The sequence below is a fragment of the Scatophagus argus genome, chromosome 3 (genome assembly GCF_020382885.2).
Source record: "Scatophagus argus isolate fScaArg1 chromosome 3, fScaArg1.pri, whole genome shotgun sequence".
Classification (NCBI taxonomy): Eukaryota; Metazoa; Chordata; class Actinopteri; family Scatophagidae; genus Scatophagus; species Scatophagus argus.
Genome location: NC_058495.1, coordinates 11,879,362 through 11,946,512, shown reverse-complemented (window position 1 = coordinate 11,946,512; position 67,151 = coordinate 11,879,362). Strand labels below are relative to the sequence as shown.

At 38.5% G+C, this 67,151-nt stretch overlaps 2 protein-coding genes across 9 annotated transcripts; both read left to right on the top strand.

Annotated features, from left to right (window-relative positions):
• Positions 1–26,936: 26,936 nt before the first annotated feature.
• Positions 26,937–60,876, top strand: cfap20dc (CFAP20 domain containing). Of its 7 annotated transcripts, none has more exons than XM_046383539.1 (20): positions 26,937–26,965; positions 27,324–27,413; positions 27,913–28,006; positions 28,104–28,176; positions 29,578–29,692; positions 29,850–29,997; positions 30,447–30,581; positions 34,116–34,288; positions 34,402–34,510; positions 36,023–36,133; positions 36,239–36,373; positions 37,592–37,911; positions 43,928–44,299; positions 46,322–46,555; positions 51,415–51,476; positions 55,996–56,090; positions 56,972–58,590; positions 59,849–59,955; positions 60,053–60,164; positions 60,298–60,876. In XM_046383539.1, the coding sequence occupies exons 3-17, from the start codon at positions 27,976–27,978 to the stop codon at positions 57,082–57,084; spliced, it is 2,226 nt and encodes a 741-aa protein (XP_046239495.1). In that variant the 5' UTR covers positions 26,937–26,965; positions 27,324–27,413; positions 27,913–27,975; the 3' UTR covers positions 57,085–58,590; positions 59,849–59,955; positions 60,053–60,164; positions 60,298–60,876. The 7 variants fall into 7 exon arrangements, with proteins under 7 accessions (XP_046239495.1, XP_046239497.1, XP_046239492.1 ...); XM_046383536.1 differs by lacking the exon at positions 26,937–26,965 and adding an exon at positions 27,004–27,186; XM_046383537.1 differs by lacking the exon at positions 26,937–26,965 and adding an exon at positions 27,004–27,186 and having other exon boundaries at positions 60,030–60,164.
• Positions 60,877–64,084: 3,208 nt separating this feature from the next.
• Positions 64,085–66,336, top strand: si:dkeyp-67f1.2 (uncharacterized protein LOC556106 homolog). Of its 2 annotated transcripts, none has more exons than XM_046385311.1 (9): positions 64,085–64,272; positions 64,358–64,456; positions 64,559–64,600; positions 64,720–64,834; positions 64,925–64,983; positions 65,351–65,401; positions 65,517–65,601; positions 65,682–65,808; positions 65,941–66,336. In XM_046385311.1, the coding sequence occupies exons 1-9, from the start codon at positions 64,260–64,262 to the stop codon at positions 66,043–66,045; spliced, it is 696 nt and encodes a 231-aa protein (XP_046241267.1). In that variant the 5' UTR covers positions 64,085–64,259; the 3' UTR covers positions 66,046–66,336. The 2 variants fall into 2 exon arrangements, with proteins under 2 accessions (XP_046241267.1, XP_046241266.1); XM_046385310.1 differs by having other exon boundaries at positions 64,087–64,272; positions 64,717–64,834.
• Positions 66,337–67,151: the final 815 nt, after the last annotated feature.

Here is a 67,151-nt window from a genome sequence, read left to right as displayed (position 1 = left end):
CACTGGGAGAAGCCCTACAGCCATGACATTGCTATATGCAGTGGAATACTTGAATGATTAATTTTTATTTCATACTGAATACTGATTAACATATGCATTATTAAACAAGCGCTTGCATGTTTTTTCTTTACTGCTGATTTTGATCCTTAGCTGTCAAATACTTAAACAAATTATTCAGTTCTTGAGGGAGATTGTCTATCCATTTGATATGCAACGATTTCTTTGTTTTGTAAATGCTCATTAAAACCTTGCCTCAGGTTAACTACACAGGTACGCGGTCTACAGACATGGCTCATCACATGCTGTGTACATCAAGACACTTTGCATGGAAACTCTGCACGACAGAATATGAAAATCATTTCCATTTGCTGAACTCCAAGAAAGGACTTTGATGTAAAAATCTAAAACTATAGTAAAATCAAGAGGGTGGCAATAGCTGATGTCCCAAATGAGATGTAACATATACAAAACAAATAACAAGAAAGTAAGGAAATTGCTTTTATATTCGCAGTTACATGAAATAATAATTGAATTAGACACAGTATCTGTCAAATAAAGAGTGTATTTCAATGCACATCCAAAATCCACTTGCAGAGGAAAAAACACCATTCAGAATGGTTGATTAAAGGTTAATGTCAACTGGTGGACCCAGACATTCCCTTAAAGTAATTATTAAAAATCTCCAAAATACCTAACTGATTCACCATTCACGGTATATGTGGTAATGTATACGCTATGGAAATCAAATTCTAATGAAAGTTTCAATCACATCCATTCTGGCATAAAGGCACTCTGCTGCTCTCCTCCTTTGAAGGACACAATTATAATCTTGTGCTTTGGGAGATGTCTGTCTTTTGTTCCAACCCTCTTTAATGGCTTTTTCATACATGTAGCTGCAAATTGTTCTATGAGCTATCACACCGGGGTCACAAACAAAACCTGTTTTAATGAGGTATTCTGCTTAAAACTCTGTCGGGGTTCACAAGTGACTTTGTATCACCGCAAACAAATGAAACCGTCATAATGATATTCATGCAAAGAATCTCACTCTCCAGGAAACCAATCTGATAAATGCTGAGTGAAAATATAATTGATATAACAAAAAAACAAAGCAAAGCTAAACAATGCTGATAAATGTTGTTGCAAGTTTGTGGCAAAAATATTGTCAAGTTAGATATGTACAGAGTAGATATTTAATGTCTGAGGACTGTCCTTTTTCCACTTGTGCAAACGCTGCAGTCCAGGGAGACAACTGTGGGAGGCCTTTAGACCAAACTGTCAACTAGGCAACAATAAGTGACAAAGTGGAATTTATTTAATTTTTAGGTGTAGCAAAATACAACACTTGCTGTTACTATCACTTTCATTTTCACTTCAACTGAATAGTTATATGTCTGTAGTATTTCAACACGACTCAGTGTCTATGGGTAACGCTTACTCAGGCACAGCACTGCTCTGAGCTAAATGTTAATGACGTCAGTATACTCACAGTGACAATGATGATCACATAATGTAATGTCGCATAATTTACCTACATGATAATGCAGGCATAAAGTTGACTTTGTTCTTCATTTTTGCTTGGCATGTTAGCATGCTAACATTTTCTAATTCACACAAAGCACAAAGGACCAACATCCTCTCTCTCCCTCTCTCTCTCCATTGCACTCTATCTATCTATCTATTTGGTTCATTCCATGACTTTACCAACTTTTTGTTCCACATGAGCATCACTGTGCATTATACTGATGTGTGTGTCATTGATAGATGAGGAGTAAATTCTAAATTTTCAAAATTCTGGTTTATATGTCTGTAGTATTTCAACACGACTCAGTGTCTATGGTGCAGTCGTGGATCAGCGGTTAGGGTGTCGGACCCGTAACCGTTGGATCGCTGGTTCGATTCCCCGTCCCGGTGTCCATGGCTGAGGTACCCTTGAGCAAGGTACCTAACCCCCACTGCTCCCCGGGCGCTGCACGCGGTCGCCCACTGCCCCGGGTTTGCTGTGTGTGTGCACGTCACTTGGGTGGGTTAAATGCAGAGAACAAATTTCGTTGGAGTGAGTTCCCTCCAATGACAAAATATGTCACTTTAACTTTAACTTTAATGTTCCTTCAACTTGTGATTTCCAGTATCTGTGTTCAAACTTAATTGTTAAGATGTATATGTTTTTATTGCAGTGCAATGCGCTGTTTTGTAGATATTTAATTTTCTAGTTACAAGAGATGTAGTAGTTCAAGGAGGAATGCAGTAGTTAAATTCAAAGTAAAAACATTCAGAATCAGTACAGGTTTTTTAATCACTTTATTTTCAGTTTGATTCCAGAGATGTGTGTAGGGCTGAGGCAGCATGAAGGGATGCAGCTCATTTGTTCGATGCTAATGTGATGGAAAAAAGATGAGGTCAGCAAGGCATCAGAGTCACCAAAGTGGGATTGATTCCAGATCAGATCTCACTTACATGAGAAACATGGGTGTAAACGTATTGATTATGAGTTCTCAGAAATCCTCGGTGCCTCCGGCTAGATTAAAGCTGCGGGGCCAGAATCAGCGGTGTCCTTCTCCTCTGCCCCCGTCCTTCTCTGACAAGATGATTATCAGGGATCTGGCTCTGTCAGCTCTTCCCACCGTTTGGCTTCGCGGCATTAAGTGGTCGGCATATCTTTACTGGAAGTCACACTTGCTGAAGGTGTTTAATTAATAGGTACAAATTCCATTTGCAGGAGTGCTCCCATGATATTAAATTCACAGAGCAGATAACTAAAAAATTAAGCTACATAGTATATTACAACAATGAATTAAATTCTTAACTCTTGACACACAAAGTCAATAGCCCTCTATTCACGATTTACCTTCAGATATCTCTCTTTTAACTAAACACTGACCTTGTATTTTTACTGTAGTAAATATTCAACAGAAAAAGTGCTTCTGGTCAAATATCTAATCATTCACAAGGTGACTCTTGTAGACCTCTGAGGCGACCCTCCTTCACAAGTCTCAATAATAATCTGCACTTACTTACATCACTGATTATGTCTGTGGAAGAAAAAGTCCACCGGGCATTCATTCCTGCTATTACACAGAGACAGAGAAACATGAAACAAACAAGATTAATAATAGCCTGCGGTGCTCATCCCTGGGGCCAAGCAGCTAACAACTCTTGACAAAACAGGGTTTAGAACGGCAGATGGATTGTCTGTAGAAATGAAGCGAATGTGCATTGGGAGTGTAATGAAGAGAGAGAGCAGGGTGCAGGCTTCTCCCAGAGTCCCTTTGAACGAGCCTATGGAAATTAAATCAGCCTGTGACAGTTCCCATCGACTGATTCCACCTGGGGACAGTGACCACAGATATGAACATACACTAATCAGTCTTTGTTTTATCAAAAGAAAAGAATGCTTTTAATAATCACAAACAATACTCTTGTGGTTTAATAAAAAAAGCCTACCAGCACTTGGGAGAGTTTCTACTGGGCTAAGAAATTGAATCTGGGTATCAACATCGTCGCTGGCTGTGATGAGAAACGTGTGATGCATCTTTTAATGAAAATTAAATATTTTTATTAACATGTTCAACATCAAAGCTTTCAAGTACCTTCATGTTAATCAAGACTCTTGCTTCCCTGCTCTGCAGATACTTGATATGACTTTGGATGAATGTGAGGTTTTCTCACTGCACTGTAGAAACACTGTTGCATTCTGGTTTGTCACTGCTTGGGCCTTTTGTGATTTTGGCCATCAGTAATACTGTTGTTCCTGTCAAAGTACTTGGAACATATGAAAAATGACAAAATCAATGCAAACAGTCAAATTAACACAGGCACTGAAGAAATCCCAAGATTACATTTTATTTATTTTTAAGAAAAAAAACAAAGCTGAGCTGTAACATTTTTACTTGACTGTCTGTTAAATATATTAATCTAAGTTTGCAGCCTGATCTCCTAAAGTGATGGATTATCACCAAAAGTTTAGGTGGGCTGTCTGTTTTACCTCTGAATAGAATGTTTTTTGGATGATCCATGTTTGGATTAATCTTAATCCAAACACCCAAAAGGACTGTTTTCAGTTGAAAAAAAAAAAAACCCACTCATCCACTCCCTGGATAATATGCTGAATGAAACAGTGATAGGTAGCTTTAATCAGAGGGTGTAACTGCTAATGTTGCGCTCATCTCTGTAAACAAACAGGATCAAATCCAGAGCAGTGCGCAGCCACCATAAGCCTCCAGGCGGCTGACATCAGTGCAGCGATACGGACCAACTACTACCTGACACATTTAATCATGTGAGAACGTCCACATTTAGACAAACATGTCCACAGGGGATGTGCAGAAAGTCCTCACAGTAAAAAAGAAGAGAAAGGTAGAAAAAGAGCATCTCGTTGATTGATTCTTTCAGTCCTTGACTGGAATGCATCCACTGCCACTAAAGCACATGTGAGCAGACAGAGGAATTCAATTTGGCAACTTTAAATGAAGCAACACAACCCCCAAGAAAATTGGGAATTACTGAGATAACTAGAATGAAAACTGCACTGAACAATGATTAATTTTCTTGTCTTTCACTAACCTGGAAATCAAGACATCAACATAATTTTGTTTTATATTTGAGTATGTGTGCAGATTAAACATTTTTCTACCAAATCTGATTGTACCAATACAATACAATATCAGATTGTGGATAGTTAAATTTACAAATATAAAATCTATTATGAAAACATGAAATGAGTGTATGCGTGTATCGTGTACACTACATAATCCATTTATATTTCCCTTTCAAACTTCAGCCTTGTAGGATTCTTTAAATCTTGAGGGATGTAAAGTCTACTAGTCTCAGTCATGTTGAAGTGAGTGAATAAAGTTTTATTTTGATCAAAATGAAAAGCTCCATGTCCCAGGAGCAGGCTCAGCAGCCGTTACAAATATTTTCTCCCATGTCAGAGAATTTGTTGTTGCCCTCCAGAGCTTCCCACACAGCAAAGCTAATTTTAAACTTATCAAATCTGTCAAAGGTAGAGACGGTCTGTTAGTATGCATTATTTTTAAGAAGCTACAAGGAGCTAGTTAATGTTGATACAAATATTAGCTACAGTTTACTAGCTGAGCTAACATTAGCCCTCAAATAGCTTTCAAAACCTTCTCTCATAAATCTTTCATGAAAGGAAATGTTGTGCTGTTGGAGTTCATGAAGCAGTGTTAGCTAGACAATTTTTCTTTCCACGTGTGTTAGCTTTGTTTCTCCTGTGTGACAACTTTGTACACATTCTTTCAAGCAGAGACAAACAGTGCAGTCAGTCACAATAAACAGACTGATTGCACAGTGGACATTTTGACATGAATTGGCAGAAGACTCACAGGTGTATTAATGACTGCTGCATCCCACTTAGAGGTGATCCTGCTATTGTGTATGTTGGTTCACTGTCACTCTTATAACCAGTCCTTTTAAGATGTGTGAGGTCAAATGAATGCTTCATTTCAGGTGACAGCAGTTCATTTTTTTTTATTGGATCTTTTTTTTTTTTCCCAATATTTATCTTGTGTTCCTCCAGCCAAGGGCATTGGTTAAATTTTGCTTTGCTTTTCAGTTAGTCTCCAAAGTCAAGGCGACGAGTCTTGCTCGTACCAAAGCATTTTATTCGATTTTTAACTGCAATTTAACGTGGCTTTAAAAAATCACTTAAATGATAAATCTTCAAAAAACTTCACCAAGCAGTTGAAAAAAGTAATTTATCGGAACTCATGTTCTTTGTTGCCGCTGGGGGTCAGGTTATTATTACCTGTACTCGGAAGACTGGCCTTGAGAAAGAGACTTTGCTGGCGTTAGTGAAGATGTTCATTGTCGTTACATTGCTGCAGTCTTATAGAAGATGTGGTTAAGAAGGACTGAAAGACTTGAAGTCCGTCCGTCCGTCCCCCCCGAGTTAACGCAGCCAGTGAGTTCTCATGGATTGATGATATATCTTCATGTGGCAACTGTATGTTGGGTATGCTAATAAAAGCCTGTAACTAAAGAACAACTTGTGCTCATGATTAAACTGGAGGGGGGCTACGGTGTTCGCCATGGTCACAGATTAAGTTCTACTTTACACTGAGTGGTGCTCCTGTTTAAATGGCAGAATGAACACTTGGATGGGCTGTCTCAGATTCACGTATGTGGGCATTTGTCTTAATTTGTCTCAAACCTCAAGCAGTTGGAAATATAAAATTATGTTAAAAATGACATTTGGAAATGTGCTTTGTACAGGTTGCAGATCGTGAAGGTGTCCTCCAGTGATCCATTTAAGAGACCACATCAGGAAGACATGTTATCAGTTGACCTAAATACCAGTGTAGAAACCAGTGGACTTCAGAACCGTCCTCAAGGGAAACACTGCAGAGAACTGCATTTGTGGCTGCCCTTGTGTTTGAGCCTCAACTCCCCTCTTGAACTTGAGCACACCTTTAAAGCACTCAAGAAGGTTGTCTTGGAGGTGAAACACAGATTCCAGGTTCAGTATCAAAGTCAATGTATTGTTACCAGTGTGTAATGGCAAGGCTGACAGTTTTCCATGTTCACCCTCTTGGATTATGGATATTATTGCTCCCTCCACTGCACCGATCCTGGACTTGATGTATTATAGATTCTAAAAGCTTTGTATATGCACTTTATTTCATCTCACGTGGAATTGTTGTTTGTGTTCCTTTTAGACATGTTATAGTCTTATTAGCTTCTACCTTGATGGATGTGAATTTTGCTCTCCTGATATTGCTCAGCTTACCTTTGATGAAACTGCTTTGTTTTTATTAATGGTTCTCACAAAGAATGCTTTGCATTGCAAATTGAGAAATTTTGCTTAAATGTGGTGAAATGTGTTTTTTTCATTTCCATATTTGTTTTCAAAAATGTGCAGCGGTAGAATGCATTTGTCAGATTTTGCAAGATCAGGTACAATGTTGTTTTAAATACTTTAATTGGAATTCAGATTCTAGAAATCATCTTAGAACAGATTAATGTGTCAGAGCTAAACGATGTGATTCCTGCTTGATGCTGATTGAACATGAAAACATTGTCTCCACAGTACATAAATAAGTCATGTTAATGTTAAAACAATTAATTGAATATACTGAGCAGAAAAAAATCTTGTCAGTTTACCAATTAAGGAATAATTATTTCCCAGTAAACATACTTTCATTATATACAACTGATGTACACCTTTGTTATGTTAAGTCAATCCAATCCAAGAAAAATTTTGGTTTTTACAGGTTTCTGAATAATTTTTAAAGAAAGACATCTACTAGATCTAAACGCTCTGCTGTTTTTAGGCACATATTGGCCTTCAAAGAGTTAGCAATAGCATATTTCAACTACTTGCATCAGCCTTACAGACCTAAAATGGGATAAGCTTTTATTTAATTTGATCTGAATATATAAGACCATGATTTGGAAATGACTTTAGCCCTCAGAGGTTGCATACAGTATGCTGAATGCAATAATAGTTAAATGCACAGTGTAATGAAGATGTTGAATGCAAATGTTCACAAGAACTGGCTGCTATATTTAGGCTAAAGCTTTCATCTAGACATGACAGCATGTTGTAGAAAATATGTATGTTCTAGATTTGGAAGTTCATTGCAAAAGACTGATCTAATTACATTCAATTAATTAAATCAGTCAATTTACTAGCTGCTGTGAAAATGCCTTTGAGCCTTCTGATGCTGAAATTCAATGAACCTGAATGTGAAAGCACACGCGCATAGAGATAAAACTGAAGAAACTTATTCTATACACATCAAAACCAACACCACTTGCACAACAGGCAGCCAGTAGCGGATGATGAATATGGAATGAAGATAGAGGAGGAGCCACACAGGTTTTAGGTTAATTTCTACAGACAGGTATCAGCATATAAAAGCAGAATGTGAAGGCTATTGGAACTCCACCAGCGCTGGTACCATTTTCATTTATATTACCCCTGCCACCCAACTGAGCGGACATTATAACCTGATACTTATCACTGTTCTGCTCATACCAGTGTTGTTTGCTGCTGCTGCAGCTTCTTCCTTCACCCCAACCTCCACCTTATGTCATATCCTGTGTTCCTGATCTAAATAAGATTTATGTTCATGTATGTGTCTGTCATTGGGGTTCAGCTCTCTCAGCAGAATTGCTGTATTCTGTGAGAGCTCCCTCAAAGGAGTGGAGCCTTTTCTGCTAAATATAACTTTATTCATTTGCAATAAAAGGTCAATTTCTTGACGTGTCTCTAAATTAAATGGTTTGTTGATTTTACTGTCTTCACAGTTCAGGAAAGAACAGCTTTCTCTTCCAAATTCAGTTTTACTACGTTCATGGGCTGACACTTTTCAACACCTCATCGACAAGATTTACTCTTGATGGTGTACATCAGCAGGAAATCAGGTGGGCTAACAGGAAGGCAGTTGCAGTATTGCGTGGCCATCAGATGAGTGGCCCCTTAAAATCGCTGACGATGCCCCTTTGATGTGGACCACTCTAGTGGCTTGTTGTGGAGCAAGCATCTGCAGATGTCCTGCACCATGTTACTTCAAAGATCCCCTTCACTCATTTGTGTCCCCTAAAAAGTCTGACATTCAGTAAACTTGTCTTGTATCCGTGCAAAGTTTGTCACTAGAGAGGTGTTTTCACATTACTTCAGTGAAGGGGGGGATGTCTGCTCTCTTCCCTAAACTCTAATTTCATCGGACAAGCAAGATTTGGTACGTGAAAATTCAAAAGCCAGCTGCTGTCTGATATGACATGCTGTAGTGGATGTACAACAGACTCCTCATCTGAGTGTCTCAGACTCAGACATGTAACATTATGACAGAATCTCTCAAGGACAAGAGAAGAGGCCTGTGTTTTATAGATTCAATTTTTATGAGGTAAAACCATATTAAACAAAATATTGTTCATAGCAGAGTAATTTTACGTACTTTAAAACATGTACGAAGGGGAACTTTAAGAAGAGAAAGGTTTGGCTCAGGGTTGCATATGGTGGTGAAATATTTTTCTTCCTGCTTTGTGTGGCTGCGGGGAGTCGGTCACTGGCTGATGACTCCCCAGCATGTTGTTTGGTGGGGTTATATGGCAGCAGGGGGCTGTTTCAGCCATCATGTGCGACTGGAGAGTGATTAGTGCCTCAAATGAGCGGATTGCACAGCTTTAAGTGGGTAAATTAACAGCTGAGTAAACAGTGCTCACATATACCATTCATGATTTTCTGAATGTTCACCACACACACACACACACACACACACAGATTTTCATGACCTCTGGGGACATTAGATAGACTTACATTCATTTCCTGGAGACTTACTCTAACCAGAACCATTACTTGCCTAAACCTAATCTTTACCCTAACTTTAATCTAAACCTAACCTTAAACCAAGTCCTCACCCTAAAATTTTATCATTTACATTATGTGAGTGTGAGTCCCCATGTGTAACTGTTAAAACAGATTTTTGGCGCAGACCACTGAGTGAAATGTTTTATTAGGGTTTTTGACACAGATTTCTTTCAGTGTCTGTGTGCTGCTCTTACTTCTTCTTCTTTAAAAAAAAAACCCAGTGGAGACAGACTTGTCACAATCATACATTTTACTTGAAATGTTTTCATACAACGCATACATGAGCAATAATATCCATATGTGAATAAATTATTACTGCACCATACCAGTATGTAGACATCTGTTGAAAAGGCTAACACACACACGTACACACACACACACACACACACACACACACACACACACACACACACACACACACACACACACACACTCATGCACGCTTCATTCCCCGTAGTTATACAATAGTTTTTTTTTCAGTAAGTCACTTGAGAAATATTATATTCTGTTACCCCGAGGGTGAAGCTTCATAAATTAAAGTGAGAGTAGCATCTTTTTCAACCTTATCAGGTCATGTTCATTATTCAAACAAACAGACGTTGGCACAGTTTTCTCACAAGTTCCATAGTTTCCCTGACATCAGTCATAAAAGTTGCATCAAGTAAAAAAAAAAAAAAAAAAAAATAGACCACACAGTAATGAGACTAGTCAAAAGTTAATTATGTTATATAACTGGATGAGCATAACGCATGCCTTAGACACGGCATACATGGAATATCAACTGCATACGAGTGTAAAGATGGAATGGATTTTTCTTCAGTTTTTCTGTGAAACATTTCTAATCTATCAACTTCAGTCAGTTGATGAATGGGCATATAATACCATACAAAAGGCATAAAATGTCTGTAAAATGTATTTTCCATATTATGTCTCGACCTCTATTAATCTCATGGAAAAAACTGTGTCTTACACTTAATGTAGTTTCATTCGCTATGTGCCCGTGCTTCTGTTGTAATGAAGCATTGACAACATTCACCAGTGATGAAGTCTTTCATCACTCAAGTGACTGCATAATGTTTGAACTCATTTAGCTGAACATATGGAGAGAGCTATCAAGGTCTCTTCAGTGGTTTTTAACAGAGACAGAGCTCATCCACCAATTCAACACAAATGAGATCAGCAGTTGAAAAGAGAATCTGTAAAATGCACTTTCCTAAACATTACTTGCTGACAGATCACTGCTAAGAGTCTTTTCCTTAAATTGCTCTTTGAATTTATAGCTTTAAAGTTGGAGGAAACAGTCTCTGTTCTTCAGAGAAAGATTTTTTAAAATGCCTTTCATCCCGGTGTGTCACTGTAATATCCTGTTGAGAAGAGTGTTGTGTTTCTAGATAAACAAGTATATTATTAACTATTATTTTTCATTAACAGGAGCTATCACACTGAACTGATGATGAATAACACACGTTGCTGATTTTCATTTATTTATTTGTATTATTTTGTTTCTTGCTTGTTTATCCACTGTGTTTTAATGAACACAAGGCATCAAATTTTTGTTTACAGTAAATCCCAAGAATGTGTTTTAATGATTTCATATTACTTCGTTCAGTGATTGTGCTATTGATTTCAAATACAGATCTCAATGAAATTGGGTGGAAAGAAGGGGGTGTAAAAACATATGGTAAAATTACATTAATGATAACTTGAAACTTGAAAGAAAACCTATTGATTATATTCCATTACTGATGAAGTGAAAAACTTTAAAATCAATTTCACCATTTTAATTTCAGCTACTACATAGTACCACATTGAGTATTGTTTCACAGCAGCCTTGAAAATGTCGTGTTGTTAGTGGAGGATTTTTTTAAGCTTCCTTCCTTCACCCCTTCACTTAACCTCACTGACACCTTTGGACTGTATGCCACACATCTTGTTTCTTTTGTTACTTTTTCACTGAGTGCACTCAAGCTAGAAAGCAAAAGAGAGGCTAAATGTGATCAATCATTCGATGAACACTTCCATTCAAAAGATTTAAGGACACTGGAAATACTTAGAGTTGAGTTGTGAAAAAAAGAAAATACATGCAAGACAACTCCCCAACCTCCAAATAATGTTTCTTGATTTGGTCCTTTCTATGAGTAATTTACAGTTCTGCTTCAGATTCTTTAGCCTGCACTTTAAGAATCCAACTGCACTGTCTTGTCTCCTCTTGTCTCATTTTATCAGTCTCAGTAGGGAATGCCAGACCATCCTCTCTCTGGCTACTTCCACCAGCTTGTCTTAGGCCAGACGAGAGATATAATCCCTCCATCGTGTCCTGGGTCTGCCCCAGGGTCTCCTCCCAGATGGACATGCCCAAAAGAACTCCCCTGGGAGGCGTCAGGGAGGCATCCTGGCTTGACACCTGAACCACCTCAACTGGCTCCTCTTGATACGGAGGAGCAGCAGCTCTCCTCTGAGCCCTTCCCGGATGTCCAAATTCCTCACCCTATCTCTAATGCTGAGCCCAGCCACCCTGCGGAGGAAGCTTATTTGCCCTTAGCTCTCTCTTCACCACAACAGACCAGTACAATGTGCGGATCACAGCAGACGCTGCCCCAATCAACCTGTCAATCTCCTGTTCCATATTTCCCTCCCTCATGCTCAAGACCCCAAGATACTTGAACTCCTCCACTGACCTGGAACAGGCACTCCACCCTTTTCCGTCTTAGAACCATGGCCTCAGACTTAGAGGTGCTGATCTTCATCCCAACCGCTTTGCACATGGCTGCAAACCACCCGTGAGCTGGAGGTCACTGTTTGATGACACCAATAGGACTACATCATCTGCAAAAAGCAGAGATGGCCACCAAAGCTGAAACTTTCCACAGCTTGGCTGCATCTAGAAATTTTGTCCATAAAAGATTAAGAACAGAACAGGACAGCCCAGGCGGAATCCAGCCCTAGCTGGGAATGAGTCTGACTTATTGCCGGCAATTCAAACCAAGCTCTCATTCCAACAATACAGAGACCAGGTGGCCAGTAGCCACAAACCATCCACCCCACATTCGCAGAGAAGCCCCCTATAGGTTACTTTGAGGGGCATGATCATATGCCTTTTCCAAAACATATCTGAACTGGATGGGCAAACTACCATTACCCCTCCATCACCCTTGTGAGGCTATAGAGCTGGTTTGTAGAGCTGGGTTTGTGAATCCAAAGTTTGACTAATTGACAGAATTTCCTTTCCAGCACCCTGCCGTAGACATTTTCAGGGAGGCTGATGAGTCTCTATAGTTGGAGCACACCCTCTGGTGGGACCACCACCCCAGTCTGCCATTCCAAAGGCACTGTCCCTGATGACCATATAATATTGCAGAGGTGTGTCAGCCATGACAGCCCTACAACATCCAATGCCTTGAGAAACCGATCTCACCCACCCTCCAGGCATGGCCACTGCGGAGTTGTTTAACTGCCGCAGGGACTTCTAGCTCAATGATGGGAGAGCCCACCCCCAAGTCCTCTGGCTCTGTTTCCTCCACGGAATACGTGTTGGTGGAATTGAGGAGATCCTCAAAGTATTCCCTCCACCATCCAACTATAAATTTTTTCGAGGTCGATCAAAAGTCTTTCTCCATGGTCTCACCAAACTCCTTCCACATCTGGGTGACTGCCTGAGCTGTGCATCTTTTGGCCTGTGAGTAGCTGTCAGCTGTCCCTCAAACAATCCATGGCCTGGTGTCCACCAGCAGGTTTGAGGATTGTCACCACAACTAGCACCAGAGACCTTCTGACCGCAGCTTTGAACAGCTGCCTCAGCAGTGGCACTGAATATGGCCCACTCAGGTTCCATGTCCCCCACCATCCCCGGGATGCAGTCAGAGCTCTGCCTTTGTTGGGAAGTGACCATCCTGACAGGGTCCTTAGCCAGATGTTCCCAGCAGACCCTCACTGTTTGTTAAGGTCTACTGGGTGTATCTGGCACCCCTCCCACTACCTGAACCAACTCACCACTAGGCAGAGATCAGTTGACAGCTCTACTTGTCTCTTCACCCCAGTGTCCAGAATATACGGCTGCAGATCTTCTGATGTGACTACAAAATCGATCTTCGACCTGCGACCTATAGGGTGTCCTAGGGTGTCATAAGTGCACTTATGAACACCGTTACTTCAATATACAGGCAGAGAATCAGGGGGCTACAAGTAAGCCCACTCCTGCCCTCCACCTATCACCCGGAGCAACTCCAGAAAAGAGAAGAGTCCAACCCCTCTTAAAGATGCTGGTTCCAGAGCCCAAGGTGTGCGTAGAGGTGAGCCTGACTATATCTAGCTGTTATCTCTCAACCTTACACACAAGCTCAGGCTCCTTCCCCACCAGTGAGGTGACATTCCATGTCCCAACAGCTAGCTTTCACAACCGGGGATCTTACCCCCAGGACTTTTGGGAGACCCTATCATGGGCAAACAGCTCCCAACAACATTGCTCCTCGGATCACTGGGCGCTCAAACCCCTCCAACATGAGAAGGTGGTGGTTCATGGAGAGGCCAACACTGTGTTTTTGTGAATTGAGTGCACTGTAGAATGGCCCAAGGGGTCACTCAAGATAGTGTTTGAGCAGAAGGTGTATTGTGTGTCTACAGCAGGCAATGGAATGACCTTACCTTCCCTTTAACAAAACATCCTTGAAGTAAAATAACTGTGATGCTCTGGGGCTCAGAAAAATCTCCATCCCCAGAAGAGACTTTGGCACAGGCAGACCTGCTTTGGGAAGAGGAGTGTCAGAGGGCCCGCAGGCTGATGAGTCACTTTGAGGCAGATCTGAGAATACCGCTATGGCTGCAGGGGCTGGAGAATTGTCAACCACGCGTTCTTAAACCTGAAGTGCTGCAGGAAGGAGTCTCCCCCTCACTTCCCCACTAATATTAAATGACAATGAATGAATCATTTTTATTTTAGCTCACATTTACTTGGAACCCAAGTTTCTGAGTTATTGTAGTCATACTTTAACACCTAGCACGATACAGAGATGGAAGCTGGGAAAAGACCTTTTTTTTCATGGCAAACACAAAGGTATGTTTCTTAGGCAAAAAGAGCAGGGCCAATGACAATATGCAGGGGATAATAGTCTCTAGACTTACAGATAGTGAAGTAAAGATTCTGCCTTAAGTTCAATATGCCATCCAGCAGAAAATGAAAGAGTTTCCGTAGGGTCTTATCTCTCTGTGTATTAGAAATTACTTTTTTATCTTAAGAAGACTGTAGAAACCAATGAACTAAATGCAGCGCATAAGGTCTCTACTAAGCAGAGCAAAAGATTACCTTACTCTATTATACAGTAATTTGAAAGTGAGGTAAAGGTTAATGATGAAAGGAGGGCCACCGTCTGTGGCCAAAGGTGCCATGCAAGCAGGCAGACAGGGGATTACACACAAATGTTTTACAGAAATGACTCAACACTTAGGAAAAGGTTTCAATGATGAGTTCATTAAATGTATTACAGTGCCTTAAAAATGTATTCACCCCTTTGAATGTTTTCCCCTTTGAATGTTTTATAAATGGAATCATGGTCAATATAATTTGGCTTTTTCACAAAAAAGAAAAAAACAGCCCTTTTAATATCAAAGTTTAATATCAAACAGATTTCTACAAAGTAATATCAATTAATTGAAAATATATAATGTAAAAAAGTGACTGAACAAATATTCACCACCTTTAAAGTGACTGACCAAATTTGACAGAGCTCTAGCCAGTTGGTGCTAGTAGTCTCACAATTACTGAAATGGACATCATCTGAGTGCAGGGAATGTGTATCTGATTCAGTCTGTAAAGAACTACAACGTGGGAGACGATATATTTTTTGGTTTATTTTATTTATTTCAAATTATTTTCCAGCAAGACATTGACCCAAAGCATACAGTGGCAGCTACACCACAATGGCTTAAAGACGATAAGGTGAATGGCTGAGTTAAAGCCCAGACCTTAATCCAATAGAGAATTTGTGGCTGGACTTGGAAAGGGCTGTTCACACCCGATCCCTGGGCTACCTGATAGAGTTTTAGCTGTTTTGCAAAGAAGAATGGAGTAAAATTGAACTGTCCCATGTGCAAGACTGACTGAGACCTGCCCACACAGACTCAGTGCTGTGATTGCAGTAAAACGTGCATCTACGAAATACTGACTTGAAAATTTATGCAGTCACTTATTTTACTACAAAGTAATGTTTTTAATTAATTGACATGACTTTGTAGGAATCTCTTTTCACTTTGACATTAAAAGGTTTTTGTAAATTTTTGTCAAAAAAGCCAAATTATTTTTACCATGATTCCATTTATAAAAGCATAAAAAGGTGACAATATACTTTTTATAGGCACTGTATGGTTTCTTCTTTTTCTATATTACAGTTTTTTCCTTAGAAATTAGATCTACACACGAAATTCATTACTCCTTGATTTCTGTCTTGTTTTGCATTCTTCGTCTTAGCTCTAATTTAGTTGCGTCCTAAGTCAAATCATAAGGTACCTTTTTGGAGGATTTAAACAAATGACACTCTGGTTGGAAGCGACAGCCTTGTTTATAGAAAAATATATTTTTGGTTATTGAAGATAAAAAAAATTAATAATAATAAGTCCTGAAAAAATCATTCACTAAAAGCAGTAGATAAGCTCTAGTTTAAAGCACCACAAAAGACACAGTGATAAAGTGTACATTTTTATTCCATCTTTCTGTGTTAAATGTTCAGTTATTTCTAAGTAAAATGTAGGTCAAAATAACAATCTTGTAATATTTTTATTTTATTTATTTCTCTTTTCTCCTCCTTATAAAATATTTAAATATGAATCATCCTGTGCTCATTGCAGGGTGTATACATAAATCTATCTAGTCCAATGCAATTTAGGTTAACTAGCTAAGCTTCCCATCACAAAAGCACTCTTTATCATTGTTATGCTGATAGCCAGAAGAATATTGTGTCGGTCAGATGTGTGTGTTTGAATTATAGTAGAAACACTGACACCAGAATGAATTTAATGATGCTCTAATTTATGAATCCCCCTCTTACTCCTCCTCTTGTTCCGCAGCACTGTATTCACTAAACCACAAATATGTTCAAGTAGTCCAGTCAAATGGAAATTTTTCACATTCCAACATTTTGGCTCATTTGCCATCTTTCTCAGAGTTAGATTTAACTTTACAGTAACTTTCAAATTACTGTGTAACACTACACTACACTGTCGGGTTTTCTGTTTCCTGAAACTCAGAATCAAAACCATGATGTCTTTCTGTGATATACAAATACAAAGACTACATTTATAATGCTAATGAGTTGACCCCAGTACACCACATAACAACAAATCCAAGAGCCAGAAGTTACTATGGCAACATGCCATGGCAAGAAAAATAATAGAGGCAGCCACAAGCTGTACGTTCAAGAAGGATACAACACTAACTGGAAATACTGTAAAAAAAAACAGAAATGTTCAGCCCAAGCAAAACAATGAACATATTTGTGCTGAACAATGCCAGAGTATCAATACACCTGAGAAACGAGACCAGCTCAATGTTACACTTTAAATACATTCAACAGAAGTCAGTTAATGACAGAAAGGAAAACTGTGTTCGTGTGTGTGTGTGTGTGTGTGTGTTTGACACAGGGAGCAGAGCGCCTTAATTTAGTGATGCCAACATGCCCTTTAATATTACAAGTCTGCCCAAACACAGTGCTGAGCTCTACAAAATGCCAACAATGGAGTCTTTGTGGCCTGTACTAAATCTTGTTCACTAAGCCCAGTTTGTTTTCTGTTGAGTCCTGGCTGAAATTGACTCCACATATAAATATCCCTTTTCGCTTAGAGTACATGCAGGTTCCTCCTGAATTTCTTTATCAAGATCACCCAGAGGTCTTTAAGGTGCAGTTCTCTCAGTTCTAAAAAGCTGATTTCTGCCCCATCATTCACACAAGAAAGACAATGTTGGGGGCAAGATTCTGTCTTTAATCAGAAAAATGAGACTCTAAAATGAAATGAAAGATCAATAAACAATTACTGATGACATTTCTAGCAGTTGATGGCAAAACCACTGATGATGTTTATTTAATCACATCACTGATAATATCAGAATTTGCTTTTTTGCAAAATTGTGAAGTTGTTAGTTAGCTCTAACCTGAGCTCACCTTTTCTTCGTCACCTTCTCTTCCTTCTCAGACCAATTTGTTTGAAAATAATATGTTTGTTTAATATTTTTGGCAGTGGTCTGTAGGTCATGTTCAGCAGTTCTTAGTGTCCATACTTTATGTTTAAAACCTGTTGAGACATCTCACCGTGTTGTGTGTCATGGATTATTCATTACTTACACAAGTTTATACCACTTAGGAATAACTATATCACATTAGATGATATTAGCTCGTGGCAGTGCAGGCATATTAGGTGAATAAATTCTCCCAGTGGACCGGTCATTATTATGTGCAGGCATGTGTTCAAGATATAGCTTGCTTCAGCAAATGCCTCATACTCAGCAGCAAATTAAATTGAACTGACCAACATGGACTACAGAATAGCATAAGCCAAGTTAAACAATTTTATTCTTTCTGGCACTAATGAGATCAAAGCATGTGGCATGTTTTGATTAACATGTCATTTACGTTCTGAGACACAGAGATTATGAAAACATAAACGGCTATTATGTGAGGAGGTTAAAATAAAGGTGTGTTGTGCATTTTGGCAGCTCCTTTTTTAAAAGGAAGTAGAGTAGCAACCACATTCTGTTTGACAGCAGTCATTTCCCTGATTCCCTTCCTCTAATTCTATTAATCATTATTTTGTTGTTTGTCAATGTGCCCATTGCCTGCTGTATAATTTTCAGTGTACTGACTCTGTGTTTGCTTTCACAGCAAATGTGTGATAAAATGTAGATAGGTGTTAATGCAGACTGGCTCTCAGTCCCTCTCCTCCGCTCTTATCTTCTAAGTGAATTGCGGCTGATTGCCATTGACTTTTTAAGGGTTATATTCTTGAAATAAAAGTACCATTAATAAATCACAGCTCAGATTGAATTGGAAGGCGTGTATTTAGCCCTCAGACTGTATAAAACATGGATGTAGTCTTTGTGAAATCACCCATAGGTTTCTGAAGAGCCACCGTGAGGCGCACTGTGGTGGCTCTGACTGTTGCTGTACTTCAGTCTGGCCGTGCCTCACTCCACCTAACTCCTGTCTAATCCAAAAATGGGCACAAAGACACCAACACCACAGACTCAGCCAAGAGATTAGGTTCAGTGACACCAATTAGCTGAAGTGACACTTAGCGGACAACTAAGGGCTAGCTGTTGGTAGCTCATGTCTCGTGTGAAACCGAAGGTCAACACTGACTTTTTATTTTAGCCCAAAATATGATTTTTTTTTAGTAAACTTCCCACATAGTTTTGTTGTTCACACTTAACCAGATAACTGCGACTGAAAACTGAAAATATTAGAGATGAAAAAAATAAATTCAAGAAAACATCACAGTGGATAGAAACCTCAGTCTTCTGGATGAAAGTCTGATGTTTAATCCATTTGCTTTACAATTTTCTGTTCAATTTGCACTTTATATTCTGTCATCCAACTTCTGAGGGCAATCTTCTCTCAAATGGTCTTGCAAGGCAGACAACAACTTTTCATGTACATAGTCTTGAAACAAAATGTAGAAAAATTACAGGGAAAAAACGCAACGTTCTCCTGCTGAGGCAGTGGAGTGAGTTATAATTTATCCATTTTAATATGGGTGTCTATGGGAATTGACTCACCAGGATCAGGTGGCCATTGAAAGAAGTGCAGTTTTTGGTTCTTTGACTCTTGTTTTTCCAGGCTTTGAGGTTGCCGCTTGATTTAGTCATAGTTTGGAGAAACTATCAATGAGATATTCAACATATGAAGAAGTGGATTGTGTTGCACAAATGGTTTAAGGCTCTGTGGTTGTTTAAATGTTTTTTTTTTTTTTCAAAGGAAAAACAGTTACATTTGGAGCAGCTATACGTCACCTCGCCGTTAGGACACATTTATTTTATGAAATGTTGCTTGATACACGCATCTTGCTGTTTCTATTCAGTGAAATTCTCTACCAAGTGTGACCTGACTCTAAAGCCACTGGCCTTAATCTTGAGTCATGTGTGCACAGGGGGTCTGTGTGTGACAGGCAGTTTGAATGACCCTTTACTTGATATGGTCCTGCAATCAAGCCCTTCTCAGGGCCAAGACCTGTATGAAACTGCAGTCTAACACACACGCAGTGCATTAAACTAGAAGCTCCAAATGTGCTCAAATGCCTCTCCTATGTTATATGTGCATAAAGATTTTTTTAAAATTATTTTATCTACTTTTTATCGGATGTCTTTTATTTCTAAATAATTTAGCACCTTGGCATACACAATGAGGGTTTTTACCAACAACAGAGCAGACAAAGCAACCCATGAACAAAATGTTAGTAATGTGAATGTAGGATATTTTTTCTCAACCTGCAAGAAACTACTGACAACCACAACACTGTCACGCTGCCAAGCTCACTTCCAGGGCAGTATACGCACACAAGCTAGCATCAATGAGGGACCGAGTCCATGAAACCAGTTCCACTTAGAAATATGTCTCAAGTAAAATGAGAACAATCTCAGGTAAACCCTAAAGCTATATATAGACTAAAAACAGAAAAGACAGGCCAAATGTTACACTGTGTTCAGTTTAAAATTACAAAATGGCAGCGCAGTCCTGACCGGCTGGTGGTATTGGTCTGTAATGTGCAGCCAGTAATTGTGCAGCTGTTCGCACCGCTGAGCAATATGAGGGTTAAACAAAACCTCCACTGAGCTCTCAATGCAGCCATGCCAACTACCACAGAAAATAACCCATTCTGTCTGTCTGTCTGTCTCCCTCTCTCTCTCTCTCTCTCTCTCTAACACACACGCACAGACACGCACACACAGACTCAGACATCCAGTACACACACACACTGCCTAAAAACTGCATATTTTTTGTAAAGAAGGGTCGAATGAACCAGTCTTGAATCTATTCACTGCTGTCCAACAACATGAGAACTGAGATGTTTAGAAAAACTGGTCTTTCCTCACGGCTGTGTGGACTGTCCAGCAGAAGCATACCGCTCATTAAATGAGCACAAAGCCTCCTTACAGTATGAAATGGACTACATGCCTGACTCGTTCAGTTAATAAAATATCAGTAACATGAGTCAGATGAGCAGCTTTTTCAAAGCGCCCCGTGTGAATGGACTATGGTGTTGAATGCTGAGGCTTCCAATTTGCTCTTGTCAGTCAAGTCTGCCTGATGTGTATTTGGCTTTGGTTGCTGGACTTTAAAGTACTGGGGGAAAAAAGGTGTCGCTGAGGACACAGGAACAAAACAAATACAAACTGAGAAAGAGCCATACATTTTTTACTGATCAATGTAGGACTGCAAGACTGTTCCTCTGGAGTTGTGCACCCAACGTGCATAGGCTGTCATGTCCCATTTAAGTATTATCATCATCTTTTATTGTTATAATCAACTGTAAATCTTTAAGTCTGCTATCATCACAAATAGACAGTACACTTTCAATATTTTATTAAACATATGACTATTTCTGTTGAATTTGAATGGTGTTGTATTCAAATGATCAGATTTCAACAAAAACACCCAGCAGTGGAAAATAATGGTGCCTGTAAATCTCCCATTTGTCTGTCTCACCATTCATCTACCTTGCCAAAGTGTTATTAGAACCTGATGAGAATGAGCTGTTGGCTTTGCCAACATACAAGTTTGATGGTGCCAGCTTTTGTCATGTGGAGGGAGGTTTTGCTGTAGGTGTTGGTGCCATAAAAATTCTCCAGCTCTATCCACATTTTTGGACATTGAAATGGTTTGAGACAGGATACATCATTTTCAATCCAAGGTAACAGACTCTGTGTTCCCTGCTTTGGTTGCGTTGTCCAGGGAGAGAACTAACAGGTTCCATGCTTATATATCCAGAAGCACTGATCATCACTGGCTTTCATCACATAAAAAAGGCATTAACAATCCACAAATGCTTGATAAGAATGGGCAATACCAGGGATAATATTACTGATACATTCTCTTCTTATCTTTAAATGTAGATAAATTGACAATACAATGAAGATTCTTTGTAGTTCTTGCATATTCATGTACAGTATAATAAACAGTATAATTTAACAAAGACCTGAAAGCAAAGATCAGAATTTGTTTTCTGTAAAATTTAGCATTTACCTCTTTACCCTGGCCTTTGGCATATGCCACTGTGTGTTTAAACAGAGGAGAGAATAAAAAAGCATGAACTTTGTCTTATTTGCTACCTTGAGAAATTTTCACCTTTTCAGCATCAGATGTACAAACTTCACGAAATGTAAAGAATCAGAAAGATTTTTGTGTCAATGCCAAGAGGAGTCAGAATCAGAATATTTAACTTTACACTATCACACCACTCAGACTTGGGAGGTTGGGTATAGCTGGGTGGCTTAATGTGACATAGTTCATTTATCATAATTTCCTTTTAGGAGCTAAGCTAGTGTAACCTGCTGCAGAGTTCTCCAGTTATCTTCATGAAGATATGAAAGACGATGTATTTTCATCATGTGGCTCGTGGTTCAAACCAATGCAAAGATCACCTACTTAGTGTCTCCATTTTACAGACACACTCATCAGTCTCTGCTCCTCCAAAGCTTTGTCTCAGGCGCCAGTTGTGTTAGAGATGAAACACACAGACAGACAGTTTTTTAAAGGTACTACTATGTGTGTTCTGTTAATTTATCTGCTTCCCTGCAGCCTCAGCAACAAACCCCTCTCGTGACAGAAATGATTATACAAATTCAGCACCGTAAATCCTCAAATACTGGAATCAGCTTGTCTGTCTGCAACCATGCATGTGAATTATCACCTGTCATAGAGGTGTCCCATTCTTTCAGAGTAGACATGTAATTTGGAAACGGCATACTTTGACAAATTAATCAACACTCTCCCTCGTGACAGAGATTTTACTGACTTTGGCTTATGCCTGCGGCTAATTTTACTCAATGACAGTCCCTTGCTCATTATCTGTTTTCAGCTCACTTTTCAGTGCAGGTTTTCTCCTCTAGGATGATGCTTGATTGGATCACAGTAAGCTGTAATTCAGCATGTCTATAAAATGCCAGAAGATAAAATGAAAAGCATCAGAGAAAATTTGAGGAAAATTCCGTGCCTTACAAGAAGATGATGCCTAAATATTGACACATCCCAACACAACCTATTTCCCGGCAGCATAACATTTTTAATCAAAGGTCTTTCAACAACAACAACAACAACAACAAAGTTTATTTCTGCACACTGGGCATCAGCAAAGGGCTCATCACTTCTGCTTAAGGTCAAAAAATCTGATTTATCATCAGTGGGACAGGTCTGATTCACCACCCCAGCATCCACAGTCCAATATATATATATATATATATTTTATTTTAAATTCAAGAGAAATGTTTTGGTAACTTAAAATGAATCAGATATTTATATTTACTGTATTGTATTGTATAAATACATGAAAAAATTCCTGAAGGGCCATTGTCTGTATTGTCAACAAGTAGTAGTTCATTTGTTTTAAAAACAACACTTTTAAGCTAGAAAATGAGCAAAGCTAAGGCTATATAGAACTTATAATACTATAGTGAGAATAACAGTGAGATATTTTACCTGTTTATATAGCTCAAATTGGGTTAATTTTATTTAATGATAAAAATGCATTAAATTAAATTAAATTAAATTAAATCTCAATTGTTACCCATCAGTTTCACTAAGTGGCATAAATGTAAATGTTTTTCATAGCCAGGATGAACAACACACGGGCAGTGAAACTGAAACAGCTTAATGGAATTCAGCCATTATAAATTATATTATTTGGGCCTGCATTTGAAAATAATATGGGATAAAATTTTTAAGTAAAAAACAGGGCTGGAATTATTTTAATGCCTTGAAAACTCGTCGTCCACATTCATCCTCATCGACGTCAGCACACAGAATCACACAGGAAGCTGTTCCTCGTAGCTTGAAGATGCACACATTCCAGTTACAGGAGTTATATCGTACGTTGTAACCACTCTTTCACCATGGATTTAACAATCATGTTTTCAAAGCTGTATTGCACAAACGCAACTGTATTTGTTCACCATTGTGAAAAAATCCCCCAAGACTTATTATAAAAGCTCGATATATAACAAAGAATGGACTGACGTCAACATGTCAGATGTATTAATAAAAATGCCTTCAAGGTGATACAGTTTATTAGACCAGAGGCTGAGTCCCTTTGCACCGCAAACTTTACCCACTATAAAATCTCATTCAGCTTTCACGAAGTATGAATGTTATGCAGCAGATACAATTATTAAAAATTAATTTAGCCACAGACAGGAACTAGTTAAATCAGAGCAAATATCAGCAATAATCTCACACATGTGATTGGTTAAGAGTGTGGGTCACTCAGACAACTGGGGGCTTACTGGACTGAAGACAATTAGTACTTGGTGGTGAGTATGAGCAGACATAGATCATGAGACGCTTTGTGATTTTCCCAATTAGCTTCTATTTAAGGTTAGAATCATGGCTTTGTGGAACGCAAAAAAGAGGTCATAGTGGTTGAGAATTTGTCCCACTTGCCACCAGCGAGAACAGGAAGTGAGAATAAGGAGGATGGTTATGACCCTGATTATGAGCTTCTCACTTTGATTAGTTTGTCTTTGTGAACTTACGACAAGTCTTAGGGCAAGTTCCTATTAATAGATGTTGCACATACAGTGTGTCCAGTGCCTGTTAAGGTGACTTGAATAGTACTTGTTTCTGGTATCATATTCATTAAAGTAGGTCACAAATGGAAAAAAAGTGAAACAAGCTTTTAACTTATGGCAAGCCATGTTTATGTCATACAGGACACAAAAGTTCATGTAAGAACCTCCTTGAGAAAACTCAAAAGTCTTAATCCTAATTGCAAATGCTGCTACAAAGATGGTTCATGTTGAATGCAAATAAGACTGTGACAAGTACCCAGCAATTACATTTCTGACAGTCTGGGAAATCTGACAACTAGCACTTTTAAATGGGTCAAAAGAAGCAAAATTATCTATCCCTCAATCCTATTGTTGGCATCAGACAAAATTGCCAACAACAATGAATTGACTATTTGTGTAGTGTTTTTCAAGTCTATAAACCACTCAAAGTCATTTACAACATGACCCAAAATTAACTAATTCATACACCAATGGAAGAGTTTCAGTAACTTGCCCAAATAATCAGATGAATCTCATTTCTTCCCCAAGTGGGAACTTCCAAGATAAAGTTTAAAATCTCTGTTATGTTCGCTATTAAAACTGCATCCACTAAGAACAAATGTTGTTCATCAATTATTAATGTAATTTAACGAAGAAAAATTGCAGGTGCATTCATGTAAATGGAAGCTTTTATCTTTGAGTGTAAGTGGCTTTTCTAATATACTTATATATATACTATACACTATATCTGGCCTTCTGGGAAACCGTTTTGCAGTCTTGTCCTGCATGATTAGAATTTTTTTTTTTTTTTACCTTGAGAGAAGCTTATGCTTCAGTAATGAGGAGGAAAAACACAGACTTAATCCATACAAATAGATTTGTGGTAGAAATCAGCTGCTGTATGTGTGATATATCTGAGATGCATTTTTTTCAAGTAACTCAATTGCAAGGTCATTGCCAACAAACACTTGAGCCTCCTGCTTCCCAAAACACACTTCATGAGTACTTCATTTGAGTTTGAGAAAACTCAAATGAAGTAATGTAAGAATGCAGTTCTGATCATCAGTCATGATGATTTTAAATCTGGTCTATTCAACTGCATTAGTTTTTTCTTCAAAAATATTTCGAGAATATAAACAACATGAATGCAGTCATTATAAAGATGAAAAAACAAAACATCTTGTCTTACTGCCACTCTGCAGTATCAGAACTAACATTGTCTGCACTAATTGTGTTTTGACTGATGCAAATGAATAGATTCTTTTCAAAATAATGAAGGAATAATTTGTCATAATTAAGTGTGCTAACAAGCACTGATTTATTAACTGATTTCTCCATACCGACTTCGTCAGTGTTCACTGCATGCCAGGCTTTATTTTAATGAGACTGTCTGTCCCAATCAATGTCAAGTCATTCCTGTAGAGAAAAAAGTCAATTATGAAACTTTCACTGTGCCACGCTCTAGTGATGCTATTTCTATCTTACATGTCTGCATAGTGTCCTAATAAAGTAGCAATACAAAGGGGACACTCTTTACAATGACTATAAGTGCAGGGGTGATGCAGCCATCAGAATTAGTTACTATAGTAGAAATAGTACTTCATCCAAGTCCTCTTTAATAGATTTCAGGATGAATCATTCTAAAGTTTGGGAACAGTTTGTTAAATTGGACATCCCAACGGCATATGGCGTTTAATTCTATAAATAATTATACATGCAATTTTGCCATTCATTCTGAAAACGCTGTAAGGACACTAAAATGCATGTGTCACTAAAACGACCTCGAAAACACACACACAGAAAATCTGAAAATGAAAATTGAGACAGTGATATATACTTTGTAGTGGCATTTGTTCAAGAACAATAAAACTCACAGCAGTCATAGGTGTGACTGGACAGATTCCTTTTTTGTGGTGTCTTTTGTTCTATATCCATAAATAACTGAGACCACCTTGTGTTTGAAGTCAGATACATGCAAAACATGTTAATAAGCTGTAAGCCATATTTCCGGATGTGGTCTCCCTCAGTAGCTAATTAAAAAGACATCTTTTTGATCTCATAATAGCCCTGCTGCCAGGGTAAACAAAGCAAGTGACAATGACACAGTATTGGATTTTTTGCATTTCAAGAGAAGATACAACTTTAATACAGGTCTATTTTTAACTGTTTTGTTTCGCAACATCTTTAGGTATAGCGTTTATTAAAACATTGCCGCTAACGCTATGAACCCTATGGTGACTGTTTGGTATGAGAAACAGTTCTATTGTACTTCAGGAATCCAGAGATGAGAAAGAAAACATTTGCTATCAACATTTTGAAAAGTGAAAGCTGTTATACACATGACTAGTGTCCGCTTATTAGGATCAAAGCAACAGCCAATCACTGAACTCTCTGCCCTTTCTTTCTTGACTGACAGATAAATGTTTTGATGAAAGCAGCAGTATGAAATGAAACGGCTATTGGGAAAACTGCTGGAATTAAAAATAACCTACAATAAATTCTTGTGAAAAGAAACACGTCCAACTCAGCTTGACGTGCTTCTGTTCACAAGCAGCACGTCAAGCTGAGTTTTAAATAATATTGAACTCACAATTTCATACTCATATTATATGACATGTCTGTATTCATTAATATGAATATTTATTTCACAGTGTCTTACTGCATACTACTGTCCCACATTAATGGGAAAGATATAAACATCAGGTTTAGATGTTAGGTTATCACGGCATGCTGCTTCGACCTATCATTGGCCCTTTCCTCTGACTGCGATTGGCTCTGACCCTAAGCGCCTAACCCCAAACGCACCAAACCGAACCAGCGACGGCAACGAACACTAGCCAATCAGCGTTGCGGGAGAGAAAAAACGTCAGACGCTGCCGTAGCGTCAGGTAACCATGGAGACATGTTTTGCGTTAGCTCAACTGACACCTCATATTTGCGCTGTTTCCATCTCGAGAGTGTCTGCTTCCTTGTTCTAAAAGATGAGATGAGCTTTTCAGCGTTAGGATAGCAGGCCAAAATATCACATCTGATTAAACACGCACGTGACAATATTGTGACAAATAAATTCTTTGTCACGATAGGTAAAATGTTCAGGAATAATTATCAGGTAATCTAGCTAGGTTTTCCGTTCTTTAAAAGCCATGCTGTTTGTATATGCCAGGCTTCGGCTTGGTTTAAGCTGCAGACTGACTAAATAAACCGAAGGCCGTTAACGCTGGGTAACGTTAATTCCGTTTCTCGCAGGGTGGAGCTGTGGTTGAGGTCTTCAGTGGACAGGGAAAAGACCCTGTAGCAAATTGGAAACTTTCCGGGGGGCCGTCAGCAATACATAAAGTGAGTTTTCAGAGCTGCTAGGCTACAATAGCATATTTTTACGATGATTAAACAGGCCCAGTTTTTCATACAATCAAATTATTTGCCTTATGCGTGCTGTTTAAGCCCTGCTAACGCGGTCAGACAGCAACAAACATGCATTTTAATTAATACATTTCAGTAAACCCAGTTTGGAGGGTCTGAATGATTACCACAGAGCTCCAGGCTGTTATTAAAGTACACCATAACATTTGGGATGCTAGCACAGTGTACAAATTGTGAGTGATTGGTTGTAAACTGTTAAAATGAGACAAACTACAAACTCGTGTTTCCAGGAATGTTGCTACTCTGATGACTGGTGTTTATTTTAGCAATCCTTGCACACAACTGATTTTTATGTCACATCAGAGCTCTTCTTGACAGTCAATGATAGCAGTGGGACTACAGGCACAGAATACTGGTCATACAGAGCGAGGATTTACTCTTAGCAAGGCCTCTTTTTTATTTTTTCTTCCCTTAGGAGTATCATAAAGAAGTCAAAGGATTTGTTTACTGTCTGGAGGGAAGCAGCCAGACAGTCAAGATGCAAATGCCAGAGAATGGGAAATTGTCTCGTAAGTCACTACCATACTTGCACCCATTTGTAAATGAGCACTGTACTTTGTTACTGTCTTTGTTATCAGTTCACTTCTCTGCCTGTTTTGCTCATAGTTGGCCTACTCCAAAGATTTTTGGTCCTTCAAGTGAATATTCCTCAGTGCAAAGATTTTTCAGTCGAGCTTGTGTAAGTAAATTTTTATGTACATACTAATATACTTTATATTACACTATACTACACTACTAGACAAAAATATTGGGATAGGGCTGTTTTTCAGGGGTTGGGCTCGGTCCCTTACTTCCAGTGAAGAACAATTTTAATGCTTCAGTATACCAAGACATTTTGGACAATGCTATGCTTCCAACTTTGTGGCAACAGTTTGGGGAAGGCCCTTTTTCTATTCCAGCATGACTGTGCTCCAGTGCACAAAGCAAAGGTCCATAAAGACATGGTTGGATGAGTTTGGTGTGGAAGAACTTGACTGGCCCTCACAGAGCCCTGACCTCAACCCCATTTTGGATGAACTGGCACAGAAACTGTGAGCCAGGCCTTTTCATCCAACACCAGTGCATGACCTCACAAATGTTCTACTGCATGAATGGGCAAAACATTCCCACAGACACACAGAGATTTGCAGAAAGCCTTCTCAGAAGAGTAGAAGCTGTTTTAGCTGCAAAGCTGTCTATGTATTTAGAATATCATTAAAGTCCCTGTTGGTGTAATGGTTAAATGGCCCAATACTTTTGTCTATATAGTGTATGTTCTTCATACCTTTTACTCTATACTATGGCAACTTACCTCAAACAACACTTGTCAGAGCTGTTGTAGTCTCAATAAATCTTGATAAAGGAATTTCATTACTGTTAATGTGACCCAATATGATTACCAAAATAATGTTTAATAAAGTTAATTAGTGTTTTTTTAATGTAAGAGAATACCAACATCATATTGCATAGTAAACTACAGAAAATTATTACTAAATCACAGGGAATCGGCCCAGAGCAGTGAATACTGCTACAAAGGAGGCCTTGTTCTTGCCAGCGATGGTAAATTCTACAAGATTATGTTGAGAGGAATATGTCAGATTAGTCAAACAAAGTATGATGTGTGGATGTTTATTGATACTCCTACATTTAGTCATCAGAAGAAGAGTGCAATTCTGTGATTTTCCCTAAAATTCTTATGGTCAGTAAAATACATAGAACAAAAAATTCAAACAAACAAATCTCTTCATGTGCACATTCGCTTAATGGTAACATTCAGTTTATTTCAGATATAGGCAGTGGTGTACTGTATAGGTGCTGTTGTTTAGACTTTGTCATGGCAACCATATAGAAAATAAATCACGGGGACATACTTTCAGAAGTTGAAATCATTTGTTATGATAAAGTTACTTATCTACATGTAGTGTATACTGCCATAGTTCTGCCTTCATCACAGTGTGTTGTGGCAGCCATAGAGTAAAGTGAAAACACCTTTAAAAGCTTACCTTAGACACCAAAAAGGCTTGTGATTTTCTCTTGTCAGGGCTTCTTAGAGACTCCGCTGATGCCGACGATAAGTTATGCTCTGTTCTGTTATTCACAGGGTAACTGATTTAGAGCACCTAAAAAGAAGACTTCACTTGTCAACAGTGCATAAAGAAGTGTCTGCCACTCCTTTGCACGCAAAGATACCTTTTGGAGGACTGAAACGTAATATTGTAAGTTTCTAACCTATCCCTGACAAATGCTTTTGGTATTTTCTTTTAAACTATGTTATTTATTTTTTTAATTGGTCTTATCCGAGAGGTTTGTGTTTTTTTGTCATCTCTAATGGATCCTTTTACTTACAAAATGTTATTGTTTCTGTTGTCTCAGTGGTCTGCTTTGTGCATCGACCTTGTATCATTCACCGGTGAACTGTTCAAAGGATTTTTGTCGCTGGACCTGATCACTTTGTTTGCTTCCTGCAAAGTCCGCAGAATCTTCACCATGAAAACAGAGCCTACAGGATTGTCAGATGATGGTAATGGAGTTCATCACACAATGTTAAATCAAAACTCTATCAGCTTACTTTAAATTCCTTCCCAAGTTAAGCACTTGTCATTGAAGTAAGTCCGTGGTCTTCAGTTCGAGTATATTTGTAGTGAGTCTTATGAATTTATATGGGTTTGTGTGAGTTTATATGTGTGTGGAGAGAGTGTGACAGAGGGAAACTGTTTTCTGTGGTAAGTGGCTTAGAGCTCAGTGGTATTTTTTGTTTAACTTGGATTTGGCTCAGCAGTACTAACAGCTGCACTCAGTGGCAGCTACTCAGTGCACACCTACACCACTTGCCAATAAAGACAGCTTTTCATTTTGTCTTTTTCTGTTGATCAGAGTATTGCCTATGTTGTATCATGTTATCTTATGCTAATGTATGTTGGTGTATTCTATGATTGGGATGGATCTGAGCTTGTTCTCGTTTCAATCTAGACGTGTTTCTCAGTGGAGCTGGTCTCATGGATTTGATCCCTCGCAGTTGCCGGTTCCCACCAGATGTCAGCCACGTCACTCTTGTGTTGAACATGGACAATTTGCAGAGGACTGGACTGCTGAACTCTGACTATGGTAAGTAAGAGCAAATCACAGGACTGTGAATTAAAGCGGTGGAGAGTAACTAAGTACACTTACTCAAGTACTCTACTTAACTTTAAGTTACTTTACTTGAGTATTTCCATTAAGTAAAATTAATGCTCATTAATTAACACATTCATGTTAATTAATTAAAGCATCCATAGTTATAATCAAGTAATATATATCTATATCTATAAATGGGCCATTTTGCTTAATGAGTCTTCTTGCTTTTGGTACTTCCGGCATTTTTTGAAGGCAGTACTTACGTGGTTTTACTTTGGTAAAACTTTTAAATTCAGTGCTTTTACTTCTGCACTGATGTATTGCTTCTTATACTCAAGTAAAAAATCTGGATTTTATTTTAGGCAAAGAACTTAAATCATGTAGCCAAAGTGGACAAAGCATAAACATACTTTTGTGTATATTTGGCATGGGTCTATTTTTCACAGTGTGGGCTGAGCTCCTTAGTTCAAGTTAAGGGAAATCTTCATGCTACAGCATACAATAAGAGTTAAGAGAAAATATTGTGGAGACAGTTTGGGGAAGGTCCTTTAATGTTTCAAAATGGCCCCCGCAAAGAAATGGTTTTTACACATTTGGTGGAATAACTTAAGTTTCCTGCACAAACTCCATCCAACACTTAGTGGGATGAACTGGAATGTTGAATGTAACCCTGGCCTTAACAACATTAGGGACCAACTTCCATAATGGTCTTGTTGCTGAATTGGAGCAAATCCCTACTGTCAAGTTCCGAATCTTGTTGAAAGCCCTCCCTGAAGAGTGCAGACTATTACAGCAGCAATTCAATACCCATGGATTTGGAATGAAATGTTCAACACTTACAATTAACTGTAATACTTAAGTGTCCACATAGACATAGTGTACATATCTTATTTTCATATCGATGCATGTACATGACCTCATTTTTGCTGACCTTGATATTGCTCATTGTACCTTTTGTAAATGTTCATTTACATAAGAATGTCACCAACATCTTAGCTAGGATGATGCCAAAAGAACTAGACTTGGGTGCAGTGTCTTTTTTTCATTTTATTTATTGTTTTGGTTGTGAGGTTGTTTTATTTATGTAGCATAATTTTTTTCACATTCCACTATCTGAATATTAATATTTAATAATTAATTGTGCTCTTCAAAGCTGTACTTGCATCATTAAACAATTATGTTATCATTATATCAGTGGCATTAAATTCTACAGTGATAACAATATTGTTTATTACAGTTATTTCTATGACAATATATTGTCCAACAAAACATAGTTAGTGACAGACCAATATCTGCATATATGTGTCAATCAGTGTATGTCTTCTCTAATGCATCTCAGCAGGTTTGTAGAATTTGTTGCTCTGAAACTGATCCACGACAGGTATACTGCAGTTGTGAATTTCTACATTTATTTCACAAGATATCAGCCATAATCTACCAATAAATTGAGTAATATACACACAGAGAATCTACTTTCTACAACGAGACTGCGATGATAATCGTTTTGTTTTCCTTGTATGAAATTCCTGTGGTCCTCATTTTTGTGTTCATTTGCACCTCACCTGTTCTCAGAGAGCTGCAATTATCTCCTCATATAAAAAGACATGCACCAGTAATCCAGTTCCGCCGCCTCTGTGGCCTTTTTTATCAGTGCTTATTTATTTGTTCTGACAGCTGTCTAAGTCATGTTGGGTCAACCAGCAATGCCCATAGAAGAGAGCAGTAACCACACACAAGAAATAGCTTTTCATAATTAGCATTTGCATTATTAGCATAACATTTCTAATCATAATTAAAAGATTGCTATTAAAGTAGGCATACAATTTAACCATGACAGAGTTGTTTGGTGAATATTGTTGCTTCAGTACCCAATCTGTCAGAAACTGTTACAGCAGTATTTGTCACGCAGCCACAAACAAACAATGATCTCATACACCAAAGACATTGTTTTTTTCTCAAGGTCAGTAAATTTTCACAGATCAAAATCACTGCTCAAAATATTTTTTAGTCAGTCAGTTAGCATGTATCTCACTTCATGATGATAGATACATTATTTTATGGGCTTCACCCCTAAACCGGGGTCATTTTCTGAATGTTGAATGTACTGCATCAAAGTACTTGTTCTTCTTCTTCACTCTCAGTGCATCCAGCTGTGCTCTGTCTGTAGCATCTTTACGATCCTATGTGTTTTGCAGAATGGAAGTGTCTGCTCTCTGCTCTGATGAAGATCAGAGACAAAGTGTGTTTTGCTGTTAGCGTCAGCGGAGGTGATCCTAATGAGTCCTGGCACAGATACAACAGGGTCAGTTCATGGCCCTATCACGACTCCCACTAGAGCCCGTTATTTTTATATGATGATATGGAACAGATTGATAAATTTACGAGAAAAATTAACTCAATCATTGCAGCAGTAAAGTCTAACTTATATTCAACCACCATAGTCTGTGTAGCTTACAGAATGATGTGTAAAATGATGTTCATTCTGAAGTGACCCTAGCAGTTGGCTCTTGGGTTAAGCCATTTAACAGCTTGAAATAAACTTAATAGTAGTCTCTAACTGTTTACGTTTACAATGTAGTATAACAGATCTCAACAGGTCGTGGGGTGACTGGAACCTATCCCAGCTGAGTACGGGCGAGAGGCGGGGCTCACACTAGACTGGTCGCCATTCAATTGCAGGGCTGACACACAAAGACAGAAAACCACACGCGCACACAGCCACACATAGGGACAATGTAGAGTAGCCAAATATCATAATGTGCATGTTTTTGGGAGGAAGTGGGAGGAAGCTACCCAGAGAAAACCCACGCAAACATGCACGCAAACTCCGCACAGAAGGGACCGGGATTCGAACCTGGAACCCTCTTGCTGTGAGGCGACAGTGTTACCCACATTGTCATCTTTCATGTGAACTACGTGACTCTTGTAAATCTGAAGCATAATGTTAGGAAGTTGCAATGACAAACTGATCATTAACATGACTTGTCAGTAGGTTAAGGAAATTACTTAAAATTTGCAGACCTACTTGCCAGGTGTTAGAGGTCTTTCTGACCACCGTTTAGTGTAAACCTTGTTTTTGCCATCTACTGTTCTTTTTTTAGAGCACACTATGTGAAATTACTATTCTCTGACTTTCTTATTCTCTGACTGCTTCTCGTCTCGTCTCTGTGTGCATCTCGCTCACTGAGTTGTGTGAGCTGCCCCTGCAGCTGTACATAGCACTGTTTCCTTGGATATTAAAAGTTTATGAATATTGAACATGTCACATGTCCAAACTACATCAAAGTTGCTTCTACATGGCCTTGGCCAAGTGTGAAGTAGATCAGATAAATGGTTCTTGTGATATTCAGAGGACAGACAGACAGACAGAGATTCCTTACTTTATACTAATATTGTACAATAAGTCACGTATAATCTCTTATTTCTTATTTGGAATATGTATCAGCCGAAGATGTAAGAAAATTCCTAAGGGGAAATCCAAAGGGAACCAATTAGGGTCAATGACTAATGGGGGTTTCTTTGCAGTTTCTGATCAGTCTGCAGCTGCAAGATCAACCGGTTGTCGAAGCACCAGGATTCAGAGTGTTTTACACACAGCCTCAGGCTCCAGGGTTTCAGGGCCTCTCCCTCAAACTGCAAGGAAAAGCAGTGCAGCCTCAGATGGAATGGATAGAGATGTACTCTTTATCTCAAACAGGGTAAACCCATGAATCCCAAACATATAGACATATATGCCTCTGAATACTGTTGTATTATAATTTACTGTAAATACAAATTAGAATGTTCTTCTTTTTTTTGCTGTGCCTCATAGGGATCCTTGTGCAGTAAAATGACCAAAAAAGTAACTACAGAAAGTCAGAGCACTGCCAACCAGAGTGAGAACTTACAGCGCGAAGAGTCTTCCCACATTCTTCCTGATGGTAAATTTGAATAAAAGCCCATAGTTGTTTAATTGTGTCTACATGCTTTTAACACCTAAACACACCCTGGTCATCAAGCTTTTCATTTGTTTGTTTCTTTGTATGTTGATTTATGCACATGACAAGCTTGAGTTTATTTTCCACTTTGCACAGGAAAACTGGCTTGATAGACGTATTGTGTTTTTTGTACAAGGTAATGCACATATCTGGATCTATGGCTATGGAAACAAGACAGGTGGAAAGAAAGAAAGAAAGAATGAGAAAGAACGAGAAAGAAAAAAAAGGAAATTGTAACATTTATATAGTCTATAGTCAGGATGCAGAGACAGTGGTTATTGTAAAAAGGCAGTTCACTTGGTCTTCGTTCAAAAGAATGTCAATAATAGATTAGCTATCAGGAAGGCGAACAAAGCCAAGAGAGGAGCTGGCAGGGAGGTACATGTAAGGTGAGTTCGTGGAGTGGTATACATACTAATTGAATGATAAAAAAATAATGAAATAATGAAATAAAATTAATTTGTAATTTCTAATTAATATAGCTGAAGATTTGCTGCCAACTAGAGTCTTGTAGCTATAACATTATTTGGAAAGAGCAATGCCTACTTTGTAAGCTCAACTTTTTAAACAAGCGCTCAGCAGTCATAATAAATTATTAAGAAGATACCAATATCACTACTGCCCAAACCCTCATTATTTCATAATTCAGTGGAGCCCCCAAAGGTGTTGTGTTTTCAGTTTGAATACCACTTTTTCATGTCAGTGTTGGGCTTGTGAGGTTGTTTAACTTTGCTTTTGTTGGTATGCAGTGAAAATTGCATTTTCATCTTAATTTTTTTTCACTAAACTTAAATAATACAATGGAAGATGTGCTTTTGTGAGTATTTCACCATACCCCCAGATACAGTATAATAACAATGTAAATTAACATAATGCCACTTCGTTTGGAGAATGAGCAGGTAGAGGACTTGCCATGGAGCCTAGTTCATTATTATGACTTGTTATTTCCTAGTATGTGAATACAATGTTTGGAGACTCATAGCTGTGCGACTTAAAGTGCACTGCTTGATGCGAAAATGCATTGTGTATTCCTCACATTGTGTTCCTCTTGGCCTTAACAGTGCACACATTTATTCCTCTAAGTACTCTACATTTGTAAAAGCATCACATGTGGACCAACAAAACAAGAGACCAGCTCTTATAGTGTGTTTTTCCATGTACCTAATAACAGCTTTTGAATTTGTTAATACACCATCCATAGAGCATGACTGAATGTAGAAATGGATGATTAAAATTCCTTAATTCAGCTGAACATAATGTAGCTTGATGTGTTCTCTCTGCACTGAATGAATATAAGAAGCTCAGTTACTAAAATGCCTTCATTAATAGGGATTTTCACGGTGCAGAATCAGTTCACAGATATGCTTTGGGCAAGCTTCAGTAACATTGTTGTGTGGATGTGGCTGTGTTTTGTGTTATAAAGGTTTTTCTTAATGTTAAAAATACTGTATTTAGGAACACCTTTCAATTTGCGGCCCCAGCCCCCAAAAGACAGAGTGGCTGACAGGCGTGGATCCAAGAAGCTGAGGGTCTATAGTTCTGGCAGAGAGAGGCTAGCATCGACAGGTAAGTGTGTGAACTGCATCTTATATTCTGTGTGTATGTTGGAATATAGAGTGTGGTTTGGTGAATATATGGATTAATAGCATAAGATGTGATTCTGGTTAACAGCCCCGCCTGATGCTGTCCCTGGTAGCCACAGAAAAAGAAGTAAAACCAGGGAGAAGTGCATTCCTCTATCTAGTACACAAGAGAGCAGGCAACAACCCCTGACCCAAACTGAAAACACACAGCACGTCACAATAGGTGAGGTCCACATGTGGTGTGAATAGACAGGGACAATGCGAGGATATGCATGTGTAGACCGTGTGATGGTTAGAAAAGTGTAGTAAGTGTAGAGAGACAGCGGGTGATGGGACAAAAGAGGAGCTATGCATGTTGAGTGATATTAATGTCTACTTTGCATGTTCTTTGCATGTTCTGATTTTACAATGTAGCTCCTTTATAAAAAATAACTATTCTTACTAATTTATGAATTGGATCACTTCAAAATATTGCATGAATTTTAATGAGCTTCATTCTATGCTGCATAGACCATCACTTTTGCTCCCCTTAAATTTTGCATTTACCCCCCGCCCCAATCCACACACACACACACACACACACACACACACACACCTATCTACACCAGCACTGTCCTTACAAAATAAGTGCGTGCGTGCTCTGAAAGCTCATTTATGGATGTTTCTCCACAGCAATAAGCTCCTTTGCTGCAGCCCTGCCCACAGACAGAAAGTAGTCAGTTCATTAATGGTAATGTGGCACATTAAATAAAAGTCACAGGGACATCTCCCGGGCCCAGGGTTTGCCACACAGTGGGCAATTAGAGAAAGTGATTATACTGTCAAGAGGTTCAAATGTGCTCACTCATTCAGATAGAGGTGCATCTTTCTTTGAGCTCAGGCTCAGAGTTCAAGGATTCGCTGTTTCTTGCATGCACACATGAAGAGATATAACTTAAGGCAGAGAAAGATTTTACAACTGTGGATATGCAGTATATTCAGAAACATAGAATGTAGTATTTGTAATGCTGCTCTAAAATTAATTTTTTTTTGACTTAGATAAAAGTAGATAGCCAAAAGACAAAAGCAGAATAGAAGCACTGTTTGCTTGGAGAATAGGTGTCTCAGGCAGTTCGATTTGTAAGAATGTTTATACAGAGCTGTCATTTCATGACCATTTTGCAGTAAACTGGTGTTCTACTGTTTATGCCGTTTATATTGTTCCTTTCTCATTAACGTATTAGCATAGCAGAGCCATTAACAAAAGCAACAGAAATGTCAGTGCTCGAGAAATGAATGTTCATGTTTGGCAAGCGGTGGAATTCATTACAATTTTGTACATTGTTGTTATACATTTTTATGTGCGTATAATCAAATGAACTTGAATGATATTAGCACCATGGTGAAAAAAAAATGAAAAGGATTTATTAATCATGTTTTGTTCTGTAATTTTTTATTTTAGATGAGTATAGCTGGAGTCCTGTCAAGGAAAGTTCACAAGCTTCTCCAACAGCAGAGTCTCTATCCTGCTCGATCTGGCCAGGCTTGTCTTGTGACCTGCAGGTCTGCAGCAGCTGGGAGAATAATGAGGGGTCCGAGCCCCAGCTCACTCTGCAAGAGGAGATGTTCACTTTCTTATCCCAGCCACACTCACCCAAAAGAGGGCAAGGCCAGGGTGACCAGGAAAAGATAGAGATGGGAAATTATCAGGTTCAGAGCAAAAGTGGGAGGCGGCATGAGGCCCCGCTAGAGGATGACTTTTTTGGCAGTGAAAGTGATGAGGTATGTCTGCTCTTGGGGAGAATACACATGCACTCTGTACTTAAAATGCAAACACAGTTGAAGTGTATCTGCTGGTAAATAAACAAATCAATTCAATTCGCACAGATAGAGATGCTTAGCAACAGCTCTAATAACAGAGTACTGGAACTATGAAAAACAGTATTAGCAATAATAATAATGATAGTAGTAGTAGTAGTAATAGCAGTAATAGTAGTAATAATGTAGACGAGAAAGCACAAAGACTCCCCTGGAAGAAGTCAAGTTGGTGATGTGCATCTGTGGAACATGAATGTATATGGGAAGAGCATAAGAGGAGGAGAGAGAAGAGATTCCTGGCAGTTGAAGCCTATAGCAGCATAACTAGGGGGGGGCAGCCTAGGCCAGCCCTAACTATAAGCTTTATCATAAGGAAAGTTATAAGTCTTCTCTTGAACATAGAGAGGGTGTCTGCTTCTCGGACCGAAATTGGAAGATGGTTCCATAGGAAGGGAGCTTGATAACTAAAGACTCTGGTTTTCACGCTATTAGTGTATGGATTTGTCTTATCTATATGTTCTATTTTGGAGTGTAATCTTTTGTAATGCACATGTAACAGTAATATTTTAACCTATAGATCAGTGGGTTATTTATGATAAGATAATTTATTATTGGCTCCGAGACTTGCAATAAAGAATAGTAGTTTTTTTTTATGCCGAGCAGGGAAATGAAATTGTTGAACGATGAATATAAAAAAAGACTATCTTCAAAGATATGCTAAGTGCTTTTACTTATTAAAAACCTTATAATAAGGCTGATAATTCAGCCTTAAGAATCTTATTTAGCTGGGCAGATGATTAGTTTAGCTTTAATAATATTTTCATTTTGCATCAAAGTAATGTATTTTATGCACACTGTTGAAAACACAATCCATCCAAAGTAAATTTCCAGATCATTTCTAATGGAGTCAAGCAGGAGATGATGTTCTCTAAGACATTAACTAACAGTAAATGTCAGGTTTTGTCAGTAACTCAAGTACCTTCTTAAAAATCATTATTTTTCACCATTGTGTGCATGTGCAAATTTCCATGTATAAAAGTCAAACCAGGGTGATCTGGTAAGAAAAACAGCACAAAAGAGCTTCTGTTTGAAAAAAGTCTTTTTACAGTGACCTTTGTAAACTGCAGATATGGTATTCTCTATCCTCGGCTGACATTTTACAGATTTTACATTACTTTTTGCTTTGGAGAATAGTTTCATATCTATTGTATATTCACCTCTGTTGAACTTTCTCAACCTTTATAATTTCCTTGGCCGATATTTTATAGCCAAAAGTAGCTTATTATTAGCTTATTATCAGCAATACTTTCTGGAAGTACTTCCCAAAACAAAAACCAAAGAAAGATGGAGAACAGTACAAGTACAGCAGCAGCTTTTTGCGAGGTGGGAGAAATCATGACGCACACACAGATACACACAAGTTGCATGTCTGTGTGTTCAAAAGAACATGTAGCCTTTTCAGATGCTGCCCAAATAATGAGCCTGTCAAAACACTTTCAAATGGAACCAACACCTGCTGTAGGAAAGTATTTCCCTTGAGTAGAACATTATGTGCAGCATATTCTTCTTTCTGTATTTCATTTTACAAAAGACCTGCTGTGCCCTACTGTCTGAAGCAGGACCATGCATCTGAACACTAGATTGTCTGACTGGAGGTGTGCGACCATTGGCATGTCTTGTCGTTTACATTGGCAACTTACTTTGTTCAAATCAATATCGCCGTGTGGTATGAAGTTTGTAGAATTAGTTATTTTATCTTCACTTTCACATGTAAAAAAGACCACTACAACATTTTAGGGACTGTCCATTAATACATAATAATAATTTATTGAGTAAAAATGTATTGCCACCCCAAAGAAAATTTTGGAATTGACTTTATTCAGAGGGGCAAATAAGAGAACCACAACTCTTAGTGATATCCAGAGATGTTTCTACCTTTTCAGGTGCAATAGCGCCAATAGATTTCAGAGCTTTTACAGTCAAAATTATCAAAGGGGGAATCAACAGAGTCTGACAGTGAGCTTAGGCGTAAACATAGCATCCATAAAAAGATTTCAATGTTGTTCCTGACAAGAGATAAAAGAAAGCAGCTCAGTGAAGTTATCAACAAAATCATAGAAGAATTTGGATATCTGTAAATTGTTAATAGCAGGATTGTTGGTGTACCTTTCAACACAATGCAAAGATATTCAAAGGAGGCTGCATCACTCCATGACAAGCACAACAAACATTTTGAAAATTACATTTTGGGAGGACTGGCTCTATGAGAACTGATGCACTTTTATCCAGACAGGTTTTAGTTAAAAGAATAAATTAAAGATTACTGTATGTGTGGTTGCAATACAATAATTAAAAATGACTTGTTGATAAGAGAATGAATATTCAACAGAGCTGCCTCGGCAGACCTCAGGGCAGACCCTGACTGAACTTGGCGAGGAATCGGTATCTGATGGAAAAGATTTGATGATGGAGCAAACCTTCTATTATTTTTCAAGGCAGGAAAAGAGAAAAATGCTAGCACACTGGGTCACAATTGGGAGCGTTCAGGTATGCCATTGTTCTTGTAGTCTGGACCCAACTCAGTGAGAGCTTGCTGTTTTTTTGTGCAGAACCAGTAGTACTAACTGGATATTCAAGGAAAATGGAGGTAGAAAGTGGGAAAGGATGAGGGTTAAGTTTGTTCTCACCAGTGACCAGTGCTTTCGTTTGGTCAGGAAACTCCAGGAAGGGAGTGGAGGGGGAGAAGTTGACTGGAGAGGATGGAGAACTGAATGGGGTTCAGATGTGAAGAAAGAGAAACCACACAGGTGGTAGCTGGCATGTGCAGTGGAGACGGTTCTGACATCCCTCATATTTGAAACATTTCTTCAGGCTGAAATGGCTGCTTTCCTTCGAAGTTTCTGGTGTGGGATGTTACATCTTGCCTCGTTTTGATTCTTGTATTCTCTGCAGGTCATAAAATAGAGTTGAGATGAACAGTTTTATACCTAACTTGTGGAGGCCAAAAAAAAAAAAAGATGCCCCCCCAAAAGAAAAAAATGTCATTTCATTGTACTGTATGGAGGCCACATGCAGCAGTCTGCTGAATCTTTTGATTCCTCTTCTGACTAGTGATGTATCACTTATAAACAACTCCATATTCAAGGCGCTGAGTGTGTTCAATAAATCAGTGGTTGCATTTCTGTACTTCTGATTGCTGTTTCACAATGTTATTAGTTCCTATATGCACTATGATGTTCTTCACAGTGAAATATTCAGTCAGTTTATGTGCAGTTTCTTTCTATTATGTCAGAGAACACATGCTTAGCAAAGTGTTTTTCTTGCATTTGCCTTTACATCTTTAATAGCAAAGTTGCCCACACTTAGAGTTTGAGGTCATTAGCCTGGTCGTTAGCATTCCCTGTAGCATTTTTCTCTCAAATTCTTTCAGATTTACTGACTAGACTGTACCCTGCTGTGTGAGGATGAGAGGTTATCCAGGCCATCTGACATAGATCCAGTGTCCTGCAGCAGTACTGCAAATCAAAGTTGTATACTTGTTTGTCTGAAAGGTTAGTTGCTAACTCTCCCTTCTGCAGTTGTTCATTGTTGAGTCCTACTAAGCACACTGGTTGATGAGGACATAGCCTTCTATGTCCTTGATAAATCAAAGTCTCAATGATTTATACGTATGTAGGAGCCACTGTCAGTGATATTAGCCGATGAACAAGGATAACAGCAAAAGTAATTTAAGCTGAGTGGAGAGACAGCTGCAAAGTGTCTGCACTGTAAGAAAACAGGAAATCATTGACTGAAGATTGGTTGAAGAAAACAAAATGTTGAAATGTTTATTTGGTTAATAGTTGACAAAAAATAACATGTGTACTTTGCTCATGACGGAAATTGCATTGTAACTACACTGAGGGCCTAAGAGCCCCGAAGTCCCAGTGCGAAGTAGCAGTGCTGCTCCTTGCTCTGAGTCTGATAAATGCTGTTTAAACAGACCTACTCACTGTACTTGTACAATCCCACACTGTCACTAGCAAGGGTGATAAGTGAGACATATAACATATTTCTAAGGCTATTGATCATAATTTGTTTAAATATTGTAGATGTACACTGTAAATTGCATGACATGCAGCACAGAATATTTTTATATATCACCTCAGCTTTGCAGTGCTTTAAGCTTTGGTAAGCCACCATATTCTGCTATTGTGGCATTGCAGCTAGTGGGGTTAGTAGACCTCTGACACAACTGATTTAGATTTCATTCATTTGTGGCAGGTTGCTCAACTTGGAGCAATATAATCTTTCAAGGTGTTGCATCAGGTTCATGCAATTCTTTTGAGCTAACGTTTGTTCTTAAACATAGAGAAATATTAAACGCCTAATAAAGCAATGAACATTCAGTGTATGAACTATTTTGAATACAGTAGACCAGACAGTAACAGTAGCTATTTTTTTCAGGGAATTACAATTATTTTAATGCAGTATTAACTGTAAGAATGGAGTATGCAGTAATGGTGTAAATGTGCCCTCAACACACATTCTGGCATACACAGTTAAACACGTACACACTACAAATCCACATGCTTACAGCCACACCCATGTAAGGCCTTCAGTAATACATGTGGTCCACTGTTTATTCACTCGCGCTGACAAAAATGATAAAGCATAAAAATAAAAGAGAAAACAAATATCATGTGGAGCAGATGAGCCAAAAACCTTGAGGGGCTTATAATAACCTTTTACTCCAAAACAAAGCTCAGATGAAAGTAAACACCTCAAAAAGAGACAACAGATGGAAGAAACAGAAAGTTAGAGTCCTGCAGTTCTGAGGGAAGCTTTAAGTAGTTTAATGCATGAGAGACAATGTCTATATTATCAACTACTGAAATGTAGGTTTACTAGCTGTAAGTATTCCACAATTGTGATCCTCTGTATTTCATGGGGAACTGGTAAAGACCATTGTAAATATTTTGAAGATACAGTAGCAACTCAAATTTTGCGTGTTTATTTGTCAAAGTAGGTTATTAAATCAAATGATCAGTTATTGATGGTGCAAAAATAACACCATTTAATGTAGGTTTTATTTATGTATCATTCACCTCCTATAGGCTTGAATGGAGGCTCTGAGAAAGCAAGTGTAGCTGTGTTACTGGGGAAATGCAGCTGTGGTCAGCTTTGATTCAACAGTTACAATGGATTCCATGTGCAACCCAGTTTCACTGCAAAAAAAAAAAAAAGACCCTGCAAACTTTCTCTGTGCATACATATGTTCATTTTGTTTCAAAACAATCATATTTTCTCCAGTATGGCTAATTGCTTAGCTATTCTGGATGGCCACTTGGTGTGCTTTTTTGTCGGGGACAGAAGTGGTTTTTGCTGCAGGAATCTTTTGAAAAGTTTCCATGGGTGTTTTTTAGTCGTTTAGAAACTGGGTCACAATTGGAATCCATTGTTACTTCTGTGAATCCAGCTGCCGTCCTCAGTAAAGGAGCAAGTTACAAACTTATCTGAATCACGTCTCTTTCAAGCCTACAGGGATGCATGTTTGATATTCAGAAGTTTGGTCTTCAGTGGAGTATTTCTTTGATGTTGAGGGAGAGCCGTGTGCTGTGTCTGTATGTACAGTGTGTTATGTAACCTGATTGGTAGGTGACAAATTTTGAACTACATCACTGAGAGTTAACTTTTTAAATCTGAAGGTGGAAAAGATTAGCAGACTCAAAGAGAAATGCCATTAGCCTTTTAAAATGTGAGGTTAATTTTAAGCTGAGTCACCAACACCTGATCAATCCTAATGACTGTGTACCATCTCATTATCATGTTTCATTAAGCACACGCCAATCCAAAGGGCAGCACACAATATCAAAGTTGCTCAGCTAACAAAGAAAACCATGAGGAACTCCCATGCTCTTACGTCTTGATTCTTTTTACAGTGTGTCAGCCATTTTAACCTTTAAAATATTTGTTCACTTGAGCCCTGTATTTCTTTCAGGATAAGACCTGCACCATGTTGCAGAATCACAGACCTAGTGTTGAGTCAAACTCTGCTGCTCCCAGATCTCCCAGTCCATCTTTGGAAGTGCAACTTGAAACCCACTCTGACTCTCATATTATGGATCAAACAGCACCAAAAGGCCTCAGTCCAGATATTCGTCTGCAGTCTCCATCCAGTGGGAAAGCAGAACCAGCGGGGATTGTCCCCACAAGGTGCCTCTCACCCAGTGTGACACCCAGCAGACAGGAACACAAGTATGGCCAGTGTGATCCGAGGGTAGTGAACCAGGTTGTGCAGGGGAACAGCATCATATCACTTTCTAGGAGACTCCTGCAAGAAGTCAGACTGGATGACTTCACACAGCACAAGGTACTGCATTACTTCTACATTTTTGACAAACACTAGTCTTCATCCTGACTGCTATGGCTCTGAATGGGTGTTATTTCTTGTGAGAAAGAGACAAATATATAACTGACTATTATTCCAAACCTCATACTTTAAGTAACAATATGCAGGAACATCGTAAAAAACAACATATAGACTCATACAGAAATAATTCCTCTTAATTATCACTTATTTGTAAGTATCTGCAGAGACCCTGCCTTCTGGCTGTATTTTTTATTCTCTTGTTATTTTTCTGTGTTTGCTACGTTTCTTAGTGACAACGATTCTGAACTGTTGACCTGGGAATGAGAGACAGCAATCAACAGTCTTTCTCCAGAATCACTTACTGGGTTGTTTACAAACAGCAACTGACAATTGCTGCATATAATGCCTTTAACTGAATAGTTGTGGATTGGCCATGACCCCTAATTACTTCCACTGTGAGATGCCCATGTTTGATGCTGTATTTCCACAAAAGACATTGACAATTTGGATAACCTCTCACTGTGTCAGTAATAACAAAGCAAATGTGCTCATTATTTATCAAATAGATGTCACACTTACCTATGAAAACATCCCAACAAATGCCTAATATTTGCAATGGCAAACTGAGTTGATCAATTTGTATCATTAATGTTTTTTATTATTATTATTTTAAGTTTACATCAACATGCAAGATAAAATATATAGTGTTTAAAGTAAAAACATTTAGAAAAGTTTGGTATTTTAATCAATTGACTTAGTGAAATGAAAGGGGATGCTCATAGTCCCAAAATCAAGGAGAATTACGCTTCATTAAGGGCATGTTTTATGGCAAGCAAATGTACTTTGTTGCCTGAGCCTTAGCCACTCTCAAGAATCCCTAGGCAACTGTTTCAACCAAACGATACTTTGATAAAACCACTGAACATTATTTGCCCAGCAACAGACATCAGACAGACAATGTTGTCGAGTGGCTGGTGAAAAAGTTCAGCATCTAGAATAGCAGGCTCAACCAAAGATCCAGATATTTCTCTCAGGAGTTGGTGGAGATCACAACAGAATAAAAAGACAGTAAATGTTTTTCTACCCTAAGAACTGATTAATGCAACTTGGTTAAATAAACATTAGTTTGATTAAATTTCAATGGAAAGCGTTTGTTTACAGTCACTGTTATTGCATCCCAAAGTATTCAGTCGATGGATTTGGCTTAGTTCTTATAATTTACAGTCACAATATTATTCATCTTCATTTGGGATGTGCAGAGTGGGTTTTGGAGGCCTTGTGGCAAATGTGCAGCTTATTAAAAGCTCTGATGGTATTTTGTCGATTTTCTTTCTCTGTGTCCACAATAACATGTGGTCACTTTGTAATGCCGTGCTGAGATGGATCAGACTACGGTCTGTTACAAATTGAGCTTGGACCCTGCTCCAGTTGAAAAGATCCCTGATCAGAAGATAGTCGGTGTGAGAGATCACAAGGCCTGAAGGGAGATCTGTCACTTGGCTGTTACTTTCTGCATCTACACAAGTCACTGCTGAGACATATCCCAGCATCCTTCATCAGTGCAGCTCCTGACTGTCGGTCTGTGCCAACTCCAGCAGGCAGCATGCAGTGAAGGCTTTGACTGAAAGGTTGTCAGAGAAATATGACAAGGAGCTTGTTTCCCTCCCCGCAGCCCTGGTTTATTGACTGCCATTGATTCAACACCAGGGCAAGACCAAGCTTTCTTGCATTTTGTCATAAATCAAGTTAGCATAGCACTCTTTAGATCCATTGTTAAAGGACATTTCCTCAGAGGGTCAAAACAATGAATTATGTGCAGCAAAGCCTTGAGCCTTGTCTGTCTGGGACAACTATCTGCTGTTTTAAAATTTAAGAAATATTTTGTTGGTTGCACAAAACATTGTGTCAACTTTGCAGATTGATTGTGTAAGCGTTACTGTGACAGTACTGCAATGCAATACTGCAAGGTATCGTCATTGGGATTGTTTGCAAATTTCTGTTCTATGGGTAATCATTTTAAAGGAAGAAGATGACACCCCATTGAAGCCTGTTGATTCCAGAGATTACAACCTGCACCTGCATAGCAGTCTGCATGTGGAGGATGATGAGGAGCTTAGAATGCTGGCAAGTTTGAAAAGGGAGCAGGAGGAAGATGAATGTAGAGCCTCGGGCCTCAACACATCTCAGATCCATCAGTGTAATGTCAGCATCAGCATGAGCAGTGATGACACCTCTACTTGGACCCACATCTCCATGGTCTGTACAATGACACTCTGCTACTCTTGATCTTTTTTTTTTGTTGATCTTCACTAACAAGCAACACTCATATGCTCATCAGCTCATCTGCTATTTTCAATCATTAGCAGGTTGTCCCTCTTTCTATCTCCCGTCTGGAATAATTTTTTTGACCCTGGTTGATCTTCACCCTTCCTAATTTCCATTTCAAGCCCTCAACTTATGCCACCATAAAGTGCTAATGCACCTCTTTCTCTTGCGTGATTCTGCATTACAAAAGATTATGGAGATAGAAACACATTAATTGGCCTCTTACAGCTTTTAAAAGTGCATTGGCATAATATCTACCGCTCCCCAAGTGACTAAAAATTATTTAGGTCATTTGAAATTATCCCCAGAAGTCTTTTTAGAATTCAAAGATGGTATAGTTTACTCTTGGCTATTGAAGGTCATTTAGATCTATGCACCATTAGCATAAGCACATTGCACTTACGAAGAAAGAGCTCTGCCCTGCCCAGTCCTACTAGGTCCACTGTAGTATCCCCAGTGAATACAATAATTACAGATGCTCGAGTTATAGGCTTGTTACCATTTCTACACATGCAGATACCCATTAATATGCGAGATCCAAGCAGAAAACAACGAATAGCACTATTACCACAGGGATTATCATCCCTTGGTTCCTTTTTGAGGACACAGCAATGTGGTCACCAACAAAAACATGTATCTTCAGACCTTGCAGTAGGTACAGTTTTCCACAGGGACGGGATGAGATTTGCATCTGACTTCATCAAACCCTGAGGTGATGTTTGCAGAATCAGCTGCAGTGCTTTACAATTTCAGATACATATAGCAACAGCACCACCATCAGCATATTAAGAAAACGCTTGCCAATAAAAAGAGAGGAGAAGAGATAAAGACACCCATAGCAAAAAATATTACTCCTTATAATAATTATAAGTCATAATAATACTAATCAAAGTAATGATGAGAGTAGTGCAAAGGATTACATACATTCTCATGATGTTTGTAAGGTTTTGATGACTGAAATAACAGAAGCCATGATTGACACCTTAAAAATCAGAGTAGTTAATTGTCAGATTTAGTTTTCCATATAAAGATGATGAGACTGTTCTTGCACTGTCTAAAATCCTGCCTGTCAGTGTTTGTGCCAGAAGCTCTCGCAGTATATCATTACATCTTTCTATTTCAAAGAGCAAGAGCAAGTCGAGGGGCGCAAACCAAGGATTTGATCTATTTCTTTAATCTAAATGTTTCGTATGTGGCATGATTGGCATCAATGAGGGCAAGTTTATTAGAAGTATAAATCAGGACTCGTACCCACCAGCCAGGTTTCTGTGACTTCTGTCAGATGTAGTTTCACTAAATAGCACAAGGCAAATTTTGGAAGAAAGACCCATACATTTAGGTGTGCAAGGCAAAATCCAAGGCGTTTCTGGAAATCAAGAGATGGTTATTAATGTTTGATGTATTAGGGGATGAAATAATAGAAGCGGGAAGAGTAGGAATTGTATATGCAGAATAAAAAGCCAGAATATAGTCACTAGAGTGAAGCTGACCTATCAGCCAACTTTGAAACTACTTTATAAATAAGGCAGTAGAAAGAAATTATCTGGCACTAGCACTGTGTTGTAAAAAATGATGCCAAATAGGTCTGTGCAGTTCAGGAATACCATGCAGCATAGTTTTACATCCAACTGTTTGGAGCAAAGGTTTCTTCTGAGTTTTATGTCTCCATAACACAGGGCAGACAAAAGGCCCAAAATCATGGCAATGTTGATCTGAGACAACCGCAGCTCTTTTAGGTTTTCTGAATGATGTAGCATCACTGACCCACTGTACCAGGATAACAAATGATGCACAGGGGTAGATATGCAGAATGTGTGGGATAATGGAGTTTGAGCACCAGAATAGCTAAATGTTTGAGTGTCACTCAAGGAAACTGGTCAAACAACAAAAGTGCCAGCTATAGCTAGAAGTTGCGGTGTGTCTATTCTTCTTCTTGACATGGTTGATAACATTTACCCAGATAGTACTGATACTTGCAGTAGGTGTCAATAGTCATCTGTTAACCATACTCATAAGTTCTGGTCTCTTTCCAAATTTAACAGATTCTGGCATCAGATATTTAATGCTAATGGAGACGGGTTTTGGCATGAACCTTAAACCTGAACCTCTCATGGCCCAATACACTGTCCCACCACCTGTGGCACTGAATTTTCCGTTGATAAAGCAGCGCGTTCTTGCTTTTACAATTCTATAATCTAAGCTCCTCATTTTATTTAAGTAGAAGCCGCTCTTTCCCCCTGATGCAATATTTGGCTCAAGCATATCTTAACATTAAATCTCCCATCAAACTTGAAAAGATTAGATTTTCTCTTACAGATTCAAGTATATCCTTTGACAAGACCTGAAAAGCCCTTTATTACTAAATATCTTAATAAGGCTACCATATATCCAGATGTCAACTAGGTGATGAGGATCTACCTATCCTGGGTTTTTCTGGGAAGCTGTACAGCAGGTAATGTTTCAGGCTAGACTCTGCTGCTATAGATTGCCAGTACTGCTTTGTTCACTCCCCTGACCTGCTCTGGGATGAAGAAATGATGTCTGGTCAAAATAAGTAACGCACTTCTGTTCTTCCCATTCTTTTAGAATGAAGTGTTTTCTTTGATTCTGTTGTTCATGTAATTTTAAATGACCATTTGAGGCACGGGGTTTAGTATTACAGTTGAAGCACCGAGATGGTTCAGCTCCTACCTCCCCAAAAGAATTTTCTCCATCACCCTACAGGTAACACATCATCATCAGTGCGTATTACCTGCAGAATTCCACAGGGTACAATTTTAGGTCCCATCTTATTTTTGGAAGAGGATTATATAAAGAAGGAATTGGAGCACACAGATAGCTAAAATTTACTTAAGGCAAAGCAAGGACTGCAGCTTGAACATAACTGCTTCTTCATCAACGTCATGTAATGTAATAGCCGTTAAGCAGGCACTAGACTTAAATAGCCTCCTGAGGCAATAATATGGTCTTTAGCTTTGACAAGATGGAGAGGGTAATGCTCTTGCTTTTCTTGCAGCTGAATATTACGATATACTGAAAGTGACACCATTCTTATCTTCTGCCTGTTACATTCACAGCAGAAGAATGTAGCCGTTAGTGTTTTAAAATGCTCAAGCATTATGAGATTTTACGGATCCCTTGATCTTGGTTTGTTCACCCTTCACTGTTCACCCTTATTTTCTGCCTCTTGCTGCTCTCTCCATTTTTCTTTTGTGTGTTTTTCTGAAGTGATCTTTCATAATTGCCTACACACAGAAGAGGACTTTTTGTCCAGCCCTGAACAGGCTGCACAAGGATTTCCATAAAATCCAGAAGCTTTTAGGCTTAAGTTGTGGTTATGCTAAGGTTTTTGTGAACATTTTCCTCACAAGGCTTGGGTTTGATTGGGCAGTGTTGTTCGTTTGTGCCTGTTTTCAATGGGGCATCATGTGTGATGGTGTCATTTTGGCCACTGTGGTGATGATCTGGACAGTGTGCTCTTCACTAAAGACATGTTGCTCATGTCCCTGCATTTAAATTTGAGTCACATTTGGTAGAAACAGAGAAAATATTAAGTGGCACAATGACATATTTTACTAATATACAGTAGATTAGTGTTTCCCACAGACTGACAGTGTAACCATGGCAGGTCACATTTTCTCTACTTTAGTTTTTCTCATAAACTGCTTTGATCTGCTCACCTTGCTGTCCATCTTCAGTTTTCTTTTCCCCACACAAACCCACACCTCTTGGTCTGACTGCACACACAGCTTGCCCTGCCTGTTTCTGCTGGATCATTTCTGTTTCTGTCTCCATGTGTCCACTCTTTCTTTGTCAGCAGGATATTTAGAAATTTGTGGATTTTTTTTAAAACAAAAGATGAGACACATGTGGAGGGGACTTATTATCAATGACACAGCATATCGAAACAATCAAAACCAACATGGTACCAAACAGCATTACTGCAATCAGTGGCACTTACAAACTGCAGTACTGGCACCTGTGCAGAACATGTGTGATTGTCAGTAGACAGGATGGGTAGAGCAAGGGCAAATTTATAACAATAGATCACAGATGGTGTGGTTCAATCAAATGCATAATATATACATATATATAAAATGTTAAAAATGCATCATCAAATTTAATGTGGTAGCTGTTAATATACCTGGATGGCCTGCTCAAATTAAGTCTGTGTGTGAAACACATGATGTGCTTATGAGAGAGAGAAAGGAGAGTGGGTCACACAGCTCCGAAAATAGAACATTAATATGTGGCAGGCAGTTTTGATACTGCGGCGAGCTGCCATACATAAGTTAATGTATGGGGAAACCATAGATTATCATTATTCAACGACAGCATAAAAATAAATAGGAATCTACATTTTCATTTGTCTCTTTGTCCCAGCCTTGATGTGACCTGTATTCCAATTGCAATAAAATCGAAGTACGCTTTAACAATTACACTTCACATTACAAAATTCTCCACATGCACAGCAGTGACAAAATGGCCTGTGACAGTTTATATGTCAAAGAAATACACCATTTCTGCTGAGAGACAACCATCGTTTGTCAAGCAGTCAAGCTCAAATAGATGTCGGTGGACATGATGGCTGTCATTACTGGCCGATACTGAATGAAACAAGTCATTCTGAATGTAAAAAAACATTTTCAATCTTGAGTGAGTGCAACAGCATATCACTTAGTGGTCTTTTAAACATCATATATACATATCAATATTGATTTCATTTATTTAAGTACAGAATATTTGGCAACATTTTTAACTTTTTTTTTTTCCTTGTATTACTTATCCAGCCAGCTAATCAGGGTCATCACTACCAGAAGGAAATGAACCCCCTCCTGCAATCAAACCCCAGGTAAGGAAGCACATGTCACACACATTGGTGACACATTTGCTGAGCAAATGTGTCTATTTCTAATCAAATGTACACCACAAGACTAGGGCAGAAACAAAGGTCTTGTATAGTGTTACCACTCCCATTTTTGTGTGTTTTGCAGATTCTTGAACATTGTGCGTTAAGTCCAGGCTATGAATAATTTTGTTTTCTTTAAAAAGAACCAACGTGATGTCTCTAAAAATGTTTTGGGTACTGCGTTGTTAGTTAAACACTGCAAGCCTCACTGACGTATTTCATATTTCCTGACAAAATGGCCTCATGTAGCCTGTATTTGTACTTGGCTGCATGCACATGAAACTCACCCTGAAATTTTTAATCAGATGGTAACCAGTGACTGCAGAATTAAAGCTAAATGTCAACAGTCAGATAGATATGCAGACTGGGGCTTATCTTGCTCACTGATGAGTATAAATAAATTGAGAGTATGCCAGGAATTGTAGTTTTCTTTTCCCTTAGCTGCTGTTGTCATTTGTGCTAGTACAGATTATTTTTCACTTATTGTTGTGCTTGTCAGGCGACTTTTTCTGGAACTTTTTATATTCTGGATAACTAATGTTAAGTTTAAGTTCATATGAAATGAAAGCAAGGGTTGGACTTTTAGCACTGACTTTCAGCAGTCATATAATGAGAAATCCATCATTGATGAAACAAAGGCTGACTTTTACATGGCTTAAGCCTCGGTTGTTCATAATTCAAAGCAACCGCAAGTCATGGTCTACCTTGTTTAACCCGCCTACAGGTTAAAACAAGTGTAAAATTGAAGTTCTTACCTCAAAAGGAAAACATATTGATGAATGGGCTTGCATTACTGAAGGAGGCAGAAGAACTTAGAACTGCTATTTGAAATATTTGGGAAAATGTATCCAATATCAACTTCAGACTTAAAAAATGCTCAGAAAATATACAGAAAACTCTTGAATTCAGTAAATGAACCAAAGTGAAAGTAGAGAAAGTGGGTACATCAAAAAGGTAAATTACAACATGTCATCTGTAAATATCCTGTGCCTTGTGTTGAACATTACAGACTGTTTTTATGTAACGGTGACAGAGTATGTTAGGCTGGCTTGGTAGATGCAAGATGCAAGATGAAATGGAATTATGTACAGTGTAACTCTAACTGACATTTACATCAGATCAGTAATGTACCCCAAAAGGCAAATAGCTTAGAGTCAAGGCTTGAGTTGAATAGCTCTTTTGTTGATTTAGACAAAGGGATAGACAGAGCTCTTCAGTCACTCAGCTCGTCATTAGAATAGAATATCACACGTTAGCTTCAGGAGCATATTACAATATATGGTGAGGAGATAGGATTTGATGAGATTTTATCAATACCAATGCAATTACTGATTCTTCTTATCGGTTCTATTCTTTGTTGATTCCCTTATTGATTCCTGATCTACATTCTACGTGGTAAAACAGGTAGGCCAGCACATATTTTCAGTGTCAAAGCAACTGTTTTAATCATCTCTGAGTCTGAAACATAATAGAAAAAAAGGCATGCAGGCGTGCAAAAGCTGTGATGCTTAACCTTCATTTTATTCTGTGTCTTTTTTTTCTTAGCTAAAGAAAAATATCTGCCTGTGTGGCATTAATGTTAAAAGATAGCATATTTGCCCTCAGTAATGGACATGCTGCTCAGCAGGGAAGCAATGGCACTTGTGCAGAGTGTAAAACATAAGGCATTACTGGAATTTAGGCTCATGTTGCGTAGAAAGATGTTTCACCATATTGCTAGTGTCTCCACTCCTAACGTGAAATTTTACATTTACATTTTACAGACATTACAACTAGCACTGTTTTTTCACATCATTCTTTGAGAAAAGAAGATGCTCTTTTTGCCTCTACCCCTGGACTCATCCTTGTTGCCAGTTTCCGGCAGCTTAGACACATCAGTTTGATATTAATTGTTTTGCAATAGGCAACTGTCAGAAAAACACGACAGCATTGTTAAAGGGAAGGGATCAGCTCGAAGGAATAAGATCTTGACGGAACGGACAATTTGGAACGAGTTTTCAAATGGAACTGGTTCTTGATTCCCATCCCTAATATAATGCAGTCTGAATTCTAGGCAGTATATAAAGCTGGCTTTCATGCATTGTATGTCCATGGCAGTATATGGATGGATCCCTCAGTTCCTCCCTCGGAGGGTTCTAGAGACCCTGCATCGCCTTGCTGGCTGCTAATGCAGAGCCCTGTCTCTGCATATCTACATCTCTTTGTGGGTTTACACAAGCATGCAGCATGTTACAAAACAAGACAAAGGGATTGCATCATGGTTCCACTACTCAAATTATGCAACCACCTCCTCTCTAAATGTTTTGATTTATTGATGAAAAGCAAGGTAGCTTGGTACGAACATGTGTAGACTCCCATGTACTGAAATATTTAGGTGTTATTGTTTAATACTGATTTAAAAATGTTACATTAATTACATCTGATCAATGGTAATGACAGGTGGGGCCTTTTCTTTTTGTCATTTATTAGTGCTGCTGTTGCGTACTGTTTTTGGGCTGCTTAAGTATTCAGCGAGGTTATGCTGTTTGATTCAATGGCCACTGAAATGAATATTACTACTGACAGACACCTCAAACATCCTCCCCGACTCGTTTCTCACAGCACCACAGCATCCGCAGCTGTACAACTGAAATCAGATGTAGAAGCAAGCCTTGATTTACATATTGAAGAGCAGCTGCACAGGATTTGTCATTGTTTTCTCTACTTTTCTTTTAGGCATTGCATTCTGAGACATCCTTACACTGAATTCTATCATGGTATTTTCTGAGCATCCTGGCATCACTGTCAGGCTTCCTTGCTGTCGAGAGCTACATTTTTCTTGACGACTAAAATGCTTCTTTTATTGTGCTTAATGTTGCCAGGGCTTTTCTAGTATTTTTTTTTAGCATGTTAGTTTGCATGTGTGCTTGTATCTGCTCTTGGCTGGCATACCAAATGTGAAAACAGAAATGAGGCTGTCAGAGGGACCTTGTGTAAATTTAATTGTAGTACAATAAACAGAATTGTGATACTCAATACAGTTGCCAGAGTGTCAGACAAACAAAGTTGCCTCAATACTGTTTCAATGGGAGATATTTGGAAAACTTAATTTTGTTATACTTCACCGCTGTGCAAAAACAGATTACTTGCTCAAATTAAATCAACCTAATTTATTCCTTTTATCACAGGTTCTTCCATATCTGCATTATAATGACTTTAAAATCTAAGAATTTAATCATTCTCACCAAGTCCCCCTTTACAATTTGAAGTCCAATTTGCAGCTCTGTGGCAGAGGCCTTTGTCCTCGAAAATTGCTTCCATTAACTTTTGTACTATGTTCCTGCCTATCACGTAGTCAAAGGGGGTTAGAGTGGGCTGCCTTTGTTAGAAAGAAAAATCAGCGCCTCAATAGAGATGATGCACTTGATCACTTTAAAGGCATATGGTTAGAAATGAAGAAATTTCTGATTCATGCTTAAATGCATGGATGTTTCTGATAAAAAATTAATCAGCCTTTTTGTAAGTGTTCGTTTTCTCGTGGCTTGATGGATGAATGAATTCAATCTTCAGCGTAGTGCTTAAATGTGCATGTATAGGCTCATTTCTGCTGTCATCTTCCTATTTAATGTAGCTGTTAAAATATAGTTTATTCGATAATCCAGCAGTTCTTTGAGTTAGCGTTGGCATCTGTCATGTTTTTACCTTACTGGTGCAGTTACTTCCACATACCATATAGCTAAAGGTAGATGCACCTACAGTATTACAGTGTTCGCTGTCATAATGACAAGGAAGATTCATTAGCACCCATTAAAACCAACATCCTTTTATATCTACAACAGTAACGTTAATCAGAGATACTGTAATTGCGAGTGCTTTGAATGTAGCCTGCTTTAACATGTCAGGATTTTGTCAATAGTATATAGACTTAGGGAATATAATGTGCTCTGGTTACTGTACAGAAGAACCTCAATGTGTTATGAAAGATGTTATGTCAAGAGGCTAACGGATAACTGAAATCACGCTACTGATGTGTAGCCTAAAATAATTATGAATTCTGTTCATCTTGTGGTGTTTATTTTTCTCTTCTCCTCTGGAAAATGATGGATGTGTAGTCATAGCCTGTGTACTTCTCTACCAGGAAGATAAACTCATTTGGAGTGAAAGCAAGTGTTGCTCTCACACACATAGACAAGGTTAAGACCCCTACTCTGGGCCAGAATGTGGACACTTGGAAGTCACAGCTTGAGTCAGAACCTAATAAATGATCCTTCGGGTGAAACTGTGAGGCGGAGAGGCTAAGTGTGCTGGAGAAGTGGCTCAAGGACAAGGGAAGCTTAGATGGGGTTCTGAGAGCATGCGATGATGGGACTTCATTGTTAAAATGTCAGATAGAGGCAATTTGATGTGCAGGGTACAGTAGGAGGATGGTGAGTGTAATGGCATGTGTTGTCATGACTGTATGCCTTTATGGTCTTTTCCCTAGGGAGTGGATGGATGTGCTCAGCCCTCCTATTATGCCTCCCAGTCAGCAGAGAAGGTCAGGCAGCACATGGAACAATCGGGAAAATCTAATCGGAGGTACAGTAACCTTAATCTTGGTCCTTTTTAGCCCCAGACGCTTTTTCATGTCCTTAAAAGTCAGGTAGACAGCAAACAATAAAATTGCTTCAACATTAAGCACACTAATTGCACAAATGCATATAACTAATGGAAACATTCACTGGTGTCAAAGCTTACAAAAATGTTAAGCTTCCACCAAAGACTACACTCAGCAGGGGGGAAAAGCATGTGAAACTTTATCCAATTAAGGGTAAAAACCTCATGAGAGTGGAGCTCTCTGTCCTCCACATAACTCCATAGGTCAAAAGAGACAGGCTCATTACAGGTCTGTACCCCCTAGACACATCGACAAGGTTAATTGATGAAACCTTTTCAGTTTACAACATCATTTTTAAACCTCTTACACAATGTGTCTTATAATTAGTTTTCATTATCGTCACCGAAGTTCTGATAAGATAAAATGTTCCTCCTGGAGCATTCCATAACCTTTTTAGCATTTCACTGCCTGTCAATTTAACAGCTAAATTCACATGCTTTAAAGTAGTGGGGATTACAGGGAATCTCTTTACAGCTTCATAATATGGTACAGGGTCTGGGTGTCTTAGGTGTTGATTGATGAGAAAAAAAATGGCAGCGGCAGAAAACTTTTAAATCCACCTGAGAGTCTGGGAGTCTGAAGGTCACCTCACCATCCGCTCTTCTCATTTTATTCCAGTAACAGTAGGCCCTTATTCTTATCTGGTATGCATGTGCTACCGTACAAGTAACATATAATTTACATTTTTCATTTATATACTTTATCTGTGCCAGCTTCATTCATTTGAATTACTGCTGCACTATTATCTTTGTATATTTTGAACAATTACCTCTCAATGGATGATTTTCTTGCATTATTACAGGAGGGGATGAGATGGTGAATGAAGAGGAGGACGAGTATTTGAATCTGCTGTATGATCCTTGCCTGAACTGCTATTTTGATCCAAATACGGGGAAGTACTATGAACTAGCCTAAGTCAAAGCTGAGAATCCAAATGAATAAATCAGAAGCCATTGACAACTGGTGAATGGCTTCAGGATTTTTTTAGGCCTAGCTTATTGATCAGTAATGAATAACCCATTCACAAAAACTTTTCTATGTTGCTGCTTTTGTTTTTGAGAGACTAACAGGAATTTTGTGTCTCCATAAGTAGTTTCATCTAAGTGCATAAAGGAATGAGACTCAAAATCTCTGATACATGCCTGGTGCAAAAAAAAAAAAATGAGTCATTGCCCGTTCAGTAGCACATCTGATTCTAGAGAGAGTCTTTTCAATGACTTGGCTAGCAAATCAATATGTAAGCCATTTCAAAGAACATCCTGCAGCTTCTTTTGGAGGAGAGGAAAAAAATTTCTAACATTTAAATCCTGCCAGGATTACTTTTAACAATACAGGACGTTTTGTTCTTCGTTTACCATACTTCATGTTAAAAAGTCATTGAAAGCATATCAACCTGTGTGGATTTTGTGCAAATAAATTTTATTTGAAATTACAGCAGATTTCATGCGTGGGTTTTAGTTCAAGTTTCCTGGTACAGCAGTTGCCCTCAATTAATATTCTCACAAGTAAAAGAGGGAAAAGAAGATGATTGATATATTTTTTTTATGAATTTCAGTTGTTGAATATTGTACAGTCACAATGGTCCCTGTGTTCACAGCTGAACCTCTAACTAGGGTTTTCTTATTGCTTGTGAGCGTAAGCAGCAATAACAACAGACGGGCAGCTCGTGAGGCTGGCAGGTCTTTTCATCAGTCATGCCAAAACGCTGATCACACCTGATGAGCGGGTGATATGAGATTGATTCATCATTTTCAACGTGTGATGAATTGTTGCTTCACAATGGCTGGAAGAAAAAAAATTAAACAAACGAAGCAAAGAAATCATCTGTCAAATTGTGTTTGCTAGTAGTTAGTAACAAGCAGTAGTAGCCAGCCAGCTAGCCAGGTGGCACAGCCAGCATGCTGAGCTCAAGTCAGAAGGCAATCTACTTGTCAAATACTGATATATGGAGAGTGTACACAATTACCTCATATGAACTGTCATTAGAAATATGTTCATGATTTGTGCAGTGTTAGCTAAAACACTGTGTCCCGCAGTGCATTTTTCCACTCAAGTCACGACTTAGCAAAACAAACCCTGAACAAAGAAAGCACCATTTTAGACACAAAATTAAACATTTGACAGAGAATGTTTCACGGTCTTTTATTTTAAACATGACGTCATATGACGATCTCTGAATAGGGGCGTGGAAATAGTGCTCGTCACTACAGGTGAGAGCAACCCGGAAGTAAACAAACGTGGTTCTTTAACTGATCGCCGTTTCAGTCCGATAACAAACATTTCAAGTGATTCAAAATATGCCCACCAATTCGGGACTCTGTTTGTTGTAATTAGCTAGACTTTAATGTTCTGAGCTTTATTGTTCCATGATGAAAGTTTATTAACGAGGCTCTAAAGTTCGCAAGGATGTCAGCACAACAGGTAAATATGTAGGCCTGAAGACAATGACGTATGGTTTGGAGATAAAATCGATCGCTGTACAACAAAATACAAGCATCAATATTATGATCATCAGAGTTACTTGTATTCACGGTGCAGATGCAGGCTTACGGTACGTAACAGAGTTTAGTGCGGCAAGCGTGCAGCCGTTTAAACTTGCCATATAGTTTAGCCTTAAAAAAGATGCAATTTGTCTTCATTATTTAGTTCTTGGAAGAATGAAACCTAGGCTGATAGTATGCTATGAGATTAATAAAAATGATGCTCTACATTTAGCCTGCTCCTTGGTGAGAAAGTGTTACCTGTGCGCACTAAATACACTTGATGTTACTTACTATTTTACGCATCTATGTGGAATCATTCAGCATCCTCATTCATTTCACTGTCAAGATCATAATGCCAAGAAGTGGTGGAATGACATGATTCTTAAAGCAGTCTTATAATATAAGTGGAGCTGTGTTTGGGTTCAGGTGTCAAGATCCGTTCACTTCACAGACTGCTTGATTGAATGGCAGAACGGTTCTGCACTTTCCCACCTTACACTAAGATGAAGTATCATATGTGAATGACACAGACCAAATAGTGGATTCTTCCTGTTAAACAAAATGGGTGATCAAAACCTGGCAACCTTCTAGTCAAATTCTGACTGATTTGAATTTTTTAAGTAATAAGTGTTTGTTTTCTTACATGTTTTCAGATAATATGCTTATAGTATAGTATTATAAGTCACTTAATCAAAGACAAAGTAATGTCATATGTGACAAGTGTGGTGATAAAACCTGCGACTGCAGTCTTATCACATCACAGTTGTCTGACACCTCCTCACCCTTGTGATTAATTGCTCCTGTTGGATTTTTTCTTTTTTTTTTTACTTTCTGGCCATGTTCCATGTGAATCCTAATTATCACTACAAAGACCAATGTTCTCACACTCAACTCCTAACATTACCCATGATGTCATGCATAGTTCTGACTTTAAATATATAGTTCAGTGATCACAGTTCTGATGCAAGTGATCATTTATCGTCAAGAACACATGCTTGTCCGGGGATTCACACCCCTTCTGTTGAGCTTTCGGGTCGTACACCAGTGTGATCCATAACACAGCTCTCTTCAGCTGTCATATCTCCTGCCTGTATTTCCTTTTTATCTGAGCCACACATCATGAATTCAGCTGTTAGGTTTATGGGCTCTTTAACTACCCCACTGTTAGAGCTTATTGGATTCATTTGTCTTTTTAGTCCAGTTTAAGGCTTCACCCTGGGATTCTTGCATCTGTGATCTTCGTCTCGGTGGTAGCAGTTGTTGCAGCTGTATTGATCATCCGAAAATACTTCTTCCCAGTCAAGTGAGCACACTTCATTAATGAGCCCTAATGAGATTAGTTAATATTCTAAGTGCAGTAAAAACATATAACCCCAGCCTGTCACATCACTCTTTTTCAGCGAGGCAACATACAGATACTCACTGCTGAGGCGAATGGAGGATCAGGGTTCAGCAGTGACAGAGGAGGATGGCGACAGGGGGCCCTGCACAGTTGGAGAGGAGTCAGATGAGGTCAGTGCATCAAGGCTTCCCTGATAGTAGCTTTCACACTCATCCGTTCCACAGTACAGCTTGACACAGCTGTAACCTTCCTCATCACATCAAATGTCATTTGTAACTTCCTTTTTTTCCCCCCTTGTGACAGGATCTTCTGGAATAAATCTTAGACCAAGATGCTGCTGGACTGACAGAAAATCAGTTTATTGTGGATGAAGTATATGGTTTAGGGCTGCAACTAATGATTATTTCATAATGAGCAATCTTCTGATTGTGTTTTTGATGCCTGATTAATCATTTGGTCAACACAACATAAGAAAACAAAAAGAAAAAAAAAAATACCCATCGCAATTTCCTACAGCCTCTGGTTCTGTTCGAGCAGTCCAAAGGCAGCATATGAACACGTTTGAGAAGCTGGAACGATCAAATGTTTGGCATTTTGCTTTGAACAGTAACCCAACTGATTAATCAACTATCAAAGTTGTTGTCAGTTAATTGTCTGTCAATTTAATAACCACTTAATGGATGAGTTACAGATTTTGTGTGTATTTTATTCATTATCTGACTTGAACTTTCATCAGAGTGTTATTTCTTTCTCCTGTATGTGAAAAATGGAGCTGGATATGTATTATCTCACTTTTAATAAAGATGCACATTAAGTATTTATCAGCAAAATGAACTATGATTTTTAAGCAGGGTTAGTATATTAAAAATACAGCGATTTACACAGCTTGTCCACTTTCTTTATTACACTGCCAGTGTTTGAAAAGCATGATAAATATTATATAATTTTAGAATCATTTGTAGATTTCTAGTTTTATATTTTCTGGTCATGTGAAAAGGAGTCTCATGCTGCTGATCCCACTGTGAATCAACACTTTTCGCTGGTCTTATAAAAAGCTGCCAGTTAATTTGAGGATAAATTCTGATTAAACCAGAGTCTAGTCAAAATCTGTAAGAATCGTGTAAGAATCAGTAAAATGAGTGGATAAATTTACCTGATAGTTATAAATCAAAATGTAACAAAACATTTGATTGCAGCGTTATTTTTATACCTCAACACTCATTTGCTATCAGTCTGAATATGTAAGAGAAATCACAACATAATTCAACAGTTATGAATGTGTCACATGGAAATTTGACATTTTAGATGATTTCAAACTCCATAACTGACTGGCAGCTAAATATAGTCACACTAAGACTGCAGACATCTACCAGTTGGCCAGTTCCCTTTGAAATATATTTCCCTTTTCATGCTAACACTAACCCACTTAAAGTAAATTTGCTGTAAAGTTCAGAGCCTGCTGACTCTTTAATGGACTTCCAGACTGAGTGATGTTGCATATCTTTTGACAGCTGCATTTGCCACCAAGAAAAAAAAAAAGAAGCAACTCCACCCACTAGGTAACATTATTAGGAACATTATTATGTGAACATTAAAGTCACAGGATGCCAGTGGCAGCGTTCATTATTGTTTCTCTTTTATTTGGTGTTTGTATGATTAAGAATTTAAGCAGCGGAGTCAGGCTGTTGTCATCGGTCCTCCCTGTGATATGAATGATTGGGTTTGCACTGCAGTTACTGATGATTATATGACTGGTGTTAATGATGCCTGCTGTGTTAACACTTTATGATGTTTTTGCCGCTTGCGTTATTCATTCTTTTGATTTCTTGTCTTAAGAGCATCTCTGCTTTGTTAGAATGAAAATCTTTAATTGTTGATACTTCTCGTTTCCTAAAGTTGCCCATTTAAAACCACGTGTGTCTCATAATTCCTTCTAAGCTGGACAGGCATATTGTTTTCCAAAAAGGGAACAGCACATGGATGTTTTATTCCGACAATGATACCCAGGCTTTCATTCTCTGAATGCATAATGTTCCCTCTGATCAGTAAAAAGAGGTGCACACAGACCCTCTGCTGGTTCTCTTTAGTATTACAGCATGTTAGACATTTGAGTTAAGATGCAGTAAATGTGTACTGTTGTAACCTAAATTCCTTCCTATGTAATATTTTCTAAACACAGTGTGGTGTGCATCATTACCTTAAGAAACAGGGAAGTCAATGTTAGGGGCCTCACAGGAAAATAAACTGGAAGACACTAAGCCTCTGACAAAGGCTGGACAAACACCAGGAAAGGTTCAGCCCCAACACAAAAAACAAAATACTACACCATGATTCACCTCTGCTGTGTCTTTTTCATTTCATTACAAGAGCTTTCAGGTGTCAGGAAAATTCTTCCCAGCATTCACTGTATCCAAGCAACGCCTAATGTTATTGCACACATCTACTGTCCGGGGGCCCCACATAGTCGGTATTGTTCCAATTATCAGCATCTGTGTTTTTAAGTTCATCCTAAACTGTGCTGCTTTGGCTCTGATGTAGCAGCATCTCTGTGTCTGTAGTCACCACTCTGTGCTTTCACTCAATATCCTGCTCACAACACTGTCTGCCTGGTTGCATGTCTGGAGTAATAGCCTATCAACACTGAATAATATGAAGTAAGTGAAGCTGTCAATCAAATGTAGTGGAGTGAAAAGTACAACATGTGCCTCCAAAATGTTGTGGAATGCAAGTATAAAGTAGCAGAAAATGAAATAAGTAAAGTATAAGCTGCTCATACAATTTACCCACATACTTACCCAAGTATGTAAGGGAAAACCATATTGGTTGATGCCTAGTCTCCATGGCAATTAGTTTGTGGTGACTTCATTGTTTAACGTAAGTAAAGTGACTGAAAAAGCAAATAAAAAAATAAAATGGCTCTTGGAGTCCCAGTCTCACAGAGGAGCCCTGTGTCAAAATCTATTTTTATGCTTTTATGTTATTTTTAATGTTTCAGTTTGATTCTTAAATGATATACAAGTGGATGACAGATCTGCTGCGAAGTGCTGTTGTTTAGACTTGTGTCAGCCTACAAGCTGTTTTAGACATTTTGTTCTGATTTCTCCTGTAATTTGTCGCACATTGTGTGGTTCACTTGTCAAAATGTGGCCACACAGAAGCTTTAATTCTTTAATCAGTTACTCAAGTGTTCCTTGATGAATGAATTATGATTATGACCTAATTATAATCTGGCCACAGTAATTTTGATAACAGTCACAATATCACTTCATTGCTGCCTCCAGGAATATTTTTGTCTGGTCCCCTCGAGGCAGGTGAAAGCTTGAGCTCAGCCACAGCTCGAGGATCAGCAGGGCAGGTACTCTAAGGGATTAGCATCCCTTTCACCGTTTAACTGTGGAGAAGGACTAATTCCTGAGCAAACAGTGTTGCCTATCCATGAGAAAAGTATTTATTTTAATGCCTTTTGTCTTGACAAAAACACCATACTGGCCTATATGTCATCTCCATTGTGATAACAGGTAAAATGAGGGTTAAAACGTGTTTTGTAAATGAATTTTCATCTGATTCTGTTGCATTTAAATGAGTGAGGTTTTGAATGAAATCATTTCTATTCTTCTATAGGATTTTTTTTTCTTTTATTCTAGAGTTGATAGCAATTTTTTGTCTATCAGCAGTTTCATGCAGGCAAGTCCACACATCAAATGGGATTTACTAAAATTTACATACAAATAGAAAACTCTGATATATGGCACAGAGATTCTTGAAACATCTCTTCTTTTCATTTACTCATCCAATTTGAAATATGAAACTCGTGGCCTTTTTCTCCCCTTTGTGTCATTGACTCTCCAGGTTTCAAATGCTTGTTTGCACACCGGCTAAGTACAAACTGTTGTTTTCAAACCACATTGTTCACCTCAAATAGTGTCTGTTACCGGTGAACCACATTTGACATTGTAAAAGAGAGAAACTTGATCATCTAGTTTACTGTGGGTGTGTTGGTGTGTGTGTATGCATATATATATATATATATATAATTCCACATCCTGGTTTTTATGTAGCACAAGGAGGAGGAGGACTGTCACATGTTCTGCCTATCCAAACACTTCTCCTACAAGGCATGGTTATAGGAATTATCAGGGAGGGTGTTCACAGATGAGGTAACAGCAAAGCTCTGCTGTATCTACAATATTATTTGTTGACAGGAAATACTCGAAGGCCTCATCTTTTTCCTCCGGGAAACAAAAGCTCTCTGGTTTATTGCGGATATGAGATATCGAGGTGAGATTTTTACTTTGTTTAAAACGGAGGTAATTTTGCTTGTACGTCTGCAAACATTCATCCCTCCACTCTTTGTGCTTGTCAGCTGTTTTGCACCTTTTTGCTGTCATTGTTGTCCTCCTAATAATATGGGGAGTCTCCTTCAAATACTCTGACGTGCGAGAGAAAGCAAGAAGCATTCTTGGTGAGACCATTTCCAGCCATAAAATTGTTAATAATAAGCCAGCTCTGTTCATTTAGTTTTATTTGACACATTGTAACAATACTCTTTGTTCTTTTATTTTAGGGTTGAGTAATACAGTAACAACCACACCAAATGTGAAAACAGGTAAAATAAATTAGGACAGAGCTCATCTTTCTAGCATTGCATGACCTCCACTATAATTGCATGTATGACTTCCTGCAAGATCAGAAGCCCTTTTCTATGTGTACTTTTAACCACAGCAGCACCTGAGCCAAAGTGCGACCTCTCCAGAGTCTGTCCGCCCGACCATTTTGCTCTGTATATCAGGAGCGGAGCAGCTAATGTGGTCGGACCAAAGATCTGTTTCGAGGGTAAAATGTGTGTGTTTTAGCGGGGTAGGGTGTGAATCAAGTCAAGATGAAGACAGTGACACTGCTGTGAAACTCAACCTTACTGCTTTCTCAACAGCATTATGAGTCACGTGTTGAATAATGTTGGACCAGGACTGAACATTGTGGTGATAAATGGTGAGTAAAATATTCTGATTCTTCTGTGGGATTATGATAACATGTGTATACGGTAAATAATTTCAGTCAATAAAAGTGTTCTTAGCTTCAGAAGTTAATTTTTCACAATTGAGCCAGCAGTTGATACATAACTTTGTCTATCATAATGATGTTTTCTGGAGCTTTTCACATGGTCAGCATGGTGCAACACTGAATTTATATGACACTATAATATTGAAATAAGATTGGAGAAAATCATGAAAGTGCTAATGAAAACGATCAATGAGACAAACTGTTGATGGAGATCATGTTATAAGAGCAAAAACACCAGAAATATGCAAACCTATAAAAAATATGGCCGTTTTTTATGTGCTTTTTTCCATCTCAGGTGAAAATGGAGTTGTGGAAAAAAGTGACTACCTTAATATGAGAACTGGAAGTAAGAGGTGTTTTTTTTATTTTTTTCAATTCCATTTTCAATCTCAAAGTTTACTGAAACCAAAAATGACATTTTTTCTTTTTCTTTATCTTTGTTTTAATGACTCTAATAAAAGACCCAGAAGACATCCTGGCATATTTGAAGGAGATAAAACCTGGAATGATTGTTTTATTGGCCTCGTTTGATGATGTGACACATAAGTAAGTCGAAATCTCACTGATTCAAGGACTAAAACGATTTCATGACACAAAATATGACCCCTTTTTCCACTTTGTGGCAGGATGACAGATGAAATGAGGGAGGTATTTGTCGGAATGGGAAGCACTTTGATCAAGTCTGTGAAACACAGAGACAGCTGGGTGTTTGCTGGAAGAGCAGGGATGGAAACCAAAAGCCTCTATGAGAAGGTTAGTGAACCTGTTCACTGCAGTTTCACTTTGTTCTACGTGTGTCAGATCGTCTATTTTAAAATACACTTAAAGAGAATAAAGGCGTGATAATTGATGGCAAAACAAATATCTTCCCTGTTTCCCTGTCAGCAAGCTGTTAATGATGAGAAAACCAATATTTATGAAGGATGGCCGAATCTGGTGGAGGTGGGCGGCTGTTTCCCAAGGACCCCAACAGACGCACATAAACCTTAGAAGACTTTTGTGATGAAAATGAGAACACGATGGAAGCTTTTGCAGTGGCTTTTCAGGAAACTGTGTCGCTCCATGCTGTTTTACACTCCTTTTGAGACTCAGAACTTGTTGGATTCTTCCTCTGTTGCTCTTACTTGAGTTTCCTTGAAGTTTTCCACTTCCTAGTCTGAAGATATTAGGTGTCGCATTTTGTACAGATTGTAAAGCCATCTGAGGCAAGTTTGTCATTTGTGATTCCGGGGTTATAAAAATAAAACTGACTACACACTTGACACTTCAGTGTCCCAGCAGTTTGTCCCTCCCTCTGGGCTAAATGAACAATAATTTTTCAGATTCCTGGAGGTGGAGGATCATTTATTATTTAACTGTCAGTGAAAACCAAGCACTTTTCATTGTCTGTAGGGCCCTCTTTAATATCATATTTCTCTCTTTTTTTTTTTACATCACTTGTCATTATTTCCAACTGTTTTCACCCCTCCCAGTACGCCAGTGGGAGAGGAAGTGGTGAGAACTTACCCAAAGTAAAAGTGCCAATACAACAGTTTAAAAATACTGCATTACAAATAAAACCCCTTAAAAATCCGACTTAAGTAAGATTGCAGATGTAATCAGCATGTTACTGTTGTAGCTGGTCGACCTCTTAAGGGTCAGAAGATTAAAGAGACAGAGTCTAAGATAATTTACTAGAGAGGAAAAGCAAAAGAAACCTGAATTTAGTACATGCTTTTATTTTGCAACATCGGATGATTTAACTCCCATCTAGGAAATGTTTCATTGGTTGAAATGTAACCCATAGTGATCTGAATCATGACAGGGAGTCCTAACTACACACAGTTAGTTTTTATTTATTTATTTATTTCACCAGGGGTCACAAATCAAAAAGAATTGGCTGCATGTTTAACAATGCAGTTTTTTATAAGCTTATCATATGATTTTTATGATGTAAAATCTTAATCTGAAAAGTAACTACGACCTATCAGATAAAGGCAGTGAGAAGTAAAATATTTCCCTCTGAAATGTACTAAAGTAATACTAAAGTGAAGTACTAGTAACTTAAAATTCTTCTTAAGTGCAGTACTTGAGTAGATGTACCACACCACAGCTGT

Bases quoted from the DNA above. Each gene is read 5' to 3' on its own strand.
- cfap20dc (XM_046383536.1), top strand. From the start codon at position 27,166: ATGTTCAGGAATAATTATCAG. The intron at 34,511-36,022 runs GTAAATTTGAAT...TACTGTATTTAG, and splicing joins TTCCCACATTCTTCCTGATG to GAACACCTTTCAATTTGCGG. The intron at 51,477-55,995 runs GTAAGGAAGCAC...TCTTTTCCCTAG, and splicing joins CTCCTGCAATCAAACCCCAG to GGAGTGGATGGATGTGCTCA.
- si:dkeyp-67f1.2 (XM_046385310.1), top strand. The intron at 64,835-64,924 runs GTGTGTGTTTTA...CTTTCTCAACAG, and splicing joins ATCTGTTTCGAGGGTAAAAT to CATTATGAGTCACGTGTTGA. The intron at 65,602-65,681 runs GTAAGTCGAAAT...ACTTTGTGGCAG, and splicing joins TTTGATGATGTGACACATAA to GATGACAGATGAAATGAGGG.